The sequence below is a fragment of the Mytilus californianus genome, unplaced genomic scaffold (genome assembly GCF_021869535.1).
Source record: "Mytilus californianus isolate M0D057914Y unplaced genomic scaffold, xbMytCali1.0.p SCAF_9, whole genome shotgun sequence".
NCBI classification, from domain to species: domain Eukaryota; kingdom Metazoa; phylum Mollusca; class Bivalvia; order Mytilida; family Mytilidae; genus Mytilus; species Mytilus californianus.
In genome coordinates this window covers 83561429-83633517 of record NW_026262745.1, presented here as the reverse complement: position 1 = coordinate 83633517, position 72089 = coordinate 83561429, and the positions used below count along the sequence as shown (strand labels likewise).

At 33.2% G+C, this 72089-nt stretch overlaps 2 protein-coding genes and 1 long non-coding RNA gene across 6 annotated transcripts in view; 2 read left to right on the top strand and 1 right to left on the bottom strand.

Annotated features, from left to right (window-relative positions):
* The window catches only part of LOC127716552 (uncharacterized), a 27008-nt gene extending 5493 nt beyond the window's left edge, over window positions 1-21515 (top strand). Inside the window, exons 1-9 of one of the 4 annotated variants that reach the window (XM_052222778.1) lie at window positions 2266-2388; window positions 8102-8280; window positions 9171-9240; window positions 10411-10574; window positions 11890-11974; window positions 12882-13048; window positions 13602-13686; window positions 15940-16106; window positions 19613-21515. In XM_052222778.1, the coding sequence (XP_052078738.1) occupies window positions 2331-2388; window positions 8102-8280; window positions 9171-9240; window positions 10411-10574; window positions 11890-11974; window positions 12882-13048; window positions 13602-13686; window positions 15940-16106; window positions 19613-19774 (1137 nt within the window). In that variant the 5' untranslated portion in view covers window positions 2266-2330 and the 3' untranslated portion in view covers window positions 19775-21515. Of the gene's footprint in view, window positions 1-2265; window positions 2389-8101; window positions 8281-9170; window positions 9241-10410; window positions 10575-11889; window positions 11975-12881; window positions 13049-13601; window positions 13687-15939; window positions 16107-16747; window positions 16872-19612 lie in introns of those variants that run through there. The other 3 variants (XM_052222777.1, XM_052222779.1, XM_052222780.1) reach the window with 3 other exon arrangements.
* A 12006-nt stretch (window positions 21516-33521) lies between these two features.
* Window positions 33522-65504, top strand: LOC127715837 (piRNA biogenesis protein EXD1-like). Its single transcript, XM_052221971.1, has 12 exons — window positions 33522-33712; window positions 40644-40712; window positions 41038-41101; window positions 41901-42037; window positions 48063-48163; window positions 48839-48925; window positions 49744-49848; window positions 50698-50778; window positions 51269-51412; window positions 53087-53278; window positions 54336-54555; window positions 64102-65504. The coding sequence occupies exons 1-12, from the start codon at window positions 33604-33606 to the stop codon at window positions 65322-65324; spliced, it is 2532 nt and encodes an 843-aa protein (XP_052077931.1). The 5' UTR covers window positions 33522-33603; the 3' UTR covers window positions 65325-65504.
* Window positions 65505-69777: 4273 nt separating this feature from the next.
* On the bottom strand, window positions 69778-71248 carry LOC127715840 (uncharacterized). Its single transcript, XR_007988658.1, has 3 exons — window positions 71206-71248; window positions 69984-70542; window positions 69778-69816 (listed from the first exon to the last, which is right to left on the bottom strand). It is a non-coding gene; the product is annotated as an uncharacterized LOC127715840 (long non-coding RNA).
* Between the last annotated feature and the right edge of the window lie 841 nt (window positions 71249-72089).

The window sequence follows — 72089 nt, the reverse complement described above, 5'->3', positions numbered from 1 at the left end:
GCATTTCACCTCATTTTTTCATAAAATTGAATTGAAAAGTTCGAGCGTAAAATATTTGTTGGAAAACACAACAATAATTTCTGGACCTATGAGCGGTACGGATGTGAAAATACGGACTGTCAAACATGTAAGCAAATGGCTTATAAAAAATGCATAAGACAATCTTGATGTTCATACAACATTGAAAGGCTATATATTATTTTTCAGCTATCTAAAAATAAATTTTATTGCACAATAACTCATATTTGAAAAATTCACCGGGACCAAAACTCCTAACTGTGTATTTCTACCTTAAGGACAAATTAACTTTCGGGTTGTGATGCCGAAGTTTATCAATCGTTTCCCATTTTGAATAAATAATCAACACAGAATCATGGAACACGTGAAAAATAAGGGAAACTATAAAGCGATATATATTTGTTTTTTTTTCCATGTTTCCCATGCGTTCCTATTTGTTATTTTGACTTTGTCATAATAGTAATTTTTATGAATGTATGTATGAAAATTTTGTTTCAGAATCGGTTAAAACTACGTTTGTTTACCTTTTTTGCATTGTTTACATCATGGTTTTTTCCTTTGCATTTGCACTGTGCGATTGCCGAATTTCTAACGAAAGTCGTGAAAGTTAAGGTCACTGCGTACGGAACAGCTGTAGACGATAATACATCTTTAATGGTTGGACCGCGAAGTGGATCCCAATAGATCTTTAACGTAATAAACAGGCTAACATTGCCATTACCGTTTGCCCAAGACAACATACACAAAGTCTTTATTTTTTTTACCTGTTATTTGTACAATAGATGGAGGGGATAAATTGATTTTTCAAAGGGGGTGCATTATTCTTTATATAGAGGTGTTCGATTAAAATTTGCTACGTGTCGCCTACTTTTTGAACAGGTACGTAGTCACTAGGTTAATGTTCATGTACCTTTAAAGTTGATTACCATTGTGTAAAATTTAAAGCACTCTATGATAATGAATACAAATGAACAAAAATAGAATGGCGTACAAATCACGTTTAAATGCACGTTTGGTCAGAGACATATATAACCACTTATATAAGTCTCTGGTTTGGTACAAAAAGGTTTATCGCTTATAAATGTAACAACTAAATCACAAATAAAACTTAATTCATAGGTGATTCAAATAGGGATGGAAAATTATCTAATGGTGTGGAGGGAATAAAATGTTGCTGATAATTCAGAATCGTCCGAGAATAAAGATTGATTTTTTTCACTATTCAACTATTAAATTCTAAATAGCTTTAAAACCAGGTTTAATCCACCATTTTCTACATATGAAAATTTCTGTACCAAGACAGGAATATGACAGTTATTTTCCATCCGTTTGATGTGTTTGAGTTTTTGATTTTGCCAATTGTTCAGGGACTTTCTGTTTTGAATTTTCCTTGGAGTTCGGTATTTTTGTTGTTTTACTTTTTTTCAGTTGTAGAGTAGTACCTGGATAACCTTCGCGTCGCAACCGTGATCACTTTCCCCTTTTCGGAGGTGTTCCGGTTATTCATGTCGTTGTTGCACAAAATGTCAGTTGTTTTTGCCCCAAATTGGTTGTACATCTTGCATATTGCCGTTTGGTCTCTGGCGTAAAAGTAAAGACTCAGATCAATAGTTGTATTACAGAAGCAAACGTTTACTGCTTTCTTTTTTCCTCGCATGATCGTCGAATTTCTGTCCTTGTTGCATAAAGGGAAATTCTTTAATTGTGAATGTTACATAGTCACCAGTACAAGTCCTAGACTGTAATTTCGTAATCTATGTGACGAGAGCTATCAACACAAACATTTACTTTATTTTTGTAATAATTTTTCATAAGATAGTTAAGGTTCGAACAAAGGTAATATATTTTTTTACGTATAAAATATTGAAGTTAATACATTTATTAGATATATCTAAATCAAAGAGTTAACGAAAATTCTGCTGCGAATTGAAAACATTTTATATGTTTTGATGAATACATTTCAATTGATGATGTAATTTTATTGCTTGTGAGACCCTAGATTTATCGACTTTTTATAGATAGTCAAACAGAACGTATTTAAATCAACTTTTTACCTATATAAACTCTAAACTAAGAGTAGGTTGACCTTAATGGCCATTTCCTGATTGGTCTCTATGTCAAAGTCACGGTATGTTCTCATATTTTTGGGGAACAAGTGTAAAAAATCAGGTGACCTTTTATAGACTTACATAAAAAAATCCACTTCAACATCATTACCCAAAGTCATTTAAGACTTCCAACTAGGACAAACACTTCGCTTTTTCTAGAGTGTTGTCAAAGTGATTTCAGTTCATTGGAAACACTTATTGAAAATGAAACAAACTACTGCACAGATTTTATGCTTTATCTGTAAAATATGTATTTTAACCGGTAAGTTTTAAGTCTTTTAATAGTATATCTGTAAAAAAAAATGCAACGATTGAATTATCCGTTCTAACTTCATAAAAAATTTAAAGGAAAATGAGAATAAATTAATTGACGAGGAGACCAAGTGGTATAAATATAAATAAATGAAACTTCTTTCGAATAAAAGATAAATCTTAAATCTGTGTCACTAAATCTTTTCTTAGTTTAAACTGTTAAATCAATGAATATGAAATGCCATTTATCAGGAAGCATTACATAAATATTTTGTGAACAGATGAATATAAAAGAATAATAATGTCGCTTATTGAGCGTTGATTTGATTTATCCATTAAAAGTGTATAGTATTATTTTATAAATCATTGTGCGATCATTTTTAATATAAAAAAAGCTTGTATAGCTATAACCGAATGCTCACGAGTTTCATAACGCTATGTTTTCTATTCATATATATGATCCGTTTATTTGGCAATCGCCAATTGCAGTCAGCAGGGTTTAAGAACATCAGTTGTTCGACCTGCTAGTCAAATGCGTTTTGTTAAAATATACTTTTTCACTTTTTTGGTCTTTTGGAAAATGTTGTTTGTGCTGTATTTGGACCCTTATATATAACAAGAAATTTGTTTTGCATGCACACGTATAAAAATTGCGGAATTTATCCAACGCAATCATAGGTTTGAACGTTGTTTTCAATTTAGACTTGTTAATATTTTTTCGTTTGGGCTTGTATTATATTTGCCTTCGGGTTTATATGATCCGTTCATCCTATTTTGACTCCTCAAAATTCACGAGTCTATTCTAAATTGAGGTAAATTGTATGGCTTTCCAAATACCGTTTCGATTCCTAACATCACTGAAGAGACATTAATTGTCAAAATCCGGATATGGTGTACAAAAACCTTTGCACCTTTTGTTTGCGGTATATCATCTTTTCCGCAAGTTTATTGTTTTCTGTTTAGTATTAAATTTATAATTAAGATCCATTTATCACATCGGTGATCCGTTTATTTGGCAATCGCCAATGGCAGTCAGCAGGGTTTAAGAACATTTGTAGTTCGACCTGTTAGTCAAATGCGTTTTGTTAAAATACACTTTTCCACTTTTTTGGTCTTTTGGAAAATGTTGTTTGTGCTGTATTTAGACCCCTCTAACAAGAAATTTGTTTTGCATGCACACGTATAAAAATTGCGGTTTTTATCCAACGCAATCATAGGTTTGAACGTTGTTTTCAATTTAGACTGGTTTATATATATATATATATATATATATATATATATATAAGTGCCTATAAATAGCAGCACATGACATACAAATCTATGGGAGTGTGGATTAATCAGTACAGAGATTAATTCAATTACACAAATAAAATTATAGATTGCCTAACAATGTAATTTTAACACACTATTTAGTATGTAAATATAAGAATGTTTAAAATATTTACAAAATGATGAAAATAAACGCAATATTTCGCTAGACTAACTAGCTTTATCAAGCGTGCATCTATCCAGGTGAAATCGGATGTAGATGATAAGAAACTTTTGCAGCTCAATGTATATGTTGCACTTGAATTTAGCTGCCTTGAAAATAATACATAATTTGGATGAAGTTCAAGATTTTTACAAAATTGGTAGTTGAAGTTAGCAACGTCCATTGGCCAATATTACAGGATAAAAAGGACGATGCTGTGTACTAAATTATTCTTTATCTTTCCTGTATCTTTTCTCATCTTTTTCGTTAAGACCATCAGGTTCTAAAGTGTGGAGTTGGTGGATCCAAAAATTTTCTCTTCTCCTTCTCGCCGTGGTGTCCCACTCGGTGTTGACTTCTATGATTTGGAAGGTAACATTATCAAAAGAATGTTTCGTTGAACGAAGATGTCTTGTGAGAGGACAGTTTTTGTTGGTTTTGTACCATGAACGATGGTTATTGAGCCGAATATTAAATTTGTCCATTGTTTCTCCCACAAACAGAATGCCACATGTGTCACATGTAAATATATAAATTGAGTTCTCCGTTTTACAGTTGGAATCCAGCTACTTCAACTGTTACTTTCTTTTACAACCACAAATTACAAACAAATTGTAAATGAAATATCAGATATCATCAACAATAGTAACATTTCACGTGACGATTTACCAATAATTAAACGTCGCCTCGCAGATATTGAAAAAATTGAACTATCCAAACATAAAGAAAAACAAAGGAATAAATTTCAAAGAGATAAAATTCACACTGTCTATTTAAATCAGGATATGAATGATATCAATACAACAAACCATAAGGTCCCTAGAAAAAGAAAATTCAAAAGACGGAAACAAAAACCTGAAAGCATTGTTGTAAATTTGTCATCTAAAGAACTTACACGTGCTGAAGAATCTCTTTTAAGTAAAGGTTTAAACTTCTGTCCTATCCCATCAAATGTAAATAACTTTCAGCTAGACGAGGACTTAGACCAATTCGCTAGACGTTTACGCTTGAAAGATTTTTTCTACAATAGGGGCAAGAAAAACCTTGAAGAAGCTGGATTAACAGATTCAGATACTGACACCAATGAAGAAGTCACGCCCATCCCAAAATTTAAGAAAAAAAGTTCATGGAAACCACCTAAGAGTAAAAATGATAACTTGGAGTCATTCATTAACTACGTGAGGTCTGATATAAAGTCCTGTATAACAAATACAAGAAATTATAATTTATCCAAGTCAGAAAGCATTGCTTTGAAAGCGTTAAAAGATCAAGAGGATATCGTAATAAAACCTGCCGACAAAGGGGGCGCTGTGGTTGTCATGAATAAAACAGATTACATAGCAGAGGGAAATCGCCAACTTTCAAACTCCATTTTTTATAAACAATTAACCACAGATCCAACACTAAATAATATTCGAAGGATCAACACCATCCTTCAAGAGATGTTCGACAAAAAGCATATAGACAATGACACCTTTGATTATCTCCGACCTCTTGAGAACGAAGCAAAGGCCGGAAGATTCTATATGTTGCCTAAAATACATAAAACGGGCAATCCAGGTCGACCAATTGTTTCAGCAAATAGTCATCCAACTGAAAAGATATCAGAATTTTTAGACCATCATCTAAGACCTCATGTGAAAGAACTACCCTCTTACATCCAAGATACGACTGATTATCTAAAGAAAATGGAAAGCCTCAATCCTCTACCAAGCAATACTATACTTGCATCCATGGACGTGTCTTCTTTATATACCAACATTCCACAAGACGAAGGAATAGCAGCGTGTGAAGAGGTATGGAACACTCGTAGTGAAAAAAATCCTCCAACTGAGTGCCTTGTTACACTTCTGAAACTAGTGCTGGGAGAACAACAACTTCTCTTTCAATGAAAAACATTATCTCCAGATAGACGGTACTAGTATGGGCACAAAAATGGCCCCGTCATATGCCAACATATTTATGGGCCAACTTGAAAAACGCCTCTTGGCTAGTGCTCCATACCAGCCCTTATCATGGTTCCGATTCATTGACGATATTGATTTCAAATGGACAGATTCACAAGAACATCTTAATGAATTTCTAGGACACTGTAAATCTTTCCACCATTCAATAAAATTTACATATGAATCATCTATGGAGAAAATAAACTTCCTCGACACTACGAGTTACATCAAGAACGGAACCATTATAACGGACCTTCATACCAAACAAACGGACAAACATCAATTCCTTTCTCCTAAAAGTTGTCATCCTAAACACTGCTCCCGTGGCATCCCATTCAGCCAGGCATTGCGAATCAAGAGAATATGCTCTACTGAAAATACGCAAAATGCTAGACTTGGACAACTACGTAAACATCTAGTTGTTCGAGGATACAATAACAACATCATTGATAGCGCTTTCGAAAGAGCAAACAAAACTAGTCACCAAGAACTTCTAGAGTACAAAGATAAGAATAAAGCAGCTAACAGAACACCCCTTGTACTCACTTACCATCCTGATTTTAAAAATGTGTCTTCCATTGTTCAGAAGCATTGGAAAATTATAGAAAATGATTCAAATCTTAAAAAAGTATTTTCCTCACCACCAGTCATGGCCTTCAGAAGACCTAAAAACATCCGTGACAAATTAGTGACATCTGTATTAGCAAAGCAGCCTACTCCATCTCCCGGTTGCTACAAACAATGTGGTCGAAGGAACTGCTTGTGTTGTAAAGCTGCCAATACAAGCAGTTCTTTCATCAGCTCCGTTACTAAACAAAATTATACCATCTACTCAAATTCCAACTGTAAAACGGAGAACTCAATTTATATATTAACATGTGACACATGTGGCATTCAGTATGTGGGAGAAACAATGGACAAATTTAATATTCTGCTCAATAACCATCGTTCATGGTACAAAACCAACAAAAACTGTCCTCTCACAAGACATCTTCGTTCAACGAAACATTCTTTTGATAATGTTACCTTCCAAATCATAGAAGTCAACACCGAGTGGGACACCACGGCGAGAAGGAGAAGAGTAAATTTTTGGATCCACCAACTCCACATTTTAGAACCTGATGGTCTTAACGAAAAAGATGAGAAAAGATACAGGAAAGATAAAGAATAATTTAGTACACAGCATCGTCCTTTTTATCCTGTAATATTGGCCAATGGACGTTGCTAACTTCAACTACCAATTTTGTAAAAATCTTGAACTTCATCCAAATTATGTATTATTTTCAAGGCAGCTAAATTCAAGTGCAACATATACATTGAGCTGCAAAAGTTTCTTATCATCTACATCCGATTTCACCTGGATAGATGCACGTTTGATAAAGCTAGTTAGTCTAGCGAAATATTGCGTTTATTTTCATCATTTTGTAAATATTTTAAACATTCTTATATTTACATACTAAATAGTGTGTTAAAATTACATTGTTAGGCAATATATATATATATTGTGGAAAGGTAACTATATATCAAAGATACGTTTTTGACTGGCTGTGAGCTGTGCTCAGGGAAGAACGTTCCCTGTAATGGTTATTGACCATATGAAGAGTTTTCCGTCCTTCTCCTCCTCCTCATTTGCAACATTACAGAAGGATTATAAAAGTACAATTCTTTAACTGGTAGACAAGACCGTTGAAATCATAATAGTAACTCATTTGGAACCGAGGACGAACGTTCCGATGCGGTATAGGAAATTTTTGAAACAACGGAAAGTCAGTAATACATTTTATCGATGGCTAGTGTCGCCTTAATTTTGCAATCCAAATAACACCCCTCCAAAGAATCTAGTAATGATAAATACCCGTATCTAAAACCAATGAGAGACATTTTTCAACCAGAACCTATTCTGATGTAAATAGTAAGGTGAAATGGAGTATACATCAATGAAGCAGCACTCCAAACGAAAAAATAACCAAAACATATATAAAGGGCAACAAACAGTATTGAATAATAGACATGCGTCTTTTATATTTAAACACCATTTCAAACCCTTAATCATCTTATAAAATGGTTCCTTATATCTCTAGTGGTCAATTCTAAGTTGTTGTGTGTTTAATTTTTCACTATTTTTGAATCCAGTATTTTTCTACTGAACAAAACCTAACAATATTTTTGGCTTTTGATGGATATCTCGATTGAATTTCTTTAGTGTAAAGGTTTGTGGTGAACACATAAACAGTGTTTGGTTTAACAGAATGGCTTTATATACTATAACATTAAACATGATAATGGTGTTATATTTTAAATTTCAGTTAAATCAGCGCCTGCATTTATGGGAACTTGTGAAGATAGTGGTGTTATGATTGCAAGTGGTGAAATCGATTGTAAATATTTAGAAAATCCTTCCGCCTATAACATCCATAAAAACCCCGAACGCTTCTGTATGCAGTATCAAAAAGAATGCTGTATAACTTGTACCAGGATAAAACAGGTAAGTGTTAAAAATAATGCAAATGAAATCCTTAAATGTGCACTGGTGCTTCTCAAACAGGAGGAATACAGGAGAGTCGGATAAACGACGTACACACCAACAAACAAGTTTATCTAAGCACAAAATCTGAAGCTATCGGCTCGAATGACTAAACGTTTCCGTCTGTTTTATTTTGGCCCTTTTGTAATTTTTCCTCGTGTAAATTTTTATGCATATTGGTTTGCTTCGATCATACATCATGAAGGTTATTCTGGACATAAATGTCACGAGTACTGAGATTGGTATCATATGTTTATTTTATTAATGGATGAATTGTATTTAAACTGAGGTTTCCAAAACCAAAGGCAGAGTTGGTGTTTTGTTTAAACCATTTAGTTGTATTATTCTATAAATTGTACAATTTATTTATCAATAATAGTGACCTAGTAAGTGGTTATTCCAGAAACATCAATAGTGCGCATGGAAAAACGAATCAAACTTTTGCGACACCTACCGAATTAATAAATGAGGGGAGATATCATTAGAAAAGTCAAAACTCATAAGTCTAGAGAAATAAACAACACCAACAACAACATGAAAAGATGAATCATTAATTAGAAAAGCTATTTAAACTAATGAATTTTTCTTGAATTATGTGTGTACAAATCAGGGAAACAGATGACAAATAAATGTACCAGATACCAAATATATAATATCAAGAAGGATCACTTGTAAACATACTGAACAAAAAAATGCACTATGTAAAAATATCGATTCGTTCTCAGCCAAGACATAGCATATTTCATCAACTAGGGCGATAAATTTCAACTCTGTTTATTTATTAGTAAGCTTAATGTGTACATTTTAGTTTACCGAGATTTTTTCTTCATCGAATTTGTTAATGTTTTCAGAATGGTTACTATACAACAAAGAGTACAGCTGTCTCTCACACTTCGACAAAGGCATTAAGTCCACTATCAGGTAATTTTCATTTAGATTGAGATTGCATTAAATTGGTTAATTTGCAATTTCGTACCTATAATGTTGAAAAATATATAATTATTCCTGCAATGATGTTTCATTTGCCATTTAATATAGCATATACCTGTCAGTAGTTTTTAGTATATATATTATATAAATTATACCCCACTCTTAAAGTGGGAGTTATATTGCATACACATTGTCCGTCCACTTGTCTGTTAGTCCAACAATTATTTCCATCGCACATTTATCAGGTACTATGGAACAGAATGGCTTCATATTTAGTCAACAGCTTATCAGTGATGATTTGTAACGTAAAAGCACTTTCCTGATCTGATTATTCTTCCTGATTTACCGAAATTTAAATTACGAGCGAGAGTATGCTAAGCACTGCAATTTCATGTTGTTTTTTTTAAACAGTAGAAAATAAACTATGCGTGCGCGTTCCTACAACACAGGAAGACAGAACACGACCAATGATCAAAATGCGAAAGATATTTAAAAAAAATATATTAGACCAAGCCATATCTCTATGTATAGGCCCAAAAAAGTACAAGATATTAATGGTAATCAGTCCTGGCATTATGTACATGCTTACTAATTTTGAAAACAAATACATGTTGTATTGACTAATATCCAAACCTAAACAATATATACATTAAGTAGAAGGTTGATTATGGTCTAATCCTAAAGATTGATTTCGAACACTGGACAATCTTTCTTAAAATTACGGATACTGTCTCTAAACACTTCTCCTTCCTTTCAATTCCCCAACACCACTTTATATCTTTCTCCATCTTTGAATGCCTTGTTTTTACTTACTTAGAAATATGAAGATATTAAGCTATCCTTATATATTAGCTAACATGGCATAGGGAGGGGGGTTTAGCCATTAATACTGATAAAACACACATAAAAACAATCATGAAATTCATACCGCAAATTGCGAAATAGACTAAATCTTGTTCAACCGCAGACAGACCCAATATGACCAATACATGATCCTCATTCAATTCTCTACGAAATATATCTAAAGCAATACCTTTAGGAAATTGAAAAATGAATTAAAATATATTCTAGTATCCTGATACATAACTGTAAAAGAACATTGGGCTGTGCTAAACATCATGGTAATTAATTATGGACAAAGTTCTCATATTTTGTTTTCAGTACAACCGACAGAGGCGTGCATAGATACCGGAGTATGGATAGATGGCTTAGTTGAATGTAGCTATCTGGAACGACCATCTAGCTATAATATCCATAAAAATCCTGCTGGATTCTGTCATAAATATTTCAACGAATGTTGTGTTACATGTACAAAATTAAAGCAGGTAAGACGTTTTCAATATTTTTTTTGTATAAAAATGTCAATAATTTTCAAAAGAAACTTTTCTACCGATTGGCTTGATTAAAGATATAAATTTTCTGTTAATAAATTATGTCATTGACTCAAAACTGATTGCAACTTCCTTGGACATGTTGACCAAAAACAAGTTTGGTCAATTTGACCCTATAAATCCAAAGCTCCTGTAGATTTTTATATATTCGGCTTTAACGAATTAAAAAGCGGAAAATACCAGAGGGATATTTAAATTCAAAGTCGATAAAAAAAACTGACAACGCCATTGCATAAAACGAAAAACGACCAAAAGACAAACAACAATATACAAAACGCAACATAAAAAACTAAAGACCGAGCAACGCGAACCACCAAAAACCAGGTGTGATCTCAGGTTCAAAGTTTTGGTCTTCAGGCAACTGGTTAATTTTTCCCTGAGTGGATTTGAGCTGTTTTGTTAAGACCTTATTGTAACAGACTTGTAGAATATCTCTGGTAGCAAGGATGGAGACGATTATATGCGGACGGATAAAAACACATCTGCTACCATTTTCTACATTTTAATCAGACAAAGATGACGTCACAAACAAAAATACAAAAAAAATGGTAAAAGGGGAACAACTCTCTCTTACACACAGAAACATACTCTGACTATACACACTGATATATAACATTATATAAAAAACAAGATGTGGTATGATTGCTAATGAGACATCTCTATACAAAAGACCAAATGACACAGAAATTAACAACTATAGGACACCGTACTGCCTTCAACAATGAGCAAAGCCCATACCGCATAGTCAGCTATAAAAGGCCCCGAAATGACATTTCAAACGAAAAAACTAACGGCCTAATTTATATACAAAATAATGAACGAAAAACAAATATGTAACACAGCAACAAACGACAACCACTGAATTACAGGCTCCTGACTTGGGACAGGCACATACAGAATGTGGCTGGGGTTAAACTAGTTTGAAGGTGCCAACCCTCCCCCTAACCTGGGACAGTACTTTTGTTTAAAAACTAAACGAAATTGACTTTTTATTTCTTTTGTACAGCATTATTTCAGTCACACTTCAGTCTTAGTCGAGTACACGGAAATCAGTATCAAACGTCTTTAACTCTCAATGCATGCTGACACATTATATAAAATATATACGCCAATTTTACACTTTGAAAATAGTATAGTTGTTTGTGGTACCCAGCATTTCATCTCTATTCGTTTATTTGTAAATAAACAAATTTTACGCATGAGTTTATCAGGGATGTTTTCTGGATTAATTTGCATATTTTTTTTCCAGAAAGGATACACTGCAGTGGAAAGTGCTTCGATAGTACCAACAGTTGTCTATCATACTTCAGCAAAGGCATCTACTCCACTTTTAGGTAATTTCAAAATGAGATTTAGATGGATTGAAAAAGCATTTTCGAAGCTACAATATAGAAAGATATTTTTTTAACATTGTAGTCTTATCAGTCTGATTTAAATTTCAAATCCTGCGACTACGCTTTGGATACAATGATCTAATAACGCTTCATTCTACTTTCTGTTGAGAAGACCTCTCAAGACCAGTTGGCTGTGTCATTAAAACACACATCTTAAAATGTGTAGGCAGGAAATGCATTAGTTATGTAACCATTATAAGAGCACAAAGTAGAACGAAATGATGTCATAGCCTTGTAAGCAAAGAATGGACCCAGGATCTGTGTTTTAATCAGAATGTTTTTCTATTTGCCATTTGATAAATTCATACCTGCCACTGGTGGTTTAGTGTCTATAAATTGTTTATGAATATAAAAGAAAATAAAACTATACATGCACGTTCCTTCAAATCAAGAAGACAGTTCACGACCAATGACCAAATATTAGAAAGGAACTGCATAAGTAGTTGGTCCAGCCTATAGATATCTTTGTAAAAGCCAAAACGGGATAAGAAATGACTAGTTAATAGTGATAACATCTGGCGTCAAAGCTGATCTTTGCACGTACTCATGGTGCTTGAGAATTTGAACAAAAATACTGACCAATATCCACACGTAAACCATGTATATATTGAATAGAATGTTACTTGCGGTCAAATTTATAGATTTAGCAGGATCAATAAATGATCATGAATATTGTATTTAAAGCTATTCCTCTTTGTAAAACGGCCAAAATATGTCTTAACTGAATACTCATGTGTTTGGAAATTAAAAAATAATAGTCTCCTAATACTTATTTGTAAAATAACACGGCCTGTCTTTAACATCACGGTGATCAATTATAGACAAAGTTTTCTCATTTTGTTTGCAGTACAACCGACAGAGGCGTGCATAGATACCGAAGTATGGATAGGAGACGGCTTAGTTGAATGTAGCTTTCTGGAACAACCATCTAGCTATAATATCCATAAAAATCCTGTTGGATTCTGTCATAAATATTTCAACGAATGTTGTGCTACATGCACAAAATTAAAGCAGGTAAGATTTCTTTAAAACTTTATTCCAAGGGGGTAAGATATGCAATGTAGTCAGTGATATCCTATTGGCATCTTTTATTTAAAAATTCTGTTCATAAATTATGCAATTGTATTAAAACTGATTGCAACTCCCCCATTCAAGTTGACCGTAGACAACTTTAATCTTTTCATTTTGACAAAGCTCATGTATATATTTTTCTAATGTATTTGGCTTTTGAAAGTTTTGGTCTTCATGGCAACAAGTTAATTGTTCCCTACGAGAATTTAAGCTTTATATAGTTTTTTTAACAAGTATAGATCATTTGACTTTTTATTTCTTTTCTACAGCTTTATTTCACGCACACATCAGTCTCAGTCGGAAATCAGTATTAAACGCCTGTAACTCTCAATCCTAATGGAATAGTATCTACATTTTATACACAAATTCTACAGTTTGATGATTAGTGAAGTTATAAGTAGTACTATACGATTTATCTGTAATTATTTGTAAACAATTAAATTTTACGTATGAGTGTACCTAGGATGCTTTCTTCATTTATTTGTAAATGTTTCAGAAGGGGTATACTACAGTGGGAAGTGCTTCGATAGTACCAACTGTTGTCTCTCATACTTCAGCAAAGGCATCAACTCCACTTTCAGGTAATTTTCAAATAGATTTAGATCTATATGAATTGAATTAGCAATTTCGTAGCTGCGATTAAGAAGATAAATATTCCATCGATGTGGTTTTATCAGTCTCGTTTAAATTTATTTTAACGACCTATCATGATCATCTGGCTTTGACGTAGTGATAAAAACCTTCAACCGTGCGTTGGCAGGAAAGTCATTGGATCATGTATACCAAAGCAGAGTGTAGAACTGAAAGGTGTCAGATCCTTATAAGCAACGCCTGGACTTAGCAGTTTTGTTTTTTTTATGTAATCTTATTTTTCATTTAATGCAGCAAATACCTGTCAGTGGTGGTTTAGTATCTATAAACTATTGATGAATATAATAGAAATAAAAATATAAACGTGTGCGATCCTGCAACTGAAGAAAACAGACCACCACCAATGACAAAATGGACGAAAAAAACTTAATAAAATAGTAGGTCAAGCCGGATATCTATGTATAGGTCAAAATGGACAAGAAATGACTAGTAATCATTCCGGCCAACTGGTGTCAAAACAGACACATGCACAAGCTTAAGAATCTTGTAAATAAATTCTAACAAATATCCACACTTTAACCATATAAACGTTAAGCAGAAGGTTACTTCCGGTCAAATCCCAAAGGTCGCCTTCAACGACGAAGAGATGCTTATTCTGTCTATGTTAAAAAAATTGAAAACAACACGTTATAAATTGCATGCGTTCGAGGCGCTTTTCTGGATTTACCTTCATCAGGAACGCTCAAAGCCAAATATTTGAAAGCCAAGGATGTATAAGCACCGAAAACGTTGAAGAGCTATTAACTTATGCCTCCTTTTATTTCCCCATCACCACTTCCTATTTGTGCATCTTTGAATGCCTGATTTTTATTACTAAGAAATGTAAAGATGTGAAGTTTAAATGTCCGCATTCGAGACTTATATCCCTACTTATCGCTATTTTGCGTATTTTTCCTTTGATCATTTTTGGTGATAATTTTTCATATCATGCTACTCGCTTGAAAATTATCGTCACAAACTAAGAGCGCACGTGCTGTTGTCAATGTAAAAATTAACGACGCCATCATGGTCATAGGCAAAAAAGCGATAAACAGATTATCAATGGTCTTTCAAACTCGAGGATGTTTCTCAGCCACATTTCATATCAGGGCTGTCGCCCTTCGATGAGATTGTAGCTGAGAAACACCCTCTCGTTTGAAAAAACCATCGATAATCTATAATTATTGGCTCCAGTGAAAGTGATTTGCTCACTGGACAACCTGTCGGTACACATACTAAGAAATGTAAAGATGTGAAGTTTAAATGTCCGCATTCAAGACTTATATCCCTACTTATCGCTATTTTGCGTATTTTTCCTTTGATCATTTTTTGTGATAATTTTTCATATCATGCTACTCGCTTGAAAATTATCGTCACAAACTAAGAGCGCACGTGCTGTTGTCAATGTAAAAATTAACGACGCCATCATGGTCATAGGCTAAAAAGCGATAAACAGATTATCAATGGTCTTTCAAACTCGAGGATGTTTCTCAGCCACATTTCATCTCAGGGCTGTCGCCCTTCGATGAGATTGTAGCTGAGAAACACCCTCTCGTTTGAAAAAAAAAAATGATAATCTATAATTATTGGCTCCAGTGAAAGTGATTTGCTCACTGGACAACCTGTCGGTACACATACTGCAAAGTCATATCTACGGATAATTTTGATCAAATTTGATGCGAACATTTGTATGAAGTCAGATGAGTTTATAATTATTTCACATGTTGTCTATTATAACCATTCAACAATAAGGATAAAAGACAAGTGTGACACAAGACGTTTATTTTATGTGCTGCCGAGTAAGCACTACAAATGCAGCTAAACCTTTTTAGAACTCAATTAGAACAAATTTGCAGTGTTCCCGTATCTTCCTTACATGGCTTGTGTGGGGCATTTACCCATTTATACTGATAAACAAACTCATATTAAACTTATATGTGTCATGAAATTCATACCACGAATTGCAAAATATGCTAAAATTTGGTCAACCACAGATAGACCCAACATGATCAATACATGATCCTCATTTAGTTCTCTTCCAAATATATTTTGAATAAGCAGCAAAATTATGCCTTAACTGAAGAATTCTGTTTTGGGAAATTTTAAAGTAAAAGTCTCCTAATACTAACTTGTAAAAGAACGCTGGCCTGTCTTTAACATCACGGTGATTAATTATAGGCAAATTTTTCTCATTTCATTTTCAGTGCGACTGACAGAGGCGTGCAAAGATACAGGAGTATGGATAGGAGACGGCTTAGTTAAATGTAACTATCTGAAACGACAATCTAGCTATAATATCCACAAAAATCCTGCTGGATTTTGTCAAAAATATTTCAACAAATGTTGTGCTACATGTTCAAAATTAAAGCAGGTAAGACATATTTAATACTAGTACGTTGTGTGTTTAAAACTGTCCATAATATACAAAAGAACTGTAGTCTCCGGGAGTAACTCATGCAAGACAGCAACTGATACCTGTATTTTATTGCCGCGTCTTTTATTGAAAAAAAAGTCTGTTCGTAAATTTTGAAGTCGTATTAAAACTGATTGCAATTCCCTCGTACAAGTTGTCTGTAGACGGCTTTGGTATTTTCATTGTGACCCCTTAATTCCAATTATATTGATTTTTATGTATTTAGCTTCCGGATTATTTTGCCTCGAATGCAACTGGTGAATTTGTATCGAGGAAGATTTCAACTGTTCTTTTAAACTTTTCCAATTTTTGTAATCCATTTATCCAAAATTAAAGCAGGTAAGACATATTTAATACTAGTACGTTGTGTGTTTAAAACTGTCCATAATATACAAAAGAACTGTAGTCTCCGGGAGTAACTCATGCAAGACAGCAACTGGTACCTGTATTTTATTGCCGCATCTTTTATTGAAAAAAAAGTCTGTTCGTAAATTTTGAAGTCGTATTAAAACTGATTGCAATTCCCTCGTACAAGTTGTCTGTAGACGGCTTTGGTATTTTCATTGTGACCCCTTAATTCCAATTATATTGATTTTTAGGTATTTAGCTTCCGGATTATTTTTCCTCGAATGCAACTGGTGAATTTGTATCGAGGAAGATTTCAACTGTTCTTTTAAACTTTTCCAGTTTTTGTAATCCATTTAGAAATGTTGATTCGTAATGTGTCTTTCTCAAGCCATTTCCTGATAGAGGTTATTTCAGAAATACTTTATTCTTAGGAATCAGTATCAAGATTCTATAATATTTTGTATGCAGTTGCATTATCATTGGCACATCTTATTTTCATGGAAATTGTTTGGTCCGACCCTCGATCGTGATCTAGATATAGGAAGATGTGGCATGAGTGTCAATGAGACAACTCTCCATCCAAGTTACAATTTATAAAAGTAAACCATTATAGGTCAAGGTACGGCCTTCAACACGGATCATTGGCTCACACCGAACAGCAAGCTATAAAGGGCCCCAAAAAATTACTAGTGTAAAACCATTCAAACGGAAAAACCAACGGTCTAATCTATATAAAAACGAGAAACGAGAAACACGTATGAACTACATAAACAGACGACAACTACTGTAATCAGATTCCTGACTTAGGACAGGTGCAAACATTTGCAGCGGGATTAAACGTTTTAATGGTACCCAACCTTCTCCCTTTTCTGAAACAATAGTATAACATCACAACATAGAAAAAACACACTATAAAATATCAATTGGAAGGCTTAACTCAATCAAAAAACGTAAATTAACACACAATGATCGAATAAATTTGACCTGTGACACCTGAATGCAAATACACAGTTAATAAAAAATTACAAGGGATAAATAATTAAAGTCAAAAGTAAATAAACAGGTTTTAACAAAGATAAAGTATGATATCACTGTGAAATTTCAAACAATTTTTAGAAAATCATCACTTTTGAAGAAATCTGCGTCATATTATACACAGGTAAATGAAAATAATTTTGTTGTTAAGTATACTTCTTCTTCTGTGAGTATAAAATCTTCCGTTTAGGAATACCAAGAAATTTCTTTAATATCAATAAAACTAATCGAACACTTGGAACATATGGGGTGAATACTTTAAAAATTCTGCTGAGTTTATTTTAAGTTTGTGAATAGGTCATATTAAGGGAAACCACTAGTTGTAGGTCAATGATATTTGGTATGCAGTTGTGATAGAATTGGTACATTTCATTTCCATAGAGATTGCCTAACGACGGTAAATGCAAAAAAAAAAAAACGTTTCGGAGGCAATAGAATTATAAAGTGTAATTTTCATGTACAAACCATCGGTACATGCAAATTCTTAAACCCCTATTTATGGCCGAAAGTAAAATTTGAAGGGAAAACATATATCAATAAAAAGGATAGACATACCATTATATCTAGTTACAACACGGGAATTGTTAAACAAAATATTGCAAAAGTAACACAGAGAACTAAATCAAGATGAACTTAAACCCTGTAAGAAACAAAGAACTCGGTTGCCCCGGAAGTGTAAGCAATACTTTCAGTGCCTTTGGTGACACCAGTCATATTGATTATGGCTTTAACAAAAAATTTTTGTAATAAGTGATGTCAAAACTAGGAAAGGAGGACTGGATTGTAAGTGGGACAAATGGATTACAATTCATCTTTGACACAGATATTTCGATATTTCATTAAGGAAATCAAAATTGTTTAGGTGCTCATTTAGGCTACTAAAGAAACACTCTAATGAAAAGGAATTCATTTTTGAATGGCTTTTCTTTACGAAACAGCAACTCTATACTCGTTATGATTTCAGCTTTCGAATTGTGAACTTTCCATTTCTGTGTAGCAACATTCCAGCAGCGCCTGCATACAGAGTATATATCTTTTGGAAAATGTTGTTTGTGCTGTATTTAGACCCCTCTACCAAGAAATTTGTTTTGCATGCACACGTATAAAAATTGCGGTTTTTATCCAACGCAAATATAGGTTTGAACGTTGTTTTCAATTTAGACTTGTCCACCAGTTGATACGATATTCCAGGGCTTGTATTTCCTATCATGATTTTTTTGATAGAGGGTTGCTTCTCACAACGAAGCTATTAAACCAAGATTCCAAGTGGTGAAGTTGAACTTCGTAAACTTTACGGACGCCATCACGAGTTGGTTGACCGTTATGGAAAGTCCGTTTCACAGATGATAGCGGATATGTTCCAAATGTAGTATCTACAATCCCGCCCTTTTCTCCGAATGTGATCTACCGATTTAGACTTATTACCGGGTTTGTACTAATATGAGCAACACGACGGGTGCCACATGTGGAGCAGGATATGATTACCCTTCCGGTGCACCTGAGATCACCCCCAGTTTTTGGTGGGGTGTCTGTTGCTCAGTCTTTAGTTTTCTATGTTGTGTTTTGTGTACTATTGTTTTTCTGTTGGTCTTTTTCTTTTTTAGCCATGGCGTTGTCAGTTTATTTTCGACTTGTGAGTTTGAATGTCCCTTTGGTATCTTTCGCCTCTTTTTTGTCGTAGCAATCATAATAGGAAACGCAAAACATGGAATATCATATCAACCAGAAGATAAATTCTCTATTCAGGTTTCTTGAATGTGACTATATGAAAATAAAACTCCACAAAAGGGGAAATGAAAATCATCAGTTTTGTCTTTGAGTTTAGTTCTCAACCAATTACTGGATGTGAGTCGAGAAATGAAGCAGACCTTTTTTGAAAGATATTTCCTGGTTATTATACTAGCTGTGTATGCAGATAATCATGCCTTCTTTTCATTTTCCGTGAGAAGCCCCTTCAAAAAGTCTTCACCATACGAAAAATTAGATTGAAAAACACATTTAATGGATTCTTATTACTGAAATAGTTAATGCTGTTACACTTATATAGATATAATTAAAATTGACTTTAATTTGTTTTTCAGAATGGATTTATGACCCTTAAATACGCTACTGAAAATACAACGGAGAGTACATCGACAACAGAAAAACCAAAGTCATTAAAAACGACAGCTTATGAACACTTGAAACTACCAAACTTTGTTATAATGATCATAAATTTTGCACTCAAGGTTATCTCAGGTTAATATATAAAAGTAAATAATAAGGCTCTGATTTAAAATTGAAAAGTAATGTGGATGTATTCAATAGCAAATTATAAGCTATTGGTTTTGCTCATTGTTGAAGTCCATATAGTGCCGTATAGTTGTTCACATTTTCGTCATTTGGTCTCTGATGAATAGTTGTGTCATTGGCTACCATACCGCATCTCATTATCTTTATATAAAACGGGATAGTACATTGACAACAGAGAAACCAGTCGTCTAAAATGTCTGCTAAACACATAAAGAACTACCAAATCTTATCATAATATGCTCAATAATGATATATTGAAGACGTTTTAGGGTCAGAAAAAATACTAAGTTATAACATTTCCATACTCGTAGCATACATAGTTAATAAGCTTGAGACAAACAGAAACTATTCGTTAGTACAACACTAACGATTAGATTGTTTAAGATCAAAGATACATGTTTTTATGAAGTAAGTATGATATAGTATTGATAATGTAGAATTATCATAGCCACACCCAACTGACGCTTGAAATTGATAAAGTGTTGTTTTCATTTTTTACAGCACTGGGTTATTACCGCTGCTGGTTGACTATCAGCACCTAAGGGTATCATCAGATCAGTAGTCGGTACTCGGTACTAGCAGGATTTATAACGAACCTTTCTTTTATTGTCCGTTTATGAATTTAGAAATTATTATGAAGTAAGGTTTCAAATCCCTCAGTAAAAATTGACATCTTCAACTGTTCACACTCTTATTCATGCTTTGGTTTCAAGTATTCGACTTTGATCGCTCCTGGTGAAGATAAATCCAAAAAAACGTTTCGGACGCATGATATTTATAGTGTTATTTTCATTTTTTGTTGGTTTCTAATGAAAATTAATCATTATTTTCAACATAAATGAAACTGAACGTATAAAACCGTACATTTCGCTTGCCATCGGACATCCGTTTGCTTTAACAGTTGTAAATTAAATGTGTACAATCACATATATTAAGAAAACCAAACGAAAACCAATTAAACTAATATGTAAAGATTTTCGGGTTTTCTACACACAAAATTTCAGCAGCGAGCCACAATGTGAAGCTTTGTGTCGAGCGGTTGATATTTTACGATATCTATACGAAGAAAACCCGATTATCTGTTTATCGTTCTATTACTGGTCTTTTCCCCCTCCCTTAGACAGTTTTACCCTTGACGAAAGCAAGCTTGTTAACGTCTCCTCGCACATTGTCACGTAATATTAGCATTACACATTTTTAATTAGCATCTTTTAGGTGCAATGAATCAAGTGAACGCATTTGTACAAAACCTATTGTAGATAGCTAAATATTGACAGAATCTGTATGAATATCTTGTATTTATAATAACAGAGTTTAGTGGGTACTTAAACTATTTCTTGCCCATCAAATCCCATATATTCTGTCGTGGCTGTATTGATACCTACCTCACTAAATCGCACATCGGAGGAACAGTTGTTATAAGGGCTTAGGTATGGGGAAGGACTATACAATAAACCTAAAAATATTTTGTCTTTTTCGACTTGTGGGAGTGTGTGTAATTGCTTGTGTGTGTAACTGCTATTGCAGTCAAAATGACCTTTATTAACAGATAATGTTAACATTGTAAGATACAACAACATGTAATAAGGTGGAATGGGTGAAATAATTAATTACCAAATATTGCATAAAAACTTATTGATATGTACATATTTAAGTTTTCGTTCTTCTTGTAACATACTTTTTTATAGTTTTGATGCTCTTTGTTGTTTCTTGTTCCCTAGACATACTTAACTTTCGTCTCAATAGACTTTTTCAGTTAGAAAGCTTTCGTCATTCATTTAGGAGGCTGTGGACAGTGAACCATAAAACCTCACTATTTTTATGGATAGTGATGAGTTTGACAGTTGATTCCTAATTGTTCTGTTTTAGTCTTTCGATTTTTTTTAATTTTATGTGGTATTCTTAAACTCCATTGGGCTGCAAAAAATAAATATTGTCTAACATGAGTCTAAAGAATTCCATCAATACGAATTCTCTAAAATGACAATACAAAAAACATTGTAATGTAACAAAAGGCAACCACTAAGTAGGTTACTAACCTGCAACAAGAACATAAAACAATTGGTGGTATTAAAATATTTTTTTCAAGATCTAAATCCTTTTTTATATCAATCAGTGGATTAACAAGAGATGCATAAAAGTACATACAATAAAAACCAGTTCAGGATAAACTCCTTACTCTGAAATCTAACAGGAAACAAAATATACAACTAACACACAAAACAATAAAACAATCATTATTGTAAAACAACATCATATTTCCCACAGAACGTAAACAGTTAGCGTGCAATATTCTATCACTAGTGCAAATATAGCTTCAAATTATCGATGTCATCAGTGACAAAAATCTGTTTTTAACTGTTTACCAAGCTTTGCAATTAAATAAATTAAGGTCATACAACATATTTGTCATATTGGTAAGCCATGTTTAGGAACATTTGAAGATATGATAGAATTTAATTGTCGATGGAACCTTTAAAGTCGTTTATTTCAGTTTTTGTAATAACGCCCCCACAACCTTGACAAACTTAGAGATTGTAGTTATATCTCCCTTTTTACGATACGTTGTCTGGCATAAACTTGACTAAATAGAATAGAATTCTAAAGTTCTGTTTTAAGTTTATGGATTTAGGATCCCGTTATTTAGCTTTTTGGCTTACACATTTTGTTGAACAGTAATTTTTGACAATGAATAAGATTTAGATATAACATGGCCGGCCGGATGATATATTAATGGGTACTTGCACATATGCAGTTAGGAGGTTTAGACGTGTAGTCGTCATATACTGAGATCCTACAACACATGAACATTTTATTTGCAGTGGTGTGATATCGTTATATAAGACTGGAACAGACTAGTCGTTTCATTAGTGAAGTATTTTACATTTTTTTATGATGGAGGATATTGCTTATACACGTGACATCTAGGGCTGGTTAGTAATGACAAGTTTCAGCACTTTCTGTATGTTCTTGTCATGTTTGCCAATATCAAAAGGTCTAAAAAATCTGTGATCGACACGATTTGTTTCCTTATCGTGATACGCGTGCCTGAGTCTGATTTGCATGGCGAGTTCTGCATTGATAGAAGGAGACACTTATCGTTTGGACGCAGTCGGTATAGTCCCGTTTGGAATTTATGGTATTATCTCGTGTTTCTTTTTCGTGGTTAAAATTTTCCAAATACATAGATTTACTAGTTTAGAACACTGGTGAACTATTGTTGTCGATTATTTACCATTCACACCATCGTAACTCCCGGTAAAGTAAGCCGGATTTCCTTAATTAAATCAAGGATTTGTATAGTAAGACTATACAAATCCTTGGTTAAATTAAAAACCAATTGTTCAGAGAACAATTGAAGGTCTTTCCACAGCAATTTTCAAATTTATTGAAAAGAAGCTAGTTCTTGTTTACTCAAAGTCAAAATTGGCATCTCATCAGTTTCTTCATACTGATGCGATAAATAAGTGGTTTCTATATACGTCTGAGTGAAATAAGGGAGATAATCAGCTACTTCCGGTGAAGTAAATATCACTTCCGGTCTCATATGATAGTTTCTTTCACACTGATTATAAAAATATAGTTTCTATATACTTTTGCCTGTCAACCAGGAGATAATTGGCCTCCGGTTTATCGAAAGTCATTTCTAGTCTTTAGTGATAAGTTAATGTATTAAAATTACAAAATATATGGATTCCGAGTACTTTTCCATGAAGAAAGTGCAAAAATGGATACTTCCGGTTTTCTGAAGGTCACTTCTGGTTGTCATTTTTCAAGGTCATATGTCACCCAACCTTTTGTAAAAGGTCATATGGCTTTATAATGAACCAAGTTGAAGTAATAATCAATTAACCTTATAATTAGACATTTCAGGTGCACTAACTCCTATAAGATGCCATTAGATTGTTTCAAACCAAATGTAACATATCTTCATTACAATAAAGCAAACATTTTGCACTTGTTCTTTCATATATATCTTTAAAAGAGTTGGAGAAAATGCAAAAACAAGGAAAAGTCAAAATTGAGAACTTGACCTTGACCTTTGACCTTGACCTCATTTTCTAAGTTAGGACCTAGGGACCTCAAATAAAAAGATTCCATGGTTATACGGTTAACGGTTTATGAGTAAAAAAAAACATACCGACAAATTTAGTTGATAAAGGTAGATAACTCCTATAAAATTTCATCGAATCGCTTCGATCCAAATTAGCCAAAAATTTCTGAGGATGTAATGAACAATTTAGAAAACGAATTTTGTCGATATCTTTTTTTGTTACGAAGGAGATGCACACACTTGATAAACAGTGAATAGGGAGATAACTCTTACAAAGAAAATTGTTCCGCTTAGAATGTGTGAAAATAAAAAGCGCATAAACTGTATGATACTATATAAGAAATATCTTAGCGACATATTGCGAAACAAAATTTTTACGCGAGAACAAAATTCGGCGGAAGAAAAAAATAATAATCAGAACAAATACAATAGGTCTTTCCACAGAAAAGTGGAAAGACCTAATTATAAGTGATTTTGAGGCATTGCAGTATTTTAGGTTTATATTTTTTCAAAATAATATAGTACTGTTAGGAGTCATGAAAATCTAAAGCATCTTGTAGCGACATTGTTTTAAATAATCGCGTGCGAAAATATCCAAGTTGATTGCCGTATCCGGAGATGATGCGCCACCTGCTTTTCCAGACGGCACCGTATCCTTAATTCAGCGGTTATCCCATATTCAGAAATATTAAGTCCATGTTTTGTTATTGGAAACTACAGAATTAGATATAATAAAAAAAAACAAGTAAAGTAAGTGAATCAATTCTTGATGAATGCCGAAACTACACAGGATATGGAAATAAGAAAATGTGGAATGTTTGCCAATGCAACACTATCCAACAGAGAAAAAATGACGTTAATGTTTGAAGGATGACTGTGCACATGACCATAATAATCAATTTTTGAAGTAATACTGAAAGATTATATATTGTAATGAAAGTGTACGATAAAAAAATAAAAAAACTGTTCTTTTTTTTTTATAAGAACCGAGAATAAAGGCGCATGGAAAATCTTCGTTTTAAGCGATGAGTGTGTTGTTGTAAATTGAAAAATTCATATCTACTGTTTAGCTTCGTTGATTTAAGCAGAAATTCAACTTTAGCGGAAATTCCACTTGTGATTTCTTTCTTTTACTCAAATTGAAAACAAAACAAAGAAAACTGTTCAAATGATGGGCATTCATACGCAATATGTTTATCAATCATATTATAACACAATTAAAGGTTAATGCTAGTATCATGACACATTCGTTATCATGATTATCTCTCTAAATTTTGTTAATACTGTACGAAACCTTTTCATTTTTTTTCATATAATTCTGTCTCCAATGGTATCTCATATATTACTTTCAATATCACGACTCGAATGACCATAGGATACACTGCCTTCATGTCCGTTCGTTTGTCTCTAGCGCTTATGGTTTCGACCAGCTTGTCATATTCTAAGAAATTATTATTATTCCATATAGTTACTTGCGGTCGTTAGTTTAATCATGGAAGTAAAATGAAAGTCAATACTTCCATGGTTTTGTCGTTTGAATTGCATGATTTACATTTGTCATTTCGGGGCCTTTTATAGCTTATTATGCGTAATGGGTTTTGCTCACTGTTGAAGGCCGAATGGTAACCTTTAGTTGTTAACTTCAACGCCATTTGCGATAGTGGAGAGTTGTCTCATTGGTAATCATACAACATCTTCTTGTTTTTATATAGATTTGATCGACTTATTCATAATCTAAACAAAGTCCGAGTATGGTCATTTCATTTATCGAGGACTTAGACCGTTGACATACACTTGTATTGAGTTGCATAGTATGAAAGTCCTCTGATCGAGAACACGACAACACCCAATTATACGTTCGCTGAGTGTAATCTATAAAAAATACTATAAATGTTGTAACATCCATCTTTTCACTCATTCATTTAAGTATTCGCAAAAAGTAAAGGTGTTTAGCAAATCTATTCATCAAAGAAAAGTAAACAAAATATATATGACTTAATAGAAAACTACTGACCTTTCAAAACTTTTCATAACAGTATATTTGAAAATGTATGATGAAAAAGAGGAGCAAAGGGATATTAACGGCTAACTTTTGGCAATAACAGTACAAGAAAGTAAAACTACATTTTTTGTCATTTTAATAAAAACTGCAGATGACAACATATTGTCACAGAATCCCCTGTCCAGTTTTGTGTAGGATACAATTTCGTATACGATGTGTTACTATCAGATTTCTATATATATATTTGAATATAAACACCTGTTCACCCAATGAGATTTCTGGTGTACACCATATCAAATTTCTGGTGACGTAAATTTGTCTCCCTTCCATTTTCGATCTTCGATGCTTGCAATTTCCTCCGCACGGAGATTTTACAATCGTAACTACTCGGCCATTCTCGCTACGACAATAACTCTTATTGTAGGCATAGTGAAAATGGCCGAGTAGTTACGATTCGGAGCTGTCTTAAAACTGATGTACAATGTATCAAACTAATGAAATGAAATATTGAATAATTGTTGTTTAAACACCCAAAGTGAAACATACAACATCTATGTTGTGATGTTATACTATTGTTTCAGAAAAAGGGAGAAGGTTTGGTACCATTAAAACGTTTAATCCCGCTGCAAATGTTTGCACCTGTCCTAAGTCAGGAATCTGATGTACAGTAGTTGTCGTCTGTTTATGTAGTTCATACGTGTTTCTCGTTTCTCGTTTTTATATAGATTAGACTGTTGGTTTTCCCGTTTGAATGGTTTTACACTAGTAATTTTTTGGACCCTTTATAGCTTGCTGTTCGGTGTGAGCCAATGCTCCGTGTTGAAGGCCGTACCTTGACCTATAATGGTTTACTTTTATAAATTGTTACTTGGATGGAGAGTTGTCTCATTGGCACTCATACCACATCTTCCTATATCTATTGTAAGATAACACCAGAATCATTAGGGGTGGTCTGCAGAGTTGCCAAGGATAAAGAGGAGGAAATATACATCAGAATCATTAGGGGTGGTCTGCAGAGTTGCCAAGGATGAAGAGGAGGAAATATACACCAGAATCATTAGGGGTGGTCTGCAGAGTTGCCAAGGATAAAGAGGAGGAAATATACATCAGAATCATTAGGGGTGGTCTGCAGAGTTGCCAAGGATGAAGAGGAGGAAATATACACCAGAATCATTAGGGGTGGTCTGCAGAGTTGCCAAGGATAAAGAAGAGGAAATATTGAATTGCAACACTTTCATGCATGATAGTATAGTACATTGTCAAACTCATTATTTTAGTCGTACAGTTTTTCACGAGAACCCCCCCCCCCCCCAAAAAAGAACTAAATTCAATAAAAAAAAAATGTAGAAGAGGTGGGTAAATCATATAATGTTTGTCTTCAGATATTTGTCTCAGAATTAATTTTGTCAATACATTTTAAGACATATAGGTCGAGCCACGTTTAGTATGTCGAAATTGAAAAACTACATAGAACGCCATAAATGCCAGTTAACCTTAAACTTGAGGTTAAGGTGACTGGGTATCATGATATGTATGACTATCATTGAATTTCATGTGTTGAAATGTTTAAGTTAATTTAAACGCCAACGCATGAGTTATTTTGTTTTTATGATATATTAGATCGTAACTTATCATCTAAAAAATCTGAACACGACAAAGACCTTGCTTTATGAAAAAGTAGGTAATCGGTAATATAATAAAAGTACTCAATTTTACCTTTTCTAAAACGGTATGAGTGCTTCGCAGTATCATAAATTTAGGTCAGATTTTGTTTTTGAGTTTTTAGTGGAAAATTTTTTATTTTAATTTTATTACTACATATTTATATACATGTATTTGTTAGTTTTGTGTTTTTCCCTTTTGTAAACATATTCACTACTTGTTACACATATGTTTTGATAACAGAATGGAGCATCTTGGCAATGACAGTTGTAGAGATATCTTTTTTAGTTTGAATATTAGGATGTTCTACAAATTATGTGATAGTCCCTTGCGTAAACAAGATATCTATACCTTCGTAGGTCATTTAAATCGTTAAATCTTTAAGTTTAGAATGAGGACCACTTGTTGGAAGTCAATTCTTTAAACAAGGATAAACAAAACAAAAATATAATATAATATTTACTATAACATATTTATATCATGCTTTATTCTTGTGAAAATGTAGTGCGATCTTGTATTGTAATTCTTAACCACTATCAAGGGAAATGGAAAACAAATTAACATACTAATTAGTCTAGCAAGGATTCCTATAAAAGTTTCTTCCGTTTTGACAATTTTTCTGAAAACAATAAGGGTCTTGATTGGTTTACAGAATAGAGAATAATGATAAAAACGTCCAGTGGCAAATATTACTTTCGTGGTAAGGAATAGAGAAAAACGAGTAAAAAATAACGAATAAAGACTAACGGGATGCGAAAGTATAAAGAATAGATGTGGAAAATAAATTAATAAGGCAGTACAATACTGATTACCGAAATGAACGAAGCACAGAATAAAGATATAATATAAAGTTACAGAAAAAAAAAGAAAGTAAAATCCTTTTCTTGATAATTTTACAGAATAAGCGTTACTTTTAAAGACAAAGAAATATGCACTAACAAGAATTTCCATTCAGACCCTCGGGAATGACATAAGCAATAGTTTTTATTTCTTCATATTCGTCAGTATTGTATCTCCACCTACATGTATGGGCTTGGAGGTCATACATCGAAAGGATGTCCGTCTAAGTTTGAAGTCGGTCGCAGGAGCTTTCAAAAGATAATGTTGGTGGATAACTGTAGTATGTGCGACTCTAAATAACATTTACTTACTAATTTACTTGCTTATCTTTTCTTTGTGCTTTTCTTCTGCACTATTTACTTTTGTATCGATGCGATGATATCACAAACTTTAAATTAACTTCTTTTACAGGTACAATATTAATATCGTAGCATACAAGTCTGATTGGGGATTATTTCAAAAATGGTCAATGGGTGTAATAGAGTTATTTGTGCAATTGTTTGCACCTGTCCTAAGTCAGGAATCTAATGTTCAGTAGTTGTCGTTTGTTGATGTGGTTCATAAGTGTTTCTCGTTTCTCGTTTTTATTTATATAAATAAGACCGTTGGTTTTCCCGTTTGAATGGTTTTACGCTAGTAATTTTTTGGGGTTCTTTATAGCTTGCTGCTCGGTGTGAGCCAAGGTTCCGTGTTGAAGACCGTAATTTGACCTATATTGGTTTACTTTTATAAATTTTGACTTGGATGGAGAGTTGTCTCATTGGCACTCATACCACATCTTCTTATATCTATTATCTCTCTTTATCCAGCAAGCTAGACCTCTCTTCCACAATGTCCATGACTTTTATGTGTATTGCATTGTGCCATACCTAATAAATACAACCAGAGTCCGCGGATTGAAAAAGAGGTGCATGAAAGTGTGAGTGAACGTACCAAAATGCGTAATGTGCGATAGGTCCCAGTGATTAGGAAAATAGAGAAGTTGAATTTATATTTGAATTTGCATAACGAGACATTAATACCCTCACTATATTATAAGGGATACTTAACAAATATGCACCATCATGTGTAAAATACAATTTAAAACAGGGTTTAAGTCTACAAAGGTGAGCAGGTCATGCTCTGCTAGTGGCTCCCGTCGAGTGCACTGCATTATGTGCCAAAATCGTCCCCCCCCCTAAAAAAAACAACATTTATTTGCTTTATTTCAAATTGGCAATCTAACCATTTATTAGTCTTATTGGAAAAATACAGGAACGATAATTGTCCTGGGCAACCCTGGTGACCAGTGCACGTGATGCTTTTGCAGAATATTGATACCTACGTATAAGCGTTGCTTGTTTCGTTTTCAAGTCCATTTTGGGAAACAATGCCGTAGGATGATCACTAATTTGAACTTCGTAAGGCGGTGTCGCTATTACAGTCAGCCAACCCAATACAGCAGTTCAAGGAAACACAAAAATCAGAAACAACACTCCTAACAGAAGTCGCATCATATATATAAAATTTAAATGAAATCGGAAGTTTTTGTAAGAAACAATTTAAGAATTTAAAATCGTCAGGTCATCGGCAATACGGACCATTTTAACTTAATCGGTGAGTATATCACGCATTTAGCCCCTGAAAGATTAGATAAATTTCTCGAGTTCGAATGCGTCAATTTTTTGGGGTTTAGTTCTTTTAACGACATTACAGTAAAAAGTAGAGTGATAAATATCAGCTTATATAAAAAAAAATTGTGAGAAACATTACATTTTACAGATGACATGCTGATTTCTTTATTCAAAAGTCTGTGGTACAAAAAAAAACCCTCAGGTTTAACATAACTTTTGTGTGAATGCGCGGATATGTCAATTACAGTCAGCTTCGTTGGAACATTCTAGCAAACCAAGGCGGAAGATACCAAGGGAACATTAAAAACGTACACCGTCATGGCAAGAAACGAAAGACGACGAAAACACAAGCAAGTTCACAAAACGCTCTATAGTACTGAACTAGTATATATTATTGTTTAGGGGTCATCTGAATGCCGCCTGCGGGTGCGATATTTTCTCGCTGCTTTGAAGGCCCATTTGTTCCCTTGTGCCTTTTTCTACTCTTTTGTTGGGTTGTCTCTTTGACACATCTCCCGTTTTCATTCTCTATACTATAGAAAACAAAAGACTGATGAAAACTAACCCACTATTAACCGGGGTGATCCTCATGTTCTCCAGAAGGGTTTAGCAGATTCGGCTCTATAAGTTCAAGTAGTGAAATGCACACGCTATATTTAGAATACGACAAGAGGAAAGACGCATTCCAAAAACGGAAAAATAATAGGGATAATTGTAAAATCGAAATTGTCTCTTTTATTTTTTCCCCTCCATTTTTTACCTACACAGTTATGTCCATACTGGACAAAATTAATTGTTATTATTAGCGTTACAAAGGCTGAAGGAGTTATAACGGCTTTGACTGACTATATAAAATAATTTAAATCGCTTTAGCATAATTCGGAACATTTTTCAAAAAAAAAATTTACATTGGATTTGTTTTCCAATATGCTAAGCACAAACAAGGTCATCACACAAAAAACATGCTGGTGAAACTGTTATTGAGGAAACCTGACATTGTATAACTGTTGAAACCATGAAGATAAGTCGTACGTACATTAACCTATCAATTAAGTGTAGGATTTTTTTAAAGTTTCAATTAATAAGTGCATGTTTCCACTTTTTTTTGTTCCGGATTTGCTTATGTATACTTTTAGTAATTTAATTATCGTTACACAGTGACGTAATTTATTTACTAAAGGATACGGGAAAATTATTGAATCAGCAGTTTTTTACTAGTAAATTCTGAAGCTTTTAAAAAACTTAATATTGTTTAGACTATAGTGTATTATTCATCTTTATCAAACCGATTTCCGTCATAATATATAACTGAACAAAGTTTTGGCTTTGAATTTTTGTCGTACATGTAGAAATCTTAATACAAACGAGATATCACATCCTAATTTTGATGTCGTGTATAGAGCTCGTAAACTAAGATACGATTCATGTAATCTTTTTGGTCCTTTGAATATACTTATTCTTAAAGAAAATTAAGTCAGTTTACAGATTTATCGGGGGCAGGGGGTACTTTTCCCCCTCCCCAGTCGGGGTCACCAAATTTATTTTAACATAATTTTATTGCAACTGAATCTGAATATCTAAAACGAAAATTAAGCCACAGCTTGATTTGACTTTCTAAACTGGTCGTTTATTAACCAAAGCTTTTATTATGCATGATTTATGTCAACTTATCGATTGGTGTGTAAATATTTACACCTATGTGTAATGTCTTTTTCCAAAAAAAATATGTGATAAAACTACATGTCACATGCTGATTTGAATACGAATATTCTTATTGGTTTCAAATACAATATTACAGGATTAAGATCAATTAACTTGAGAAATTTTCTTATCACGAGATATTACCAACTTACTAAAATCGGTCTTTAAAGAATATATATATATATATATAGGTACAAATAGATGTTTAGTGTCAAGAATGATGGTATCGATATGGGATAGATATGTCTTTCTAACAAAACACTCACCTTTCCATGATTACGGTTTCTGGGGAAGGTTTTTTTTCTCTCGGAACAGTCTTTTTGACTTTATTCAACAACAAACTTTTTTTTTTTTTTCAATAACATACAGGAACATTTTTAAAAACTTGTTTTCGCTTATTTTCAATGGAAACCAATAATTTGTTTAAAAAACCTTGTCCACCCTCCACAAAAAAAATGAATGGTTAGTACCTAGAATAATAAAATACTACTGTATTTTTTATAAGACCTATTATATAGAATACAAAATAATACATGTAAAGTTTTCCTTATCTCTATTACCATGTTTAAGGGTATAAATGGGGTTTACAGATTAGAGAATAATGGACAAAAAAAGTCGAGATTTATTAGAAAAATCGGGACCAAAAATATAGACAACAGAATAAAGGGTGGTGAAATATAAAGAATAGAGTGAAATTGTCCAAAATTAACTCAAATATATAGATGTTGACCTGGTACACCCCTCCCCCAAACCACCACACTCACTCGCATATATACACATACAAACAAATATTTAATTTTGGTTTCATGGTGTCCCGATCCCCTCTCGACATTAAGGTTCTGGATCCGCCCCTGGTTTAACATATTTAGTAAGATTTGAATATTCTCTTTATCGGTACTAACATTGATTTCATTTTTCATGGCTTAACCTGTTTTGATATCCAGTTATATATAAAATTGAGAATGGAAATGGGGAATATGTCAAAGAGACAACAACCCGACCAAAGAGCAGACAACAACCGAAGGCCACCAATGGGTCTTCAACGCAGCGTGAAATTCCCGCACCCGGAGGTGGTCCTCAGCCGACCCCTAAATAAAATTGTGTACTAGTTAAGTGAAAATGGACGTTACACTAAACTCGAAAACATATAAATGAACTAAAATTAAAAAAACATACAAGACTAACAAAGGCCAGAGGCCAGGCTCCTGACTTGGGACAGGCGCAAAAATGCGGCGAGTTAAACATGTTTTGTGAGATCCCTGATCCTACATTCTCTTAAACTGGACCTCTGTTGTGTTCACTTATCGCTATACTATCCTTCGGTGCGGAGATTTAGATGGAATGGCGGACCAGTTTAACATTCCGAGGCTCTACGATACATACACATGTCGCAGGAGGTATCATTTTTCGCAGACTGAACTATTAGACAGAGCAGGACAAGCTGTTCTGCTTCCAACAAACTGGCTATTTTTCATTACTTCTTAAGAATATTATTAGGCCAATAGTTCCTTTTAATTTCCTCAAAGTTTATCTGATCATAACTATCATTTTTTTACATCCTTGTTTTACTTTAATACTTGTTTAAATTCTGTTTCTGATTTGCAGTCTATTCTTTGATTTAGAAATAGGCTGGTCCAGTTTTTAATCCATGAATATATGATTTCGGCGATTGTTTTTATTTATTAATGGAGTGATCTTAATCTGGGACTTTTATACTAGTTAGTATAATAGTCCCAGTCGGACATGAATGAAAAATTACTGGATTACAAAAAAATAGTCCGGATTTTCCCCCCTTTCCGTTCCGTTCCGTTCCTAACTTTATGATCAGTTAAAGGGAGAGAATTTCGAAGGGACGGTACTCATTTCCCCGCCAGGCAGTAGCAAGTTGTGTTTGCGAATTTTGCCACGATGGCCAACTTTATTGGTCGAAGAGTACGGATCATAACTGATAGCCGAACGTATGAAGGATATGTGCATCTTCTGGACCAACAAAATCATCAGATATCTCTTCAAAAAGGTTTTTACAACTCAATCTTTTTTTTATAATTTTTACTGTATAAATCGTTTAAGGTTCATCATAACATTAATGGACAAATATGGCCGTATTTTCACCTCAAAAACTACTCTGTGTACAGACTTACCTGTGCAGTTTGGAAAGTTTTAAGGCCTGGCATCCACTAGATATATAAAAGTTAATTTCATTTTGCATATCAGTAAGATAAAATCTTTTTTGCATTATGATGGGCATTTTTTTTCGTTCCTGCAGAAGGTGTAAAAATTAACTAAGTTGGGATACAACTTTGAGATGCTCCCCCTCAGGTAACAACTGGTTTGTATTGTATTAATTGTCCTTGATTGGCATGGACAATAGATATCTACACATCTATAGGTGAGTTAAAGGTAGAAACTGAATGGACAGTATCAAATGCAATTCAGGTGTTTGTTTATTTTTACACCCTCTGCAGGAAGGAAAAAAATGCCCATCAAAATCCAAAAACGATTTTATCTTTCTGATATGCAAAATAAATTTAACTTTTATATATCTAGTGGATGCCAGGCCTTAAAACTTTCCAAACTGCACAGGTAAGTCTGTACACAGAGTAGTTTTTGAGGTGAAAATACGGCCATATTTGTCCATTTGTTATGATGAACCTTAAAAAACCCACATCAACGTGGGAGACATGTCATACAATTAAGGACGTCTAGACTCTCGATTCATCATTACTCTTTGTTATGTAACGGCATAGGCGTTTATCAGTCAGGGGTGCTACTTAAACAAGTGATTTCATCATCACTTATTTCAGTGATTTGATAAATTCAGTTATCACCTATTTAAGTGATTTTAGTGTTTTCTTTGATCTTCAAATGCTAATTTCATTGATTTTCCATATTTTCACAATCTTTTCTATAATTTTCCTACATAAATCAATTATCCCTTTTTCTTTGTATATTAATTTCACCAGTGCGCTTGGGCAGTAAGTTATATATAATTAGTGCCTAAAGCTTTTAAAAGTACCCTTGGCCTTGGGAATTTTTCTGTAATCAAAAATTCATTAACTACTCTTACTATCAGACAAAGATCAACAATATTAGGTAACCTGATTGGTTTTCTTTAGAGTTAGAATGATCTACTTCAAGGTTATGACCTGATCTACAAACTATTCCAGTTTTTGCATATTTTAAAAAAAACTGTAAAAGTGTCAGGCTTATCAAGCAAAAGACAATTTCTGTATGTACATAGTTGTTTTTTCAATGGAATTGTCTTTTTACCAATAAAAAAATCAAGCTTGTGGGAAAAATATCAAGAAAATGTTATAAACACTTATTAAAGTGATTACATTTTAACTTCTAAAATTACTTGTTTCAGTGATTTTAAAAAGTCTGTGTGAAAATTTTTAATATTTCACAACCAAATCACTCGAGGAAGTGATTCTGAAATCACTTGTTCAAGTAGTACCCCTGACTGTTTATAACGGTTATAAATCATCATAGTTTATTGTGAATATAAATCATCAATATGTTTATCACAGTTGTATTTCCGTATCACTAAAAATTTCTTGTATATTCTGTTATAAAAATTTCACATTAAAAATTTAAATATATTTTTTTCCTCTTTCATAACTTCAATCTCATAGAAATATTAGGCAAGAGTAGACATTACTAATACTATATTGTTTGCCAATAATTAAAAATCTTATAAAGCTGTCTGACAGACATGGCAGATTACAAATATTTATACATCTTACAAATTTTGTATCACTATTTATTCTAATCCGGGTAAGTTCTGAAATAACACAACTTTTTCACAACATCTCAAACCAATTAAAGCTATCTTGACCAGGCCATAATCTTGCCGGCGAAATGACGATTTAAGTCGCCAAAGAATTTTGAAAATCGCTAAATCTCGCCGGCCGACTGACTTCATAGCGAAGTCAAATCGCTATCAAAATCGGTAAAAGGGAGACAACTTGTGATTGACAAGTCTCACAGTTAAAAAAAATGGCGGCTGACAAGGAAAATCGAGATTTTCGAAACGACCCAGGACTAATACTGTAAACGATCAAATTAAATAAATACAACGGCGACTTTGAACATCCTCGGATATAACTTTCAAAACTGTTGAAACGGAAAACTGACCGTCTGTTTAAGTTATCGTTTTACGATGATTTTCATCTGAGGATGTTGCGTAATCACTCAGCTGATTTGTTTTATTTTTATTACCTACACGAGTCGATCAATTTTGCTATTCGGTAGGTAAAGGGTGGGAATTAACGGTAGATTTATTATATTCATTGAATAAAAATTGAAATATAAAAGGTAGAAAGACAGCTGATAGATAATGTGATTGCAAACGTACGACACTCGACCAGATTGTGATCAGCAGTGGATTTTTTCTCATGACCACTTCGTTGATATGGATGATATTTTTAAAAAATGATAGAAATTGGCTCTTTATCGGACAATTAACTTGAGATTGAAAGATATATTCATTTATAGACTTATAATCTTTAACGATAATCTCAATTTACTACAACTAACATAAATGTCCTGGAAATTCAATAATGTTTTACAAAACAATGACAAGTGGTGTTATAAATTAAATTCCCAGTCATGTGAAATTCATCATATTTTTCTGGAGTTTTAAAAATAAATTGAGGCAGATGCACATGAATTCAATGCATCATAATCTTGATAATATTACTAGGCTACTCCCTCGTGTCCCAATCAACAAATTTTATTTAGAACACATTATGGTATCAATAAATAAATAACAACTATGTATTGTCTAAACCTTTTTATTAAGAACTTTCTATATAAACATTGTGTACAATACCATATGAAAAAACTGCAAGTACATCTTTTATTGAATATAAAACAATTTCCTTAGTGATAAGCTTGAAAACACGATGCAACCGAAACGGTAATGGAATCTCACTTCTCCAAGAAGTTGACCACTTCTCCCTTCTCTCTCTTGGAAGGAGAAGTCACTTCTCCCTCTTCAAAATCCTAGATTAGGCCCTGCTTGACCCTGTTCAAGCAATGTTTTGTGAATAAAACTTTGCAAAGAGACATGTTTAAACCATTGTAAAAATTTCAAAAAAAAGCATTTTAAGACTTTGATTTGTGTTTCAAAAAATTGGACCATAATCTATCAACATTTCTGAATGATCACTTTCAAAACTTTTTGTTCACTCAGTTCATTACTGATGACCCTAAGTCTTAGCATTATTCCTTAGACATCTGACATATAACTGCTTCATTGGAGATTTCCTCATTTTGTAAATTGTGTTGTAATATCATGAAACTACAGTAAATGTTGCAAATTGAGGTCCTATGAAAATACATTTTAACAAAACAAAAAACAACTGACCAACTATTTCATTATCATTTAATTATGACCCATTGGACAAATAATGACACCTGTCATTGCCTGTTGTGACCGTTATATACATGTAATTTGGGATAGTAAAACTAGCAGTAAACATGATGCAAGATAATATTGAAGATTTTTTGTTACTTTTGCACATTTAAGTGATGAAGTTTTTTGAAATTAATCAGAAATACCGCCTTTAGGTGTGTATTAAACACACTCATGCATAATACGCACCCCTTTTTATACGACCGCAAAAATTAAAAATTTTTTGGTCGTATATTGGTATGACGTTGGCGTCGTCCGAAGACACATTGGTTTTCGCACTCTAACTTTAGTTAAAGTTAATGGATCTCCATGAAATTTTACCATAAGGTTCTATACCACGAAAGGAAGGTTGGGATTGATTTTGGGGGTTATGGTACCAACAGTTAAGGAATTAGGGGCCAAAAAGGGGCCAAAAATAAGCATTTTTGTAACTTCCAGACAATAACTTGTGTGTAAGTGTATGGATCTCTCTGACATTATACCACAAGGTTCCATATCACAAAGGGAAGGCTGTAATTGATTTTGGGGGTAATTGCCTCAAAATATTAGGAATTAGGGGCCAAAAAAGGGGCAAAAAACAAGCATTTTTCTAGTTTCATGACAATAACTTGTGTGTAAGTGTATGGATCTTTCTGAAATTGTACTACAAGGTTCCATATCACAAAGGGAAAGCTGGGTTTGAGTTTGGGGGTAATTGCCCTAAACGTTTAGGAATTTGGGGCGAAAAAGGGGCCAAAAAGCGAGCATTTTTCTAGTTTCCAGACAATAACTTGTGTTCAAGTGTATGGATCTCTCTGAAATTGTACTGCAAGGTACCATACCTCAAAGGGAAGGCTGGGATTGAGTTTGGGGGTGATGAATCATAAGGGGGTTCAAAAAATTTGGGGGGGGGATTTTTTTTTTTTTTCTTTTTTTCCTTTTTTTTTTCTTTTAAAATTTTCCATTTTAAATTGGTTATTTCTGATTTATATTTAAAAGCAAATAATAATGATATGGTAGGAGATACACACCAAACAGGATGTGTAAATTATTATAATATAAGTATTGTGCAATAGCAAGAAATTTTCAATTGCACAGTATTGCACAATAGCAAGAAATCTTCAATTGCACAGTATTGCGCAATAGCAAGAAATCTTCAATTGCACAGTATTGCGCAATAGCAAGAAATATCCAATAGCACAATATTGCGCAATAGCAAGAAATATCCAATTGTACAGTATTGCGCAATAGCAAGAAATATTCAATTGCACAGTATTGTGCAAAAGAAGATACTTCGTATAAATTGCTTATTTCTTGATCAATTTCAATGGGGTTTTATTCTTGAATTCTTGGGGTTCTTTAATATGCTGAATCTAACTGTGTATTAAGTTTTTGGATTTTGGGCCCCGTTTTTAAATTGGTCCACATTGAGGTCCAAAGGGTCCAAAATTTAACTTTGTTTGATTTCATCAAAAATTGAATTATTGGGGTTCTTTGATATGCCGAATCTAACCATGTATTTAGATTCTTAATTTTTGGTTCCGTTTTCAAATTGGGTCTACATTAAGGTCCAAAGGGTCCAAAATTAAACTTAGTTTGATTTTAACAAAAATTGAATTTTTAGGGTTCTTTGATATGCTGAATCTAAACATGTATTTAGATTTTTGATTATGGGCCCAGTTTTCAAGTTGGTCCAAATCGGGGTCCAAAATTAAACTTTGTTTGATTTCAACAAAAATTGAATATATGGGGTTCTTTGATATGCTGAATCTAACCATGTATTTAGATTTTTGATTTTTGGGCCCTGTTATAAACTTTGTCCACATTGAGGTCAAAAGGGTCCAAAATTAAACTTTTGTTTGATTTCATCAAAAATTGAATTCTTGGGGTTCTTTGATATGCTGAATCTAACCATGTATTTAGATTTTGGATATTGGACCATAATAGGTGAATGTCCAATTTAAAATTTTTAAGTTCTTAGACCACATTCATTCTGTGTCAGAAACCTATGCTGTGTCAAATATTTAATCACAATCCAAATTCAGAGCTGTATCAAGCTTGAATGTTGTGTCCATACTTGCCCCAACTGTTCAGGGTTCGACCTCTGCGGTCGTATCAAGCTGCGCCCTGCAGAGCATTTTATTCACCCTTGAAACCTGATAAAAAAAGTTTCTTCTTATGCTTTACAATTACACGCAGGGACTTTCTGGAAAAATCCTAACTTGAAACTCGGTAAATGCATCCATTGAAAATGATTTCTTTTTTAGAGACAAATTGAACTCCAGTCCTGGTTGATTACAGGATAATGAAACTATTGTTGCAGAATAAATGATTTAGCAAATGATGTTTGATTCTTTATTGTTTGATTGAGAACAACAGGAAGTGTTAAATCGGGAAGTTGTTTAAATGCAAATCGTAGTCAGTGAATCCTGGATGAATACGGAATCATTACGAATATTCCTAATTACACAATAAATAAATAAATTGTAATATTTATGTTGATAAATTAGTGCTGAAATAAATATTAATCTCTGTTAATTTTATTTAGTGTTTGTTGGAACTCATTGAATCTTACGTATACAGCCTTATCATGCTTATTGAATGTCAATTAGGAAGTCTAATCGTTGTCAAAACAGATCAATTGACTGATTAATTTTGTTCCTTAATCTAATCCATACAGTTTACAAGATGGCATTGACATGTCTGCAATTATCATGATTATGATTTGTATGAAGGTTTTTTTTAAAAATGTTACAAAGTAAAAACATGTTTAAAATCATCATCTTTGTTCAACTTTACAACTGTTAAAAGACACATAATCACCTGATACTACGAAAGTCGCTATCATCAAAATGGCATGTTTCGTTCAATTTTCATACATTTACCTTCTGTATTCCGTGTTAGAACACATATACAAAGTAAGTGATAAACTCTATAAACACCTACACTAATTTAGCCAATGTCAGAATCCTTCATCTTTAATTTGGACGCAATCAAATGCAACTTCTGGGCGGCAAGGGAGTACACAAGATAACACAAAAAAACAACTACTAAAGCAATTAAATGATTTTTATTTGCATATAACAGTACAAATTAGATATAAGAAGGTACAAATATACATGTAAAACATAACAACAATCAAGTTTATGCTATGAAAATATTTTCCTCCAGACCACCTGGTTTCTTGATCGGAATTTGGCCTGAAAAAAGTCTCAAGAACAGTGTAGCCATACATGTATAATACACACCCCCTTTTCAGAAACAATTCCCAGGGTGAAAACTCGCGTATTATACACACTTAAAGACAGTACTTTTGTAAATTTGAAAAACTGTTTTGAACATGTTGTACAGGGAGAAAGTGACGAGCACTGGCAAAGCACTGATACATGTAACACTCCATGAATACCTGTTTTTATTTATCTATGCAGGTAATGACAGTAATCATGTCTCTGTAAAAAAAAATTCTGAACCTATGGGAGATGGCAATACCTGTTGTATAAAAAAATTAGAATACACAAAAGTACAAATTGAGGTTTGCTTTATTTTACAGTGGTAATTCCTGATACTGGTAAAAAGTTGAATGGACTACAGACCTTCTTCCAGGATGATATAACAAACAGTAAGAAATGTGCATTTTGAAAATGACCCCTTTTTGGGCAAATATTTATTAGTAATTGTTCTTATAAATTTAATTGGGACACTGGTACTGTCATACATATATAAAGTTTCTAGACAAGAGAAGCCAAAATCTAAAGTTTCAATGCTTGGAAATTTCTATGAGAAAATGGTAACATAGTTTAGGTAAACTTGTAAAAGCCTGTTACTGAAAATTCTGAAAAAAAAATTGGATAATAATTTAGATCTTGATACCTTTTTTGTTATGTTAACTGTTAAGTATGATTTTTTGAAACCAACCATACATTTATTTCATGTGTTTATTTCAGTTGAGGTTCTGGAAGAGGAATGCAAGAAAGTGGAAAATGATGATAAACTTCTTTCAGATAAAAGGTTCATAATACTTATCGTTAATTTTGTTTTTAATTAGGAATTGGTGTAATGAATTACATGTATCATGTTACAATGCATTAGGGGTAGTGAGTATCAAGGTAAAACATTACATATTGGCCCCTGTCTGTCAATCAGACAATACATCTACAAATTCCCTGTGAAATAAGGGAGCTACCATTTGATTTTTATTGGGGAGGCTAGGATGAAAAATTTTGTCCTGCATTTTTTTTTAGTTGTAATCTCTTTCCTGCATTTTTATTTTTCACTCCATTCGGTCCTGCCTTTTTTCATTAGTTTATCCTGATTTTTTTTACATAAATTGTCATCCTGCCTTTTTTTTTTGCCAAGTTACTCATCCTGCCTTTTTTTTCAAATTTCATCCTAGCCCCCCTATAAAAATCAGATAGTAGCTCCCTAAGTAAGCAACTTTAGGTCACTGTACTGCCTTCAACAATGAGCAAAACCCATACTGTACAAATGACAAATGTAAAACAATTCAACTGAGATAATTAACAGCCTGATTTATGTACAAAAAAATTAACGAAAAACAAATATGATATACAGAAACAACCAATGAATTGCATGCTCCTGACTTGTTAGTTAATTTAAGAACAATCTGTCCTATATTATATGTGGAATATACTAAGAGGTATTTCAGAGTGAATCACCAAAATTCACCAGTATTCACTGCATAAATTCACCAGGCAGTGGGATGTTTAACCAAGCCCCCTTACATGTAGGTGTACTGTATGGTAACTGCAGAACAATTTTGATTTTAAAATACTCTTTTTATCAACAGGGAGCATGGACCTCGGATGCTTCATACCAAATACTGTCCATCGCATTTAAAAAGATTGGTAGATTTTGAGCCATCAAATTATCTTTTGAAAAAGGTTGTCAATGAAGAAGAGGGTACTGGAGATGTTCCAAAACCAGGTTGGTTGTCATGGAAACTGAAATTTCAGCCACACAATAATTTAGATTTCAAGACTGAAAATGTTGGGAAATTTTTGAAAGATCTGTGATGTTTCATTGAAATATTAGACTTTAACAAGTATAAATATAATGAGATGTGGGGTATAAATCAATAAGACATCTTAAGGCATCATAAAGTCTTCCTATTGTATTTAAGTAGACATATAGACATATTGTAAAGCTGCATATAGTCCCAAGTCTATAAAAGTTGTGCATAAATTTAATGAATTAAACTGTCAATAATCTGTTATGTTAAGTTGAATTTTTTGAATTACATAAAACATTTTGGAACAATTAAAAAAAGTTTTTAAAATTTGGCCCTTGGACTAGATCCCAAAGATTTGTGAGAACTACAAGGTTTACAACATTAAAAACTTACAAAGGGCAAGCTCAACCCATTGATATACATTGTATTTGACATTAAAAAAAATATAACCAATTCCAGCAGCACGTCTGTGTATACCTTAATATAGGAAGAAACTCTCTTGTGCCCAAAACATGCCACTCTGACGTTTTTTTTTTTCAGTTAAAATGTACTCGGTCTGATTTGTAGTAATAGATTACTTGTTTTATGAAGTGTTTCATGTTAAGTATCATCTACTCAGGGGTCACCACACTTCAGAATTATAGGGAGAAGTGACTTCTCCCTGGCAGCAAAACAGGGAGAAGTGAAGACCCAACAGGGAGACTTCTGGTAGAAGTGAAGCCCCAACAGGGAGACTTCAGGGAAAATTGAAGGATCGTGTTAATTCTTTTTAAGAATCAAATTTTCCAAGCATGTATACCTTTTTTGTTATTTTTCAAAGCATTTTTGCATGACAACTGCTAAGGTGATATTTCCTTGCTTTGCCATGCTTGTGGTCTGAATTACATTTGTACTTACATATGCAAATTGTCAAAAAATATCATAAGGGCTGTTCCATTAAAACATACATGGTACCCAGGGAAGGCACTTTGAAAATGGCGTGACCACCCATACAGTACCATTCAAGAGGACCAGCTCTCCCACACCCTACACCAAGGAAAATGTTGGAGTCACTCCGAAAAACTCCGATATTCCTCCCAAAATGTTGGGAGGAATTTAGGAGTAATCTCTCCCAAAATCGCGTTATGTTTATTGTGATAGCGACCTCACTCCCTACACCGGGAATTTATTGCCCTTATCCTACTTTGGTCTCGACCGGCACACCACTGATAGGGTAATTGGGTTACCTGACAGGTAAAGGTTGATGTAATAAAGAATTATATTTCCGGTCTACTGTACCAGTTTAAGTGTCAAACAGGTGTATAATTTTAAATGTCTTTTTATACTGGTTAAGTTTAATTTTTGTGGTAATAATAAGTTAAAATATTTTCGTATTTCTTGCTTGCCAATCTAAAATATCTTTACCTAAATGTACTTGCTTTAAAAAAAAAGGATTATAAAATATAGTGGAAAATGTGAAAAAACGCAATATTTTTTTCAAAGTTAAAGTCTTTATTTGAAAATTATGTGTCTCAAAGTTTTGTATATGCAAGTAAAAAGGAAAATTTCACCATTTGTTAGGCATAATAATTATGTAAGTCTACGGCATTTTCTTTTTACGATTATCTAATTGCTTGAATGAATAAAAGATTTAAAAGCAAAATGTTGTTGTTAATTCTTTCAATTGCATAAAAGTTATATAAAAAATAAAAACTACTTAATTTTGACCTCGATGTCTTCACCAGTAAATTAATATTTTATTTACGAAATGGACATACTTGTGTAAAAATAACCGGAAACTTCCGCTAAATTAATGAGAGCAGTTTAAAGAATATCATAAAAATTACGTGTCACAAAGTTTTGTAAATGCAAGTAAAAAAGAAAATATTATTCACCATTCGTGATGCTTAATATTTACGGCATTTTCGTTTTACGATTTGTTGGCATTACTTTAGGATAATAATACATTTCGGTTACAACAGGAATACTTCCACAGCTGCATTAATTCGTCTTTTATAATATTTATTTTCGCACAATGAATGTAAATTTGTGTATTTTGAACAGTGATCGTAAAAGATTTAAAAATAATTATTTGCCGTGCGAAGACAATTCCACGATACACATCTCAGTTATCAACAGTTTGGGTTGAACTTGAACTTGACTAATTTAACAATGTTAAATGCTAAAAATAGTTAACATTAATTTTATCCACAGCACGAGATTTTTAAAGGGCGGGAAATAATATCACGTACCAGTAAACTCAGGTGACCTTTCTGGACGACCGTGGGAAAATTCATTCAGGTTTTTAAAGTTGCAGAACGACATTTTTGTGCGTTCGTATTGAGGCTCTAGAAGGTGTTTTTACAATTGATTAACCGGAATCTAAAATATAAATCTTTTCCGAATAAACGAGAACACATCTTCTTTAGCTATTTGATGTTTTATCAGTCAAAACAGGACGTAGACCTGAACATTAGTTAGACTTCCATGGTCAATAATATAAATTTATGGTTGATGAAATATTGAAATTATGATGGAAATTGTCCGGGGGGATCAATTGTGTTCAAATGACAAAAATACGATAAAGAACTGCCAATTGTGGGCGGTTGAGAAATTTTGAAAATGAAATGTTGACTGATTTAACTGGAATAGAATATTATGATGGGCAATTGAGGTTTAATAATAATTAAAGGATTAGTGACCTATCGGATGGCGATAAACGGATTACTTATCATCACAACTTTTAACATCTTTTGTAAACGTTAAATGGCTGAGCGTCATTAACTTGTCAAAAACATGAAGACAGGTAGAATTATAGAAATTTAATGCGAAAATATTTTAACACTTTCCAAATTGAAATGACGAAATCGATATAAAATACTTTCGTCAATTTGAAAACCGTTTCGTAAAATACGAAAATGACGAGCGCTAGCAAAATCACTTGAAGTTATTCCCTTTGTTCAACAGAGTTGTCACTTTACAGTTTCTTTTCGTAATTTAAATTATTCAAGTCTGTATAAATGTACCGAGGTGGTGAAACATAATATTTTAAATTGCTCAATAAATTGAGTTTACTTGTTGATCCGATGAATAGATTGAATGATCGAGTTACCGTAAAAACAACATTTTTTTTATTAGCCAGTTGATTTTTAAATAATGAACAATTAATGCACGGATATTGCTTATTGAGTAAGTCATAAAAGATTCTAATGGTGGCAAAATCGTCTTTGTTGAAAGAACACAATGTATGACCTGACCGGACTGTAATATAAACACAAAATAACAAGTTTTTTCTTCAAATTTTTTCGTTTGTAAAATTATTTCAAAGATAATGGCATGGGACAAAAACATATAAGATAATAATTATCTTATTCTAAATGATAATTTCACATCTTTATCTGTCAAAGAAAGGAAAACATTTGTTAAAATTTTAATACTGTGATTTTAAAGCACACCTGTGCAATCAAGATCGATTAAATGTACATAGGTAAATTATCTGGCTAATCCGATTATGTTGTCACGTGTCGTTAGTTTTTAGTACATCAGATGGGCAATAAACCAATTAACAGCCACGCGGTGTTGGGAGAGAATCTTTGGAGGAATTTGGGAGTGAAATCCGCGGTACTCTGTGTGGCTCCGAAAAACACGGAAATCGGGAAAAAAAAACGATATTGAATCGATCCGTTTAAATGGTACTGTAGAAGCGATTTTAGAGTCCTGCATAATTTTAAACCCGTTAAACACAATATTTCGCACCCACCCATAGTGGCAAATTTAAGTTGCCTTCCCTGGGTCCCATATATGTTTTTTGGAACAGCCCTAAGGACCAAAAGAGCTCTGAATGAATTGAAGATTTGACGTTGGTTAAATTTTGCTGCATCTCAAAGAGTATGTTTTGAATTGCTCACAATTGTGTTTAATAACATTAAATAAAGCATTAACCCTTTAAAAAACAAAATAATAATCAATTGATAAGTAAGTTTAAATAGCTTAAATACAGTTTCACTGTCTTTCATTGCTAAGATCATGATTAAAAAATATATTTGTTCTTTAAATTATTTTTGATAGGCATTCAGAAAGAAAAATTGTTTGTCACTTGTTGATCAAGTATAGTAAAACTCTGTTAATTTCAAATTGTGTGCGATTGTTTGCGGTATTTTCATGGAAAAGGCCGTTTCCCAGCATCAAGTTGCCGTTGGAAATGCATATAAATGATTCTAGAACACTTCACGAGTGTTTAAATGTGACAAAATCACAAAAAGTAACAATGGAAAAGTTGTATTTTTCATTACCGGAAATTGAATAAGTACTTGTAAATCAAAAACAAATATGGTGCGAGACGCGGCAAAATTTCGTACTTAATATTTACAGAAATACAGTCGAACCTCGTTGTGTCGAAGTCGAAGGGACCGGACCAAAGTATTTGACTCATCCGAGGTCGAGTGTGTCGTCATAAATTTGGAATGCACGAAATACGATATGAGATTTGTGTTAACTAGACACAATGAACAGTGTGCCTTTTTTTCGATATGACACTTTATGATTGTGTATTCAATCTCCATTTTTGTTCCTTCGTAATAATTAAACACACAAGTACAGATACAAATCATGCACAAATAAAATCAATAGTCTACACAAATATTTACAAAAGTGATCAGTCACTATAAATAATGAAATCACTCGCGGCACGAAATAAGTTCTAAATGGTATCTGATGAAGTCGTCTGCTTTACATTAAATTATCATGAATTTATTATAATTGTGCTAATCGTTTTATTTATTGTAATTAATGAGTTTTAAATCTAACGATTCATTCAATCTCGGCTTGGGTCATTTAAATTTGTTTCGTTTTTATCTCAGGTGAAAAATGTTCCACACTAACATTCCGCTTGAAAGATCACCAAAGGTGTTAATTAGCGGTCACCATAAACATGTCATGTTAACTGTTATACAAACAAGTATGTTTACTCAGCTTTAATCTCTTTTGAAAATGATTAGGTGACATAAGAAATACATCCGATTTGAATTTTTATCCTTAGGTCTGCATTTTTCGAAAATTCTTACTTTCGAACTTCGAGACATCGGGGTCAATTTACATTAATTTTACTTCGACGGGACTATAAAATTTACTCGACTTAACCGAGTATTCGAATCAACCGAGTTCGACTCATCAGAGGTAATTATGCATTGATCAAACGGAAATTTTACCGGGACCGAGAAATTACTTCGACTCATCCGAGTTTTCGACACAACGAGGTTCGACTGTATACGACTTTGGAAGTAAAATAGTGCTGTCTTTTAGCAAATTAATGTTATAGTATTCATCAAAATATTGTTTATAAAGGACCTTAAGCAAAAACAAATGCAGCAGTCTGTAACACCAAATCCTGAACGAAAAACCGACTACGTTTTGTAGTTTATACATTGTTATGCTGGTTCCCGGCTGACTACTAAACTTTGTACGTAATTAAAATACAAGCGGATTCCAGTTTACATTATGCAACATTTGAAAAGAAATGAGAAATTTTGAATGAAGCATAAAATTTCGATATCTGTATCAGTTAATATACATGTAATATAATCAAAATTAAAATTGCATATTAATATTGATTAGGTAAATGATAACAGTTTTGAAAAGATAAAAGGGCGCCATATACAATTTTCAATAACAAAGATGGCTGACAATAAACAAACATCACAAAATCAAGTTTTTTTCTTGTTTCTTGCTTATAGTACATCCTGTCAAGCCATTGTAATGTTGGAGTATAATACCGCAGACAACTCAGTTCTGAATTCTGGGATAACATGTTTAGTATTGCGTCAACTATTGGGTCGTTTACGTTTGGATAGAGAATTTTTCAAAAATCACGAGGCGACTTGGGGAATTTTACTGAAAATCTAAGGCAACATAAACTTCTCCCTGGAGCTTTTCTAGAGTGAAGTGGGGAGTCCTAGGGCGACATAGTCGCTCACTTCACCTGGTGTGGTGACCCCTGTCTACTGATTTTTCTATCTTTTGTAGCTAATAAAAGTTCTGACTATGATTCAAGCAGTGATCAAGAAACTCTAGATTTTGAAGACTGTATCTACTTATCTAAAATCAATCAAAGATTCCATGATGCGGTAGGTTCACTACAAGATATTTTTCCACAGGAAAATAAAATGTATGTATTGTTAAGCCTGATAGCATCAAGCTGTAGGTAGCAACACTTAGGTATCACTTCTGTGTCTTGATCTGTGTCAACCATGTCACTGACCGATCTCTACAAAACTTGTGGAGACTCTTCACCTGGATATGAAGTTGTGCACCTGAAATTGGTCTTTAATATGACTTTTCAAAATATTTTAACTGAATCATTCCCAGTAACAAACAGTGACACCATGTTTAAGGGTGATTAAGGGTAAATTTCTCATTAATCATATTTCTAAAACAAAATAACACTTCTTTAATATAACGTTCTTCTTGGCACAATAGTTATAGGTAAAATTCCCTATATTTGTCAAAAGGTTGTTCTAAATACACAAAAGGTATACAATGTAAAGCATATGCAGTATATTCTTATAGAGACCCATATATATAGTATCTTTATACTTTTCTAATATACTCTCCTCGTACTTGGTTCATGTTACATGCATATATAGTTATTGCATGTAGCATAAAACATCATTACAATCAACAGTGGTACCATTAACAGTTGTAAATCTTGTGTTTGACTAGGTTTTATTAATCATTAATTAATGGAAGTTATTTAAAGTTCTTTTCTTTACAATGAATAATGGAACACTTCCTGTTTACAGATTAGTCATATAAAGGAGCAGTCTGAGGTTGGAGTGTCTTTCTCAGGTGTGTGTATTGGACGTGATGGAAAATTGTCATTAGTTCAGGTAAAACACTTATTTAGAATCAAATATTTTACAAAGTTATTTTAATGATTGATGTAATCCCAACTGCTTTTTTGGTATAGAATGGTCATATGAACTCAAAGAGTGGAAAACAAATAAATTACCATATCAGGTTATTTATATGACAGACAAATACAGCACTCTTATTTTGCAGTGTTGTTGTCAGGAGAGGGAAATACTTTAGATTAGTTACACGGAATTTAGATAAACAAACAACAAATAAATTATGAAATTTCCTACAACAAATATGGTTTTATTTGTATTAAAATTAAAACCTTCTCACAGCATTATTCTATATTGAATTAACTTACCCTTTGGGAAATAAACAGTTTATGTACAATCAAATATAAAAATGAAAAAGGATTTATGGAATTACCAAAAATATTGTGGACAGTACAGCAAACCATATCAACCACAAACACCTGACTCCTAAAATGGAAAAAAAGACAAAAAACAACAACACATGGTTTAGAATGCTTCACTCAGCTATCTGGATATGTTCACTGCAAACTTTGATTTTAAAAGACAATACATGCTAAATTGCTATTGCTTCTTAGAAATTTCCCCTCAAGCTAAAATGTGCTGATAGAAATATATATATATATATAGTCATAATGATTGACTTTGTTATAAGCAGTATCTTGCAAATTTGAATTTTAAGTAGTGTCATTGTGTACAACAGGCTAGAATTTCCTTGTTGTGTAAAAGCTTAAATGCAATCCTTACACAAGTACCTGAATATTGAGATGAAAAAAAGGTCACTAGAGTAAATTATATTTTTGTTACATTTTTATTTCCAGGTTGCTACCACTATAGACATATTTGTATTTGATGTCTTGTTATTGGGACCTAATTGTTGGGATTTAGGTTTGAAATCTATTTTTGAAGATCCAAGACTTTCAAAGGTAAACAGTTTTATTAAAAATGGTAGTTATTCCAATTCTATGATATGTGTTTTTGTTCATGTCACTTTATTCATAGGAAGAGTTTGATATGTCAAGTCCCTTACCAACATAACTGTTCAACTTATCTGAGGTTTGAGTCATCCATGGTTGCAAGTTATATCAATTATCATGGTTTATCATTTCAATATTGTTCCTTGTATTGTCGACTTGTTTTTTTTTTATACTAAAAACATGTTTTATATACCAATCAATCATTGGGGGATCAATAATAACAAGATGGAGAATGTATAACTTATCTGATGTTTAGGGCTATTCCATTAAAATGTATGTGGGAGGGTAGGAAGGGAAGTTTAATTATTGAATGTAGGTCATGGGTCTTTTTTCAGTATGTATCTATTACCATTATGCAAAATTATCTAAAAAATGGTTCTTGGTTGTAGGGATATTTTGAAAGTCCCTTCCTACCCTCCCACATACATTTTAATGGAATAGCCCTTACAAAGATGAGTTATGTAAGTCAGTATGAAGTAATGAAGTACCTTTACATGTGGAACTAAACAGATTATGGAGATATGTCTTAATATTTCTCAGTTTATTAAAACTCCAATTATTTTTAATCTTTTAAGGACATTCTTGTCTTAGGTCTTTTAATTGGTCTGTAGTTACCTCATGTACCACAAACTTAATTTTCCAATGTAATAATCGATTGTCAATGGTGTCGACAAACAATAAATATGCAATTCCATTTTATTTTTTTATTGTAGACCATTGACTACATGCACAATTTTACTATTGGCATAATTAACTATAATTTGGAATGTATGTATATGATTTATTCTATGATTTCAGGTGATGCATGACTGTAGGTTCCCTTCAGATATGTTACATCACCAGTTCAATGTTAAACTGGTTAATATATTTGATACACAGGTCAGTATATAGAACCTTTCAATGCAGTATTATTTGTTATGTTGAATTTGATTGGACTGTCTGTTGATTATGACTGCATACGAAGTGCTTGTAGTGTTGATTTTCATTGTATATATCAAAACTGTATTGAAATATTCTTCCAAGTATATACTTATTATCTTGTTTATTTACATCAAAAAATGAAATTAATTCATCTAGCTTCTTCAAAATAGGTTTTCATATATTTTATTTAAACTATTTATTTTTTGTCATATAAATAGTGCATATAAAATTTTAACTTTGCACTTAAGCACAAAAAAAAAGTCGAAAAAATAAAACACCAGCATGCTGGCATTACTGAAAGTTAGCTATATGTGTAAAGCCTGCGGATAAATAGACCATACCTTTTTAAAAGTTGTATATGCATGGAAAGGAAGCAAAAATAAATAAGGAAATTGTTTTAGGAGAATCTATATTTTGATAAGAGAATTTACAATTATTTTTTATTTAGGTAGCAGAAGTATTTGTATACAAACTTTATCACAATGGAAGTTGGCCTAAGTGGGTAACCGGTCTCTCTTGTTCTTTATTTGACCACCTTGGACTTCCTGAAGATATGGTTAACAACTTAAAGATAAGAGAGAATTTGAAAAAGGTATTTTATGTGTTTAATTAAATTTATATGATCATTTGGTGTAACAAAAATTAGAAAGAGAAATCTGCTTGCAACATTAAATAATTGATTAGTATTCTTGACTTCTAAGAAATAAAGATATGCACCAATATTATATGTTGTATTATACTTTTGGTATGGCATACTGTGTATGCTGAGTTTTTTGGCAAAGAATTTTGCATCATAATTTTAACTTGGTAGAAGAAAAAAGTTTTAAAAACAAAACCTTACCAAGCAAAGAGGGCGTTTTTTTCTTGATTTTCTGGTGTTATTTTTCAAAACGATGACATCAAATAGAAATTTATTCACCTACATTTAGGTGTTCTGTAATTGATAAATTTTGTATCAACAAGGTTACTAGAGGCTCTAAAGAACCTGTGTTGTTCACCTAGGTCTATGAGCATCTTCAACAATGGACTCTCTCCAACATTGTGGACTAGAATAGAATTCATGACAAAAATCTTTTTTTTTGTTGATCTTGTATTGTTGATAATTTTTTCTGTTTACAATTTCTCTCTATTTTCTTTAGTTTTTGCCCAAAACACAAAAAAACGGTAAAAAAGTGTCAATGAAGGCTATAGAGGGTAAACCACCAATTTTACATATTTGCAGATCTAATCTTGCTGATCATTTTTGCTATTTAAAGTGTCTATCTATCTTTTATAGTTTTCAAGATAGTAGGCAAATATGTAGTATTGGTAAAAATCGTCATTAAAGAGCAGGTACTCCTACAAGTAACTTGAGATTGACTTATCCAAATTTCATGAAACTTAAGATAATTGTATCTTATGATGGTCAAACGATCTGTATACTTTTTGGTGAAAATAAGATTAAAACTTTTTGAGTTACGGGACTTTGTAACTAAAACGGGGGGTGTTTTTTTCACATGTCGCGCTGTATCTCAAAAACGATTTATTATTATTGCTTAAAACTTAACACACTTCTAAGTTACATTAATCTAAAGATCTGTATACTTTTTGGTGATGATTCAAAATTTTATTTTAAAGTTATTTTTTTTTTGTAAAAAAGGGGGCGTTTTTCACATGTCGTGCCGTATCTCAAAAATGATTTATGATTATTGTTTAAAACGTTACACACTTCTTAATTATATTAATCTAAAGATCTGTATACTTTTTGGTGATGATTCAAAATTTTATTTTTGAGTTATTGTTTTTTTTATAAAAAAAGGGGGGTTTTCACATGTCGCACTGTATCTCGGAAACGATTTATGATTATTGCTTAAAACCTCACACACAAGACTACGGGCGTATCATGCGCTTGTGGCCCAGCTGTTTATTTAAACTAGATACCCTTATGATGATTGTGGACAAGTTTGGTTAAATATGGCCCAGTTGTTTCAGAGAAGAAGATTTTTGTAAAAGCTAACGATGACGGATGAGTGATGAGAAAAGTTCACTTGGCCTTTTAGGCCAGGTGAGCTTAAAATAATACAATCGTTTTGAATTTCTTAACATTACATGAATAGGAAAATTGTAAAAAAAGAGTTTTGGTGAAATATGACTTTTCAGAGAAAATGCAGAAATATTTGAATATGACGGAATGGTTGAAAGACTGACTTATAAATATTATACTACTTTTATTTGTCACAAGTTTGTTCAAAGATAAAAACTTAATAATGTTCAAATCTGATTGCAGGAAGATCAAGAGGTTTGGATGCAGCGACCGTTGAAAAAAAATTTACTGAAAATTGCCATAAAAGAAGTAATTCATTTGATACAACTGCGACATACTTTGATGGAGAAGATGATGGGAGAATTCATTGCAGGAGTTGATGTATACTTAGCACAAGTTAGGGAGGCATCCAAAGAAGATGTGAAAAAATGCCAGGTTTGGTTAATGAAATAAATTATATTTATGAAAAAGTTTTCTCACAGCAAGTTGGAAGAAAATCATTTGAATGCTATTTGTCAGAGTGGAAAACAGTAATTCCTTGTTATAAAACCCCAACTTTTTAGATTGGGGGCTATATTGCCTTCAGCTGTCTGTCCATTTGTACAACAAATATTTCCATCACAATTTTCTCAGGTACTACCAAACAGAATAATTTCATATTTGGTCAGAAGCTTGACAGTGATGAGTTGTAATGTGTGAGCACTTTTTGGATCTGTCAGACACTACTTCCTTTTTGCCCATACTTTGAATTTTTGAATATGTTGAATGAAATTAAAAGTTTTTTGTCAAACTTTTCTCGAGTACTTTTGAACAGATTGACTTCATATTGTGTCAGCAGCTTGGCAGTAGTGAGCTGTTACAATTTAGCGCTTTAAGGATCTGTCAAGTGCCTACTTCTGTTTTTCAATTCTTTGAATTAGAGTGGGGCTATGCTTGGCACAACAATGCATGCATTCATGTTTTATGTTCAAAAAGAATTTATATGTTTCTATTTACATAATTTCTATTAAATTGCAAGTAAACTTGTAGGACCAAAAGTGTTGAAAATCTCAGTTGTACTGGAGATTAAGTATAATTTTAATTTGATGAGGGATGGACCCTAGCATAGTTAAGTAAAACATTCTAACTATGACAAAACCTTTAAGCTTGGTTATGATCAATCCAAATAAAATGGAAAAAAATAAAGCTCACTGCTTATCATCTTAATTGTTTGATTTTTGTTTAGATTTAATGTGTTGTAAATATGTAAAGAATTCCACTTTAACCAGTACTAGGGACCGTCTTAAACTTGCAGTGAGGTGAGAGCTTTTTGCTCCGTGTTGAAGGCCTCACTGTGACTTTGAGATGAAGAACAGCAATGAAAGCGCTGTTCCTTTGCTCTTTGTGAGTTTTTGCTGTGCATGTACTAACATTGTGTCATGGATGGATATCCCATATCCTTTGTTTTTCAATTAAGTATGAAAAAATGATGTATTAATTCTTATGTTTTCAGAACAATGCCCACAAACTTCCTGTTGCATTTGAGAATTTATCAGGCTTATTGGCCAGCAGAGACAGTCGCAGATACAACCGACACCGTTACAACAGAGGACCACCAGATGAACATGACTTTAATAAGGATTCCTCTGGATTCAATGAAAACTGCAGAGGGATCATAGGCTTGGATGTGAAATACAGCAATGCATCTATATGGCATGAAGGAGGAATATGGGGTAATCTTATATTTGATTATTGTAACAGTCCACTCTCAGAATTAGTAAGAAGACTTTAATGGAAAAAGGACTACAAAATATTTGTCTGGCCTCGCACTAGAATTAAATATGTTGACACATACACAATATTTTCAATAACCCAACAGCTCTTGAAAGGTTTTTATTTTATTGATTTTTATGCCTCTGCCACAGCGGAGGTGGCATTAAGTGTAACCCTTGTCTGTCTGTACATCCTTATTTAATACGTCCCGAAATTGGTTTCTGTTCTCTAAATTTAGTTTGCCTTAACCAAATGTTACGAAACTTACACACAATGCTTATTATCACAAAACTCAGATCACGTTTGAATTTGGGTGTTGTTACTTTTACCATTCTTGAGTTATGTCCCTTTATAACGTTATATGCAAGCGGGGGCATGGACACTTTCTCCATTTATTTTTAATTGTTTTTAGTAAACATACATGTATTATACTAAACAGTACAATATTTGGTTGTCAGAGCTTTTTTAAGCCCATGTCTATTGCTAACTGTATTTATGTGCCGACTCTAAATAAAATTTCAACTTACTTAAATAGTGATGTGAAAACATACAACAGAAAAAGAAATGTTGTTTGTTTTTAGCTCACCTGGCCCGAAGGGCCAAGTGAGCTTTTCTCATCACTTGGCGTCCGTCGTCGTTAGCTTTTTACAAAAATCTTCTCCTCTGAAACCACTGGGCCAAATTTAACCAAACTTGGCCACAATCATCATTAGGGTATCTAGTTTTAAAAATGTGTCCGATGACCCCGCCAACCATCCAAGATAGCCACCATGGCTAAAAATAGAACATAGGGGTAAAATGTAGATTTTGGCTTATATCTCTGAAACCAAAGCATTTAGAGTAAATCTGACATAGGGTAAAACTGATTATCAGGTCAAGATCTATCTGCCCTGAAATTTTCAGACAAATCTGACAACCTGTTGTTGGGTTGCTGTCCCTGAATTGGTAATTTTAAGGAAATTTTGCAGTTTTTGGTTATTATCTTGAATATTATTAGCTCACCTGGCCCAAAGGGCCAAGTGAGCTTTTCTCATCACTTGGCGTCCGTCGTCCGTCGTCCGTCGTCGTCGTCGTTAACTTTTACAAAAATCTTCTCCTCTGAAACTACTTGGCCAAATTAAACCAAACTTGGCCACAATCATCATTGGGGTATCTAGTTTAAAAAATGTGTCCGGTGACCCAGCCAACCAGCCAAGATGGCCGCCATGGCTAAAAATAGAACATGGGGTAAAATGTAGATTTTGGCTTATATCTCTGAAACCAAAGCATTAAGAGCAAATCTGACATGGGGTTAAATTGTTTATCAGGTCAAGATCTATCTGCCCTGAAATTTTCAGATGAATCGGACAACCCGTTGTTGGGTTGCTGCCCCTGAATTGGTAATTTTAAGGAAATTTTGCGGTATTTGGTTATTATCTTGAATATTATTATAGATAGAGATAAACTATCAACAGCTATAATGTTCAGCAAAGTAAGATCTACAAATAAGTCAACTTGACCAAAATGGTCAGTTGACCCCTTAAGGAGTTATTACCCTTTATAGTCAATTTTTAACCATTTTTCGTAAATTTTTGTAATCTTTTACAAAAATCTTCTCCTCTGAAACTACTAAGACAAATTTAACCAAACTTGTCCACAATCATCATTAGGGTATCTTGTTTAAAAAATGTGTCCAATGACCCTGCCCGCGAACCAAGATGGCCGACATGGCTAAAAAATAGTACATAGGGTAAAATGCAGTTTTTGGCTCATATCTCTGAAACCAAAGCATTTAGAGCAAATCTGAAGAGATAAAAATTGTTCATTAGGTCAAGATCTATCTGCCCTGAAATTTTCAGACCATTCAGGCAACACATTGTTGGGTTGCTGCCCCTGAATTGGTAATTTTAAGAAAATTTTGCAGCTTTTGGTTATTATCTTGAATATTATTATAGATAGAGATAAACTGTAAACAGCAATAATGTACAGCAAAGTAAGATCTACAAATAAGTCAACATGACCAAAATTGTCAATTGACCCCTTAAGGAGTTATTGCCCTTTATAATCAATTTTTTACAATTTTCATAAATTTTGTAAATTTTTGTAAATTGTTAAGGAATAAGGGGCCAAAAAGGGGCCAAAAATAAGCATTTTTCTAGTTTCCAGACAATAACTTGTGTTCAAGTGTATGGATCTCTCTGAAATTGTACTGCAAGGTACCATACCACAAAGGGAAGGCTGGGATTGAGTTTGGGGATGATGAATCATAAGGGGGTTCAAAAAATTTGGGGGGGGGGGGATTTTTTTGTTTTTTTTCGATTTTTTCTTTTTTTTCCTTTTTTTTTTCTTTTAAAATTTTCCATTTTAAGTTGGTTATTTCTCTGTTTTATATTTAAAAGCAAATAATAATGATATGGTAGGAGATACACACCAAACAGGATGTGTAAATTATTATATAATAAGTATTGTGCAATAGCAAGAAATTTTCAATTGCACAGTATTGCACAATAGCAAGAAATCTTCAATTGCACAGTATTGCGCAATAGCAAGAAATCTTCAATTGCACAGTATTGTGCAATAGCAAGAAATATCCAATAGCACAATATTGCGCAATAGCAAGAAATTGTCAATTGTACAGTATTGCACCATTGCAAGAAATATTCAATTGCACAGTATTGTGCAAAAGAAGATACTTCGTATAAGTTGCTTATTTCTTGACCAATTTCAATGGGGTTTTATTCTTGAATTCTTGGGGTTCTTAAATATGCTAATTCTAACCGTGTATTAAGTTTTTGGATTTTGGGCCCCGTTTTTAAATTGGTCCACATTGAGGTCCAAAGGGTCCAAAATTAAACTTTGTTTGATTTCATCAAAAATTGAATTATTGGGGTTCTTTGATATGCCGAATCTAACTGTGTATTTAGATTCTTAATTTTTGGTTCCGTTTTCAAATTGGTCTACATTAAGGTCCAAAGGGTCCAAAATTAAACTTAGTTTGATTTTAACAAAAATTGAATTCTTAGGGTTCTTTGATATGCTGAAACTAAACATGTATTTAGATTTTTGATTATGGGCCCAGTCTCAAGTTGGTCCAAATCGGGGTCCAAAATTAAAACTTTGTTTGATTTCAACAAAAATTGAATATATGGGGTTCTTTGATATGCCGAATCTAACCATGTATTTAAATTTTTGATTTTTGGGCCCCATTATCAACTTTGTCCACATTGAGGTCAAAAGGGTCCAAAATTAAACTTTGTTTGATTTCATCAAAAATTGAATTCTTGGGGTTCTTAAATATGCTGATTCTAACCGTGTATTAAGTTTTTGGATTTTGGGCCCCGTTTTTAAATTGGTCCACATTGAGGTATAAAGGGTCCAAAATTAAACTTTGTTTGATTTCATCAAAAATTGAATTATTGGGGTTCTTTGATATGCCGAATCTAACTGTGTATTTAGATTCTTAATTTTTGGTTCTGTTTTCAAATTGGTCTACATTAAGGTCCAAAGGGTCCAAAATTAAACTTAGTTTGATTTTAACAAAAATTGAATTCTTAGGGTTCTTTGATATGCTGAATCTAAACATGTATTTAGATTTTTGATTATGGGCCCAGTTTTCAAGTTGGTCCAAATCGGGGTCCAAAATTAAACTTTGTTTGATTTCAACAAAAATTGAATATATGGGGTTCTTTGATATGCCGAATCTAACCATGTATTTAGATTTTTGATTTTTGGGCCCCGTTATCAACTTTGTCCACATTGAGGTCAAAAGGGTCCAAAATTAAACTTTGTTTGATTTCATCAAAAATTGAATTCTTGGGGTTCTTTGATATGCTGAATCTAACCATGTATTTAGATTTTGGATATTGGACCATAATAGGTGAATGTCCAATTTAAAATTTTTAAGTTCTTAGACCACATTCATTCTGTCAGAAACCTATGCTGTGTCAAATATTTAATCACAATCCAAATTCAGAGCTGTATCAAGCTTGAATGTTGTGTCCATACTTGCCCCAACTGTTCAGAGTTTGACCTCTGCGGTCGTATCAAGCTGCGCCCTGCGGAGCATTTTATTGGTTATTATCTTGAATATTATTATAGATAGAGATAAACTGTAAACAGCAATAATGTTCAGCAAAGTAAGATCTACAAATAAGTCAAACATGACAAAAATTGTCAATTGACCCCTTAAGGTCAGTATATATTTCCTCAGTTAGAATTTTCTTATACTTTGCTAAAATGAAGATTTTACTGTGCTCTTTTCAAAAATATAATAAAAAGTATGGGTCACTGTGCTCTTTTTCAAGCTACAAGTAGTGCAAAATTGCCCAAATTTGCATAGATTGTTCATGAAAAAACTCATTTTTGTGAATAAAAAGAAATCTATGAGATAGAATTTTGAAATAAAATATGAGAATATAGGTTTTGCAATATGCTTTAAGAAAATGAAAAGAAAAAATGGTGTCACCGAACTTGTTTTCTTGCTACAGGTAAAAAATGAAAATTTCACTCATAGTCATTACAGTATAAAATTTTGACTATAAGAGTTATCTCCCTGTAAATGGCTAAGTTGAAAAATTGATTCTAAAACACACAAATATTTGTTATTTGTTTAAACATTTTGGATAATGCAATAAATCACTTATTTTTCTTTATACAAATAAACAGTCTTATACATAAATTGCAAATCTGTCCTAAAATTTGCAGATTTAGGCAGAGAACTAGACCGATTGTGTACTGCTATTATACAATCCAAGATGGCGGTATACAGTGAATTTACCTTAAGGAGTTGCCCTTTAAAGTCAATTTTTAACAATTTTTCTTAAATTTTTGTAATCTTTTACAAAAATCATCTCCTCTGAAACTGATGAGACAAATTTAACCAAACTTATCCACAATCATCATTAGGGTTTCTAGTATAAAAAATGTGTCCGATGACCCCGCCTGCCAACCAAGATGACCACCATGGCTAAAAATATAACATTGGGGTAAAATGCAGTTTTTGGCTTATGTCTCTGAAATTAAAGCAAAGTATAACAGTTGCATTATTTCATGCATCAGTTGTAAACAAAAATATCAGGTGAGCGACACAGGCTCCTTGGAGCCTCTAGTCAACATTGTGGGAACTTAGTTATTATTCTGCCAAATTTTTGAAAGATGGTACCAATTTTTATTTTCATTTCTTTGGAACTTAACACATAGTTTGTTTTGGTTGTGCACCTCAGTTTTCCCATTTTAGATTTCTATATATTTATATTTTCACTATAGACCATTATAACTCCATTGTTTAAGTAACATTCTGTACCACCTGGCCATTTGAGTTTTTGATCAATTGTTTACAATATTTTTATAGTAATACACTAATATGCTTTTTTGTACACATTTAAAAAAAATACTTCACAGATTGCTTTAGGCCACAAAATAGACATAGAGAATGATTTGGAACAATTTTGTTCAATGGAATTGATTTTGATATAAGAAGAGCCATGTTGTGGCTACTGGTTCGTACATGTAATGGAATTCTGGAAATGTCATTGATTTTTAATTTGTGAAAAAAGTCCTGTAAAAGTCATATTTCACTGAAAAGTCCTGGAAACTTATAAAACTGTTTATAACATGTCTTCAAACATATAAAATCATGAGATACCAGTAGTTTGGCATGAATGTTTCCTTTTTAACTCACCTTTCCTAAAAGGAAATGTGAGCTTTTGCCATCACTTGGCGTCCGTCGTCCGTCTGGTGTAAACTATTTCAAAGATCTTCTCCTGTGGAACTACTGAACCAATTTCAACCAAACTTAAGCTGAATGATCCATAGGGTATCTAGTATAAATAAAATTGAGAATGGAAATGGGAAATATGTCAAAGAGACAACAACCAGACCAAAGAGTAGACAACAGCCGAAGGCCACCAATGGGTCTTCAATGCAGCGAGAATATCCCGCACCCAGAGGTGGTCCTCAGCTGGCCCCTAAATAAAATTGTGTGCTAGTTCAGTGAAAATGGACATCACACTAAACTCCAAAACATATAAATGAACTAAAATTAAAAAACATACAAGACTAACAAAGGCCAGAGGCTCCTGACTTGAGACAGGCACAAAAATGCGGCGGGGTTAAACATGAATTGTGAGATCTCAACCCTCCCCCTATACCTCTAGCAAATGTAGAAAAAAGAAACACATAGCACACAGTAAAACTCAGTTTAAAAGAAATCCGAGTCAGATGTCAGAATAGGTAACAAAAGAAACTAAGCAAAATGACAATGATACATAAATGAACAAAGGACTACTAGCAGTTACTGACATGCCAGCTCCAAACTTCAATTAAACTGATTGAAAGATTATGTCTTCATCATATGAAAATCAAGTACAATACCTCCCGTTAGGGGTTTAGTATCATACCATCATAAAATAAATGAGAAGAACATAACCCGTATCATGCCAACAACTGGTTTTAGAATAAATGTGTTTATTTCCGATTCAAAGATGTCTGCATGTTGATTTATATTTACGAATGATGTCCTTGTACCGATGATGAAATTTAGTAAATGTTTTGACTAGTTTGTGATATCGAAAACCCTGGTGTAATAATTTTTCAGTAATACAGAGATTTCTCTCGTTGAAATCAAATGCGTTGTTACATACACGAGCGAATCGAACAAGTTGAGATATATAAACATCATAAGATGGCGACAAGGGAACGTCACCATCTAAAAATGGATAATTAACAATAGGAAATGAAAAATCATCTCTTTTATCATAAATTTTGGTATTAAGTTTCCCGTTAAAGATAAAGATATCAAGATCCATGAAAGGGCAGTATTCATTGTTAGTATTAGCTTTATTTAAAGTCAGTTCAGCAGAATAAATCTCTTTAGTGTACATACTGAAGTCGTCAGTATTGAGAGCCAATATCTCATCTAAATATCTAAAAGTGTTATTAAATTTTTGAATCAGATGTTGTTTCGATGGGTCTTTGCTAATTTTAGTCATAAATTGTAACTCATAACAATACAGAAACAGGTCCGCAATAAGTGGTGCACAGTTAGTCCCCATGGGAATTCCAATAACCTGACGATATACGGAATCTCCATAGCGAACAAAAATGTTATCTAGTAAAAATTCAAGGGCAGTTATAGTATCAAAGCAGGTCCAGTTGACATAGTTCTTTTGTTTGTTGTTACTAAAAAATGACCATAAAAAGTTTGAACATATATATTCGCATTCCCACTTTTTAAATGCGCATTTAATCAGGTGTGTGAATTTTTTCTTAATAAGATTATGAGGCAATGTTGTATATAGGGTAGAAAAATCAAAACTTTGAACAAATTCGAAATCACCAATATAAGCATGTAATTTATCAAGTACTTCCAACGAATTTTTGACACTCCAAAAGTAATTAATTCAACTATTTTCAAAGGCCTTATTTGAACAATTCATTACCAACTTTTTGATTGTACCAAGTGTACTTGTAAGTAGAATAGATAGTTTAGTGGTGGAACAATGGCTTGAAGACGAAATAAATCTATATTTGTAAGGAGTTTTATGCAGCTTCGGAAGCCAGTACATAGTTGGAACTTTTATTGTATTTGGTTCTGCTTGTAAAGAGGTAGCTAAAAGTTTATGTTTGTTACAGATGTCATTTTCCGAAAATGGAGTCAGTTGGAATGTTGGTGAATTTGTGATTTCCTTTTGTAGAACATCAATGTAAAATTTACGTCAAACAATAATGATATTGTTAGCAGCCTTATCAGCCGGGACAAAAATATATTCCTTGGCGAGTTCTTTTAGCTTATGTTTGATACAGGAAATTGGGCTATTATGGTTGTTGTTAGGAAGTTTGTGTTTTATTTTCTGTTTCGTCAAAAAACATGGCCACCATGGATAAAAATAGAACATAGGGGTAAAATGCAGTTTTTGGCTTATATCTCAAAACTAGAGCAAATTTTATGGGGTAAAAGTGTTCATTAGGTCAAGAATTACCTGCCCTGAAATTTTCAGACAACCGATTTTTGGGTTATTGCCCCTAAATTGATAATTTTAATGAAATTTTGCAGTATTTAGTTAGTATCTTGAATATTATCATAGATAAAGATAAACAGTAAAAATGTTCAGCAAAGTAAGATATACAAATAAGTCAAAATGTCCAAAATTGTCAATTGACCCATTACGGAGTTGTTGCCCTTTAAAGGCAATTTTACACAATTTGTTCATCATGATTGTTAACTTTAAAAAATCTTCTCCTCTGAAACTACTGAAGCAATGTCAGCTAAACTTACGCTGAATGATTTTTAGGGTGTCTAGTATAAAGTTTGTGTTTTATATTATGTTTAATAAAAAAACAAGGCCGCCATGGCTAAAAATTGAACATAGGAGTAAAATGTGGTTTTTGGCTTATATCTCTAAAACCAAGGTATTTAAGCAAATCTGACAATGAGTTAAAGTGTTCATTGGGACAAGATCTACCTTCCCTGAAATTTTCAGCCAAATTGGATAACTGATTTTTATGTTATTGCCCCTGAATTGATAATTTAAAGGAAATTTTGCAGTTTTGGTTATTATCTTGAATATTATTATAGATAAAGATAAACTGTAAACAGTATAAAGTATTCAGTAAAGTATGATGAAAAATTTAAATAAAAAACTATAGGTGAGCGATTCAAGCTCTTGAGAGCCTCTTGTTATGGACCTTTAACTAGTGAGGGCTGCCATATAATCTTATATAAAAATGAAAAATAAGGAAAATTGTTTGTAAAAATAATTGATTAAGTCTGATTTTCTATCATGGTGCAGTTTGCCTCATTTAGGACTTTTGAAATAAGAAACAAATTATCTGTTTGTTGAGAAATGTGCTTTTGAACACTGAAGTTGCCAGGAGACTGCCAGTTTCAGCTGAAATGGCTAGAAAAATTGCCAACAATTGACTAGTGAACATAATATATTGTAGCTTTCAAGGCATTGCAAAGGACTATAAAATTTATTTGAATTGTTTCACATTTTGTTATCACATGACCTTTTATAGCTTTATACTATTGTAAATTCAGAAATTAATGCATGCATTTATTATTGCAGTTGTGATTTTTGAAGAAAGGACAAAAATGTTAGATTAATTTTTGTGATTTCATGAAAATCTGCATACAGATATATGTATCAGATATCAGAATGTGAGTTCTTATTATTGCGATACTCACCCTGTCGCATTATTTATGAATTTACAGTACATATTCTGCTCATTGTCGAAAGCAGAACAGTAACTTGTTCACATTCTTGTCCTTTGGTGGATCATTGTCTCATTGTCAATCATAAAATGTCTCCTTATTTTCTGAAGAACAAGGACACAAAATATGTTTATAGCAGTGGGGGCACAATTTGTTGAAAAGTCATTATAAAATGAAACAAAAATTGTGTAGGAACCCTGTATGGGAAAATTTTTTGCATTTGTTTATTAAAATAATTGAGTTATCAATTTATAGTATGGTAATTGATTGTTTAGTTCATTAAATAATGTAGTTGTATGCTTGTATCTTTCAGAGTCAAAATCTAAAAAAGAAGTAACAAGAGTTGCAGAATCTGTGTCCAAAAGTAAGGACAAGACAAATAAAATATCATCTAGTAATATATCGGAACCAGCAATCTCATCAGGTAATAAGTCGGAATCAGCTATATCATCTGGTAATATGCCAGAACCAGCAATATCATCCACTCCTACTGGGAGACAAACCTTACTGAAAACTCCTTCATCTTTACTGGAAAAACTGAGGATGGCTGCAATGGTAGATGAACAGAAAGTGTCATGGGGTCACACCAAAGACAATAATGTTAACACTACGGCCAGTCAGAAGCCATTTAAGAATTCTGAGTCAGCTGATGATAACTCAGATAAGGAGATTTCAATTGGACGTTCTATAAGGTCATGCATTAAATATTACGATTCTGATACTGATGTTCAACTAGTGCCAGCAGGTAAAATGCTTCAGGTTGGGAAACTTAATAAGCCAAAACAAAAACAATTGACAGAAATAGAGCAGATGAGCATGAAAGTGGAAGAATTGAGCAACTACATGAATGAAGTGAACTCGTCAGATAACTTGTCTCCTAACAACAATAGATCATCTTTTTCTATGGGAGATTCTCTAACAATTTCACCAAGATCTCTAAATGCATCATTTGGTGAAAACTATGCAACAGCACCAACAACTCCATATCAGTCGGATATCAGTTATTGCGAATCTCCTAGTACATCAAGGTCACAGAACACATCGCTTGTAGAAAATTATCAAACTGCTCTAACAACTCCTGCCATTAACTTATCACAAATTTTACAATCTGCTTCACCAAGGAAAAGTTCAATGAATATGACTATGCCAAAAAGTCCTGAAATCATGCTCTCAACAGAGACTCACTCAACTGAAAATTCGTTTTTCAACAAGAATTTAATAAGTATGTGTTCTCAGGGCAGTGCAAGCTATGAATCATCACAAAGACCTTTGACATCTTCATCAGAATCTGATTGTCCTTCATTGTTTAGTCATCAGAAAACATATTCACACAGTACATTATCATCATTAAATGGGAATTACTATCCAGAGAAGGGGAATAACTCTATAGGAGTTTCAAAAGATGATTCAAGTGATTCTTTAAAGACATCTGAACTATCTGATGATACAAGTAGCAGGCTTAAATCAACAACCAGCAACATTGAACGAATTAGAATCCTCAGGGATGCAGCTAAAAAGAAGTCGCCTAAATCCTAAGTAACAGTGCAGTTTTTAAATTTTTCATGAAACTGAGATTTCAAATCATTGCTACTACTATTGAAAATGCATTCAAATGAAATTGCTCACTTGATGAAATTACATTCAAAGCTATGAGTCAGCTTTATTTGATGGAGTCGAAACCTTTGTTTTATTATGAATTAAAAAAAGTCCAAAGTATTGTAACCATTCTTCTTTCAGCCTTGAATTCAATAATAGAAAAACAAAAATTAAATAAATTGATAAAGAAAAATATCCTTTGGATATTCAGACCGCATTATTCTATCAGATATTAGAAATAAATACATTGTTTACTTTAAATGTTTGCCCAATGCAAAGGCTTTCAAATTTCTTGAATTTCAGGAAAACTTGAGAATTTGCAAAATTATCATGCCTTCCTCATTTGTCAAATAGAAATTTATCATGACAGAAAAATTGATAAAAAAAGGAATATTTTAAATTGATTCATAGCAAAACATTCCTACACGCACCAAACAAAATCCAAAGCAAGGAACGGCCATTCTTTTGCTGTTCTTCATCTCAAAGATATATTGAATCTCATTACGACACAGCAAAAACATATATATAGTGTATATTATGCATCTTGGCCAGTTGTCAAGTTAAAAGGATAATACGTTATTGCTAAAAATAATGGTTTTGATTTTTATACGACCGCAAAAAAATTTTGCGGTCGTATATTGGTATGACGTTGGCATCGTCGTCGTCCGGCGGCGTCGTCCGATGACACATTGGTTTTCGCACTCTAACTTTAGTTTAAGTGGATCTTTTTGAAATTTTACCATAAGGTTAAATACCACAAAAGGAAGGTTGGGATTGATTTTGGGGGTTATGGTACCAACAGTTAAGGAATAAGGGGCCAAAAAGGGGCCAAAAATAAGCATTTTCTAGTTTCCAGACAGTAACTGTGGAACGGTGTATGGATCTCTCTGAAATTATACTACAAGTTTCCATACCACAAAGGGATGGTTAGGATTTGCTTTGGGGGGTTATGGCTCAAACCGTTTAGGAATTAGGGGCAAAAAAGGGGGAAAAACAAGGTTGTCCTGGTTAATGGACAAATACTTTAGTACAAAACATAATTTAAAGCAGTGTAAGGGAGATAAATCAAATACATCATTGAAATTATCTCCCTTACACTGCTTTTAAATTATGTATAAAGTAATGGTTAATGAACAATAAAGATAATTTAAAACAGTGTAAGGGAGGTAATCCAAATACAACGTTTTGGTTACTTCCCTTACACTGCTTTTAAATTATGTTTAAAGAAATGCATATTTATAAAGGAAGACCAGTAAAAATATCTGCAAATGTTGCATCATTTTTTTTACAAAAAAATCCATATGAAAGATTTGACACTATATTTTTAATTCTATTATAAAATAGATTAAGTTAGCACTATGGTAAATTTAAATGGGTAATTATGGTTGCCAGCTCCATTGGAAATTTGAATTGAGATTATGACCATATCTTGAGGGAAAGAATTTTTTGGGGGAAAAAAGGGGGGGGGGATAAAAAGAAATTGTGGGGGGTCAATTTTTTCTCATTTCAGATTTCAGAAATTAAAAAGAATTATTCTTCAAATATTATTTTTTTTTCAAATTTCAAATATTGAAAAATTTCAAGAAGTAATCTTTAATTGTACAGTATGGCGCATTAGATTTGTAAAATCTTTGATCACATTTATTTATTTGTTATGCCGAATCTAACAGTGTATTTAGATTTTTAATTTTGGGTCCAGTTTTCAAAATGGTCTACATTAAGGTCCAAAGGGTCCAAAATTAAACTTTGTTTGATTTTAGCAAAAATTGAATATATGAGGTTCTTTGATATGCTGAATCACATGTATTTAGATTTTTGATTTTTGGCCCAGTTTTCAAGTTGGTCCAAATTGGGGTCCAAAATTAAACTTTGTTTGATTTCAACAAAAATTGAATATATGGGGTTCTTTGATATGCTGAATCTAACCATGTATTTAGATTTTTTATTTGTGGACCCCGTTATCAAATTGGTTCATATTGAGGTCAAAAGGGTCCAAAATTAAACTTTGTTTGATTTCATCTAAAATTGAATTATTGGGGCTCTTTGATATTCCAAATCTAACCGTGTATTTAGATTTTTAATTTTGGGTCCTGTTTTTTAAATTGGTCTACATTAAGGTCCAAAGGGTCCAAAATTAAACTTAGTTTGATTTTAACAAAAATTGAATTCTTGGGGTTCTTTGATATGCTGAATCTAAACATGTGTTTAGATTTTTGATTATGGGCCCAGTTTTCAAGTTGGTCCAAGATAGGGTCCAGTATTTAAACTTTGTTCGATTTCAACAAAAATTGAATATATGGGGTTCTTTGATATGCTGAATCTAAACATGTATTTAGATTTTTGATTATGGGCCCAGTTTTCAAGTTGGTCTAAATTGGGGTCCAAAATTAAACTTTGTTTGATTTCAACAAAAATTGAATATATGAGGTTCTTTGATATGCTGAATCTAACCATGTATTTAGATTTTTTATTTGTAGGCCCCGCTATCAAATTGGTTCACATTGAGGTCAAAAGGGTCCAAAATTAAACTTTGTTTGATTTCATCAAAAATTGAATTATTGGGGTTCTTTTTTAAGCCAAATCTAACCGTGTTTTTAGATGTTTAATTTGGGTCCCGTTTTTTAAATTGGTCTTCATTGAGGTCCAAAGGGTCCAAAATTAAACTTAGTTTGATTTTAACAAAAATTGAATTCTTGGGGTTCTTTGATATGCTGAATCTAAACATGTGTTTAGATTTTTGATTATGGGCCCAGTTTTCAAGTTGGTCCAAGTTGGGGTCCAAAATTAAACTTTTTTTGATTTCAACAAAAATTGAATATATGGGGTTCTTTGATATGCTGAATCTAACCATGAATTTAGAATTTTTATTTGTGGGCCCCGCTATCAAATTGGTTCATATTGAGGTCAAAAGGGTCCAAAATTAAACTTTGTTTGATTTCATCAAAAATTGAATTACTGGGTTCTTTGATATTCCAAATCTAACCGTGTATTTAGATTTTTAATTTTAAGTCCTGTTTTTTAAATTGGTCTACATTAAGGTCCAAAGGGTCCAAAATTAAACTTAGTTTGATTTTAGCAAAAATTGAATTCTTGGGGTTCTTTGATATGCTGAATCTAAACATGTGTTTAGATTTTTGATTATGGGCCCAGTTTTCAAGTTTGTCCAAGTTGGGGTCCAAAATTAAACTTTGTTTATTTTTAACAAAAATTGAATATATGGGGTTCTTTGATATGCTGAATCTAACCATGTATTTTGATTTTGGACATTGGACCATAATAGGTAAATTAAAAAAAATTCAAGTTCTTAGACCACATTCTTTCTGTGTCAGAAACCTATGCTGTGTCAAATATTTAATAACAATCCAAATTCAGAGCTGTATCAAGCTTGAATGTTGTGTCCATACTTGCCCCAACTGTTCAGGGTTCGACCTCTGCGGTCGTATCAAGCTGCGCCCCAGCGAAGCATTTTATTAACATTGTTTTACTCAAACCAGTGATTCATCACAACAGTTTCCATAAGCTTAATCAGAGTATAAATAAAAATTATCAATGAGTTTTGACACGTCTCAAACAGAAAGACATCTAGAGGTTGTCAATCTGGTCTTAAACAATGGCAAATATCTACACCATATGTTGAGACCTCTTAATGCTCTGTTCTAGACAAGTGTTCTTTAAAATTGATAATAAAGAGCTGCGCCATGAGCACATGATATGGCCGTTGCTTTTTCAAAGAATAAAGTTCCATAAAGGGTTTTCCATTAAAATGTATGTGGGAGGGTAGGAAGGGAGTTTTAAAATATCTCTACAACCAAGAACCATTTTTTAGATAATTTTGCATAATGGTAATAGAAGCATACTGAAAAAAGACCCATGACCCACATTCAATAATTAAACTTCCCTTCCTACCCTCCCACATACATTTTAATGGAATAGCCCTAACTCCTCAATGTCATATCAGAAATTTATAAAAATTCAAGGGGAGGTAATTTAAATAGATATAAACCCGTCACCAAATTTTCATGAAAACTACATAAGCACTTTTGAGTTATTGTCCGAAAATTGGAAAATTACCCCTTTTTTAGCTCACCTGGCCCGAAGGGCCAAGTGAGCTTTTCTCATCACTTGGCGTCCGTCGTCCGTCGTCCGGCGTCGTCCGTCGTCGGCGTTAACTTTTTACATTTTGAACTTCTTCTAGAGAACCACTGAATGGAATGAAACCAAACATGGCATGAATGTTCCTTATGAGGTGCTGACCAAGTGTTGTTACTTTGTAGCCGATCCATCATCCAAGATGGCCGCCAGCGGGGGACTTAGTTTAACATAGGACCCTATGGGAAATGCATACAAATGACTTCTTTTAGAGAACCACTGAATGGAATGAAACCAAACATGGCATGAATGTTCCTTATGAGGTGCTGACCAAGTGTTGTTACTTTGTAGCCGATCCATCATCCAAGATGGCCGCCATCGGGGAACTTAGTTTAACATAGGACCCTATGGGAAATACATACAAATGTCTTCTTTTAGAGAACCACTGAATGGAATGAAACCAAACATGGCATGAATGTTCCTTATGAGGTGCTGACCAAGTGTTGTTACTTTGTAGCCGATCCATCATCCAAGATGGCCGCCAGCGGGGGACTTAGTTTAACATAGGACCCTATGGGAAATGCATACAAATGACTTCTTTTAGAGAACCACTGAATGGAATGAAACCAAACATGGCATGAATGTTCCTTATTAGGTGCTCACCAAGTGTTGTTACTTTGTAGCCGATCCATCATCCAAGATGGCCGCCAGCGGGGGACTTAATTTAACATAGGACCCTATTGGAAATGCATACAAATGACTTCTTTTAGAGAACCACTAAATGGAATAAAACCAAACATGGCATGAATGTTCCTCATGAGGTGCTGACCATGTGTTGTTACTTTGTAGCCGATCCATCATCCAAGATGGCCGCCATCGGGGAACTTAGTTTAACATAGGACCCTATGGGAAATGCATACAAATGACTTCTTTTAGAGAACCACTGAATGGAATGAAACCAAACATGGCATGAATGTTCCTTATGAGGTGCTGACTAAGTGTTGTTACTTTGTAGCCGATCCATCATCCAAGATGGCCACCAGCGGGGGACTTAGTTTAACATAGGACCCTATGGGAAATACATAAAAATGTCTTCTTTGAGAGAACCACTGAATGGAATGGAACCAAACATGGCATGAATGTTCCTTATGAGATGCTGACAAAGTGTTGTTACTTTGCTGTCGGTCCATCATCCAAGATGGCCGCCAGCGGGGGACTTAGTTTAACATAGGACCCTATGGGAAATACATACAAATGTCTTCTTTTATAGAACCACTGAATGGAATGAAACCAAACATGGCATGAATGTTCCTTATGAGGTTCTGACCAAGTGTTGTTACTTTGTAGCCGATCCATCATCCAAGATGGCCGCCAGCGAGGGACTTAGTTTAACATAGGACCCTATGGGAAATACATACAAATGTCTTCTTTTAGAGAACCACTGAATGGAATGAAACCAAACATGGCATGAATGTTCCTTATGAGGTTCTGACCAAGTGTTGTTACTTTGTAGCAGATCCATCATCCAAGATGGCTGCCAGCGGGGGACTTAGTTTAACATAGGACCCTATGGGAAATACATACAAATGTCTTCTTTTAGAGAACCACTGAATGGAATGAAACCAAACATGGCATGAATGTTCCTTATGAGGTGCTGACCAAGTGTTGTTACTTTGCAGTCGGTCCATCATCCAAGATGGCCGACAGCAGGGGACTTAGTTTAACAAAGGACCTATGGGAAATACATACAAATGTCTTCTTTTAGAGAACCACTGAATGGAATGAAACCAAACATGGCATGAATCTTCCTTATGAGATGCTGACCAAGTGTTGTTACTTTGTAGCTGATCCATCATCCAAGATGGCCGCCAGCGGGGGACTTAGTTTTACATAGGACCCTTTGGGAAATACATGAAAATGTCTTCGTTGGAGAACCAATAAATGGAATGGAACCAAACATGGCATGAATGTTCCTTATGAGATGTTGACCAAGTGTTGTTACTTTGCAGCCGATCCATCATCCAAGATGGCCGACAGCGGGGGACTTAGTTTAACATAGGACCCTATGGGAAATACATACAATTGTCTTCTTTTAGAGAACCACTGAATGGAATTGAACCAAACATGGCATGAATGTTCCTTATGAGTTGCTGACCAAGTGTTGTTACTTTGCAGTCGATCCATCATCCAAGATGGCCACTAGGGGGAGGGGTTTAGTTTAACATAGGACCCTATGGGAAATACATACAAATGTCTTTTTTTAGAGTACCACTGAATGGAATGAAACCAAACATGGCATGAATGTTCCTTATGAAGTGCTGACCAAGTGTTGCTACTTTGTTGCCGATTTACTGTTCATGATGGCCACCAGGATATTTTATTAAATAACGGGACCAATATTAATCAAAATTTGGCCTCAATCATTATTTGGGTATCTGTTATGATTTTTTTCTATCTTTACATGATTTCTAAAACCAAAGTAGAGTCAGGTGAGCGACACAGGCTCTTGAGAGCCTCTAGTTATGAATAAAATCCCATAATTCAGAAACTTAAAATCTAAAATTTATAAAAATTGAAAGGGAGCTTACCTCAATAGATATAAACAATTCACCAAAG

Coding starts and splice junctions, on each gene's coding strand:
- LOC127715837 (XM_052221971.1), top strand. CDS start 33,604: ATGGCCAACTTTATTGGTCGAAGAGTACGGATCATAACTGATAGCCGA. Junction 40,713..41,037: donor CCAGGATGATATAACAAACA/GTAAGAAATGTG, acceptor TGTTTATTTCAG/TTGAGGTTCTGGAAGAGGAA. Junction 50,779..51,268: donor TTAATATATTTGATACACAG/GTCAGTATATAG, acceptor TTTTTTATTTAG/GTAGCAGAAGTATTTGTATA.